At 40.1% G+C, this 72,089-nt stretch overlaps 4 protein-coding genes and 2 long non-coding RNA genes across 7 annotated transcripts; 4 read left to right on the plus strand and 2 right to left on the minus strand.

The window, feature by feature from the left end:
- Window positions 1-11,248: 11,248 nt before the first annotated feature.
- On the plus strand, window positions 11,249-14,150 carry LOC309481245 (uncharacterized protein). The gene is made up of 3 exons (XM_082146093.1): window positions 11,249-11,728; window positions 12,649-13,209; window positions 13,872-14,150. Exons 1-3 carry the CDS (start codon window positions 11,708-11,710, stop codon window positions 13,887-13,889), a joined length of 600 nt encoding a protein of 199 aa, XP_082002219.1. The 5' UTR covers window positions 11,249-11,707; the 3' UTR covers window positions 13,890-14,150.
- Window positions 14,151-15,895: 1,745 nt separating this feature from the next.
- Window positions 15,896-18,349, minus strand: LOC309494342 (uncharacterized protein; the record flags this gene model as incomplete). The annotated part of the gene is made up of 2 exons (XM_082163655.1): window positions 18,069-18,349; window positions 15,896-17,373 (listed from the first exon to the last, which is right to left on the minus strand). Exons 1-2 carry the CDS (start codon window positions 18,241-18,243, stop codon window positions 15,896-15,898), a joined length of 1,653 nt encoding a protein of 550 aa, XP_082019781.1. The 5' UTR covers window positions 18,244-18,349.
- A 568-nt stretch (window positions 18,350-18,917) lies between these two features.
- On the plus strand, window positions 18,918-35,401 carry LOC309501888 (uncharacterized protein). Its single transcript, XM_082174152.1, has 8 exons — window positions 18,918-19,139; window positions 27,007-27,327; window positions 27,417-27,755; window positions 27,906-27,989; window positions 28,813-28,860; window positions 29,006-29,086; window positions 35,089-35,180; window positions 35,273-35,401. Exons 1-7 carry the CDS (start codon window positions 19,079-19,081, stop codon window positions 35,157-35,159), a joined length of 1,005 nt encoding a protein of 334 aa, XP_082030278.1. The 5' UTR covers window positions 18,918-19,078; the 3' UTR covers window positions 35,160-35,180; window positions 35,273-35,401.
- Window positions 35,402-43,319: 7,918 nt separating this feature from the next.
- LOC309493753 lies at window positions 43,320-45,424 on the minus strand. Of its 2 annotated transcripts, XR_014204043.1 has the most exons (4): window positions 45,012-45,424; window positions 44,563-44,720; window positions 44,339-44,469; window positions 43,320-44,041 (listed from the first exon to the last, which is right to left on the minus strand). It is a non-coding gene; the product is annotated as an uncharacterized lncRNA (long non-coding RNA). The 2 variants fall into 2 exon arrangements; XR_014204044.1 differs by lacking the exon at window positions 45,012-45,424 and having other exon boundaries at window positions 43,321-44,041; window positions 44,563-45,005.
- Window positions 45,425-48,040: 2,616 nt separating this feature from the next.
- LOC309473851 lies at window positions 48,041-54,847 on the plus strand. Its single transcript, XR_014197113.1, has 6 exons — window positions 48,041-48,173; window positions 48,645-48,732; window positions 50,293-50,389; window positions 51,741-51,855; window positions 53,566-53,834; window positions 54,095-54,847. It is a non-coding gene; the product is annotated as an uncharacterized lncRNA (long non-coding RNA).
- Window positions 54,848-61,622: 6,775 nt separating this feature from the next.
- Window positions 61,623-65,438, plus strand: LOC309473823 (uncharacterized protein; the record flags this gene model as incomplete). The annotated part of the gene is made up of 7 exons (XM_082136000.1): window positions 61,623-61,824; window positions 62,071-62,660; window positions 62,852-63,031; window positions 63,419-63,559; window positions 63,827-63,881; window positions 64,054-64,207; window positions 65,291-65,438. The coding sequence occupies 7 exons, from the start codon at window positions 61,623-61,625 to the stop codon at window positions 65,436-65,438; spliced, it is 1,470 nt and encodes a 489-aa protein (XP_081992126.1).
- Window positions 65,439-72,089: the final 6,651 nt, after the last annotated feature.

A 72,089-nucleotide genomic window follows, 5' to 3' on the forward strand; every position in this document is an offset into this window, starting at 1 on the left:
GGATTTTTAACAAATATATGTAATGATATAATGGGGTTTATCTGTTTTACAAAATATTATCATGTGTGAGATTTTATTTTATTATGTGTATTTGTTTTTTTATTATTATAAAAAAAGTATATTGTGTTATTGTTTTCTGATGTCAAATAAAAAAAGAAAACAAAATTATTCATCTGTTTACGAGTCGTTTATTCGTTATATATACACATAAATAATGCATCGCAGCATACATATTCTTTATTTATTCGTTACACAGGAATTAATAAGACTGGAACATTTTACCAGACTGTACACACTGGATACATTTTAATCTTTTACTATCACAGACAACGGATAATTAACAGACAATTTTGTTTGTTTTTTCACAAAAAGAGAGACCATAGCATCATTTTTTAATAGATTATCGTTATGGTAAAATTTTCATACTCAAAACCATGTGATATATGATACAGAAAAAAGACACAATGCTACCCACAGGTGACTGAAGTAAAATCTTGGACTTGTCTGGTAGAATAATGAACTTGTTTAAAATTGTTTTGTTTTTTAATCGAGAATGGTTGGAGGAAAACAATCCGGAGGATTCCCGAAGCTGTCAAAAAAACAAGCGAGTCCGAACAGGACGTTTCTGAATGGTTGGTTAACATAATGCCACTTCGATCTATCTTTGTATGTACTGGCAGGGTAGAGTAGTGAGATACGATCGCTATGTTTTTACTGATGTATATATTAGTTCATTGACAGATTGATGTTACAGCTAATGGCCATGAAAAACTTTTTTTCGGTAAATGTAGGCTTGTCAGTGATGCGTAACATTATCTATGCGGTGTTAGGTACAACTGTCAGGGCTGAAGCACTACAATTTTACTGATCTGTTAAAAAATAACCATGACAGTCATTATTAGGGATGGGTACCGAAACCCGGTTCCAATAGGGAACCGGTTCCGACGTAAACGGTCGTAACGAGACCGAATAAGAACGAAACTTTCGGTGCCTGATTTCGGTGCCTGACTTTTTTTTACCGCCCCCTATGAAACATCTCGCGGCACGAATGTTCCAATAATAAAACATCTCCAGTTAACCAGCAGAGCATTCATTTCGTTCGTTTGTTAAGAGACGATCTAGCGCTGAAATGTGTTTTTTAAATCAAGTGATCAAAGTGCTCGTTGCTGCTGCGATCAGTGGCGCTGATACCGTGTTATCTTTTTTGGCTCGCGCACACCGCACTGTCTTCACTCGGACGCGCGCTTCAATACGTTGCGGAGACTCTCTATTCGTTTCCGGTGAAATCACGAAATGCATCTCCCTCCTTGATATACAACTACTGATGAGCATAATTGGTTTAAAAAAAAAAAAAAAAACTGTACGAATGCGGATTAGAACCCAAAACCTCTGACATGCTTGACTTGAGTTCAAGTTCAGCTGCCAGTGTCATGGTGGATATGGAAGTCTAGTATTTTAATGCCAACTGCAAATCTTGCATATCAAGTATTAAGTATATCAAGTATATTTATATGAGGCTATACTGTGTGTTAAATATTTTTGCTCATTGTCAGATATTTCTCTGTTTTAAAGTAAAAGTCATAATATGAGAAGACAAAATTTTGATCTTAAGTGTTTTAGGCTACATCAGTAGCCTATTAAACGGCGCAATTTTTCATTTAATCAGAAATCAGAAAATCTTTAAAGATTTAAGTTAATATTGTGTCCAGTTTGGACACACACACACACACACACACACACACACACACACACACACACACACACACACACACACACACACACACACACACACACACACACACACACACAGTATTATTTTTTTATATAAAGTGTGTGTGCTTTTGTTTTCTTAAGTACCAGTTCAAGAACCGTTTAAGCACCGGAACCGTTTAAAAAATACCGAGTAGGTAGGCTACTGGTATCGGATAAAACCCAACCAATACCCAACCCTAGTCATTAGGCACATAAAGAACACATACTCAGACAGGAGCTAATACCTTTTTCAATGTTCTCATTTATAAAGCCGTCTGGTGAGAAATGATTCGCGCAAACATGAAAGCATTGACGTTGATCGTGGGGAATATTCCCTTCGAAAACAAAACTTCTCCAGTCCCTGCTATAAAAAATTCAATCAGAGAAGCATCATTAATAGCTGACACCGGTGGGATTTCCAGTTTTTTTCAATAGCTGTTTGTGTTAAAGGGAGGGTAAACAGAACCAGTTCTGATTTGACGCATTCGTTCGACATACAATGTATCAGTGACATACTTTTTTAGAAGATAGTGATGGCTCATCTTTTTAAACTTGTAGATCTTTTCACACGTTTCGTACGAGTTCTTCGTTTGATTTTTGCAACTGAGCGCTTCATGCTGACACGTCTAGTCTTCTATATGCCGTGACCACGTCCCCTCCACATACGGTTCCCTGGTGGTTTTAACCCTTTACGTCTCATGACCATGAGCCTGTGACCGCTCTGTCCCTCATTGTTATTATTATATGACTTTGCTAGGGCGCTGGTAACTACATCACTTACTATATTTTTTTGCTGCAGCTTTTATGTGTGGTTTTGCTATACAATCTGATGGAGACTGACATCGGACAGTTGATATCCTAACGTTTAGACACTGTCGCAAGGGGATCACAATCTGCTGAGGCAAACAAAAATGTATGTTGCTCTGGTATGAAAGTAAAATAATGCCAAAGGTTAAAAAAAACAAAAAACAAAATAAAAATAAAAAACCTGTTGAATTTTATTTATTTATTTATTTTTACTTTTTTTTTTACATGCTTGCATTTTAATGCATTGTATTTTTAGGGCTTGCATTTTTATGGGCTGAAATTCAACATGGTTGAATATTTAATCTGTGAATATTTTAATTAAAAAAATGTCACACACATTTCCATTAATAAAAATTCAATAATCCATATTCACCTTTCATATTTCACTTACAAAATATTCAAACTGTTTAAAAATACAACCTATAATTTTCAACAGGCAATTTTCTGTCCATTTTATCATTTAATTTTGATTAAATTAACGACCTCACCAGCATTAAACGACCTCACCAGCAGGGGGTGCAAGCGCGTGTTGTTGACGAAGACCAGAGCAACAGTCAGAGCAAGCCATTCATTCATAAAAACTGATTAGGGCTGTTTTTATGTTAAATTCAGTGTCTTCACGGTCCCTGTGTAATCTACATGTATCTTTCTCTATACCGTGAACAGTGGTGGAATGTAATGAAGTACAAATACTTCAAATACAATTTAATACTGCCAAAACAGGGATTGAAAAAAATCTCCATGTTTTCGGTGCTGACGCGTTGGTGGCGCTGCCAATAAAGCACCTAAAAGCTGTCACAAAGAACCGGCAAAAGCAATGAATATGTCAAATATAGCAAGGAGACATTTTAATTGTTTATTAATAAACAATTGTTTTCTGTGTCGGCTGCAAAGATGAGGTTGACGATACTGATACACGATCTTCGCAGTAGTGAACGCGCCAGAGAGAAATGCGCATTTCTTACGGATTACATAAGCAGAGAGCAGTCTATTTTCTTTCGTTTTGAATTGTTCTGTTTAAAAGTACACATTTAAAGCTCTCTAAAGATATATTTATCAGGTCTGTGTGAGGCAAGTAGGATACCTTATACGCTGAGTTTTGGTTCATTTATGAGACGCGCTTCAGTTCACTCGCCGGCGCCTACGTGTCGTGATTATCTATTTTCTACTATATTTACTTATTTATTCAATCCTGGCAATTGGTTGATGAAACATTGATTAAAATTAAGATACAATTAATACAAAACGAAATTCACTTTAAAAAAAGGCTTTGTGCTTTCTGTTTGAGGTCTCAGTGAAAGTTTTAAAGTCGCTTTCAGAGCGGTCATGTCCGTAAAAGAGAACTGTCACGTCTTTTGTTTTTTCCTCATAAATGGGAACACGAAAAATAAAATTAAATCAATATTTTATGTTCTGTGGAGAGCCAACCCTTCTTCATCCGGTGGGTATTACGTTTGGTTTGCGCAGTGTAATTCACAGAATTAGGTACAAAAAAATATTTTGCTACCTAAAAGTTAAAGATTTTTTGTGTCCCGTAACGCATGTGTAGCCTAGGCTATTTCCCATTAAATATAAAACGCATACTGATATTTTTCAATATGTTTTAAATGCATTTTCTGAGAATTTATATTTCAAGTTTTTACTGCAAATGTCCCGTTTACAACGATGGAATTGCCCAATATTAAATAATTTACCCTCAACTAGTTTTGTGGTGTAGGTCTACGTATTGTATAATGTTAACTTCAAAAAAGGTGTGTGTCGCGATTCTGCCTTCTCACACCGCGACACAGGTTCGTAGATCTGAGTGTAGCGATTTCGGATTCATATTGCATATTGGTACAGCCCTAATTATTAGAATATAGACATTAAGAGAATAAATTGTTATGCAAGTAGGCTACTTTTACTTTTAATACTTAAAGTACATTTAAAAGCAGGTACTTTTTACTTTTTACTTAAGTAGGGTTTTCATTGTGGTACTTCTACTTTTACTAAAGTAAATATGTCTCTGGTTATTTGTACTTTTACTTAAGTACTGAGATTCAGTACTTCCTCCACCACTGACCGTGAACGAGATTATAATGCTATTCCCCCAATGCTGATGTACAGATCCAATGTTACATTTGAGGTAGACATACATTTCTCGATTGTTTGGTTGCCTTAAATTTACATCGTGGCAATGTGCTACAATGCTGCAGGTGTGGCATGAAGTTGACTTGACATTGGACATTCTTACATTTAGGGACTGTCTCTAAATTTACATATGACATTGGTATACACGTTTCTAACTTCAATAGCATTGGGAGAGAATGACTTACAGTCATGAAACCAACTGTAAAGTGTTCATGTAGTTGTCAGGCATGATGCACACCTTTTATATGTTTGATACTTATTCAAATAAATTGAAGTTTGCTATTGAAGTTAGAAACGTGTATACCAATGCCATTTTATCAATGTTTTGAATTGAAATATTCACTACTTAAATATACAACCATGTTGAATTCCAGCCAATAAAAAATGCAAGTCCTAAAAATACAATGCATTAAAATGCAAGAATGGTTAATGCAATGCATTTTTATTTATTTTTTTATCAAGTTGTGCAATTCAATAGGCTTTTTTGTTTCAAAACATTTGGCATTATTTTACTTCCATACTCTGGCCAGAGGTGTGAAAGGGTGTGAATGTGTGTGTGTGTGAGAGAGAAAGATATATGGTGTTTGGTCTTTGGTGAGACATAAATTATTCCAATCAAAACAACTGTATCTAAATGTATTAAGTGGGCCCACAGGGCAGAATAAGTCCAATAAAATTAAGGCCATGGATGATTTTGGCTAACTATCCTGGCCTGGGTTATTGTTGTGGTAGAAAGAAACAGCGCCACACCTGCGCAGCGCATAACGTGGGAAGGCAGAGAGCAAGCAAGGAAGCTTGCCTTGTCAACCCAACATTTAACTTTTTCCTTTTGCAGGATGTCATGATTGATTACATTGAACAGAACTGATTCTGTTCCAAATTTATAAAATATTGTCTTGTTACTTTTAACATGAGCAAATTGGGTTGAGTGTTTTTCATGTGAAAATGATGTTGAATGATGTTGAAACAGAGTTGAATTGGCTAAATGTTGAGAATAAATTTGAAATTGATTGTGCATATCATCCACAAGAAGAATAAATAATGAGAATGCAAATCAGATGATAAAACCTAAAATTGTGCATGACAGAAAATGACATGGGTTCAAGTCCTGCTCATTGTATTGATGGAAATGAAAGTTCAATGGGTAATCGATTCAAGTTTAAAGAAAGTATGAGAGCTCAAAAAGTGCCAGGACATCACTCAGCCCACACAACATTTCCACAGATGTCAACACAAAAAGGACGACTGGCCAGATGAAATGAGTTAATAGATGTTGTCACTAACAAAAAACACTTGAGCTCTGCATTCACAGTTGACAGCAGCCAGGAAATGGTTCACTCCAGCAATAAGGACCAGAGGAAGTGCGGTTGCATCTTGCAATGATCAGCAAAATAGTTGGAGAGTGTAACATCTGGGTCCAAGCCTCTCACCTTAAACTACACCAACCAGCCTCAACAAGCCCACACAGCATAAAGTGGGGGATCAAGGGCACGTTCTTGTAACGTCCCTCACTCGTCAACAAGAGAAAGCCCATTGCCACGGCTCACAAAGGGTCACTCTGGTGAAGAGGGAACGTCCACGGGGCGAACAAGATGATCAACAGGTGTGTGACCAAGATGTAGACCAACTAATGCTTTAAGTTTAGTAAGAATCCGGGCTGATTCTAAAGGGCTATAAAGGGCTGAGTATTGATATAAATTTCCCAATTTGATTATTTACTTATTTATTTGAAAAATATTTCAGGTACATGTAAATCGAAAATAGTTAAATATCTTAATACTATTGACTGTAGGGACTCTCACTAAGTACATAATTGTAAAAATAAATAATCTATGGATTATCATTGAAGAAACTGGAGGGTTTTAAAATCCAAATGCAGACATTATAACCATAGATGCTACAATTTGTTAATAGTTGCAACAGTTCTCTAAATAAGAGATAGTGTGTGATAAGTAGCTTTGCAAGACCAGGTCAGAATATACGCATGCAATTCGATTAAAGCTCGCAATACAGGGCAAAAAGAAATTCTGGCTAATCATGAAAATCTGTCAAGTATGGTAATAGTTACGGAAAAAGAAAACCTGTGATGGCTCCATTATGAAAATTTATGTGAGGGACCAACTTATATAGCAAACACAAATGAGGATGATTAATCAAACACATCTGAACCAAATGAACTCATAATGACGGTTACCATGGTAACAAGGGAGTGGCATGAAAACTGAACAAAGGAAAACATGTGACTAATGAAAACAAACTACGACATAACGCCCCCTCTGAGTAGGCACAACCTCACGCTGTAAGAAGAACATAAACAGATGATGGAGGTTTTGGAGGCGGGCGAGGAGCTGGAGAAGGGCTAGTGATGGGAGGACGACGATTCCCTGGTGGTGGCAGTGGAGATGGTCCGCAAGCACAGACCCAGAACTCCCCAGTGCCAACAGACCACGACGGAGTCGAGAGAGGGAGGAGTCCAGATGGTGACGAGGCTGACGACAACTGGGGGACGACCGACGGAGACAGAGCCGGTGGACCAAAGGACGGGGGTCGAGGGAGCTGAGTGACATCTCTGGTGCAGGAGACCCAGGCGATGTTGTGGAGACGAGCATCGGAGCATCGACGTAGGTGGAGCCAGAGTACCCGAGGGCTGGGGCGATGCCGAGGGGAAGGAGGAACCTTCTGCAGCCGAAGGAGTGGAGGGACGACTGGTGAGTGGTCTGGTGAGACAACTGACCAAGGGGGAGCCGGTGGGATGAGGGAACCAGGAGGAGCCACTAGACTGAGGGTTTCTGGTGGAGCCGAAGGTGGGAGGAGCCAAGACAGAGCTGACAGGTCGACGGGCCGAGATGGAGTAAAGAGATCCGTGACCTGAGGCAGAGCCGCAGGATCCTCCTGGATAAGCACTGCTGGTGGTTGTTTGACCTGCGGCTCGACGTCAATGCAGGGACTCCCAAGAGACAGAACATTTTCTGCCATACAAAATGCTTAATAAGCATTAATAAAGAGTAAGCTCACAATATTTTGGGGATATTTAATTTAATTTTATCAATCAATAAATTTTGTTGTATTATTTTAATTTAATACTGTGAAGCTGCTTTGATACAATCTGTATTGTGAAAAGCGCTATACAAATAAACTTGACTTGACTTGACTTGACAATCCGTGTAGGTCTATATGAATACTGTGATAATTATGGTACTCGAGTTCTCCCACTATATCACAGGTGGTATTATGCAAATAAGTGTGACGTGCTACTGTGTACGTTTCTTATGTTTTTCTTTATTGAGCAATTAATGAACCCTTCTTGATTGGAAAAGCATTTATTTTCTATAAAAATTAAGAAGACTTGAAAACCCTCCATTCACCTACCCCTAACCCTACCAGATAAACACTTTTATTATTAAATAACCATTAGGTTACAATTTAAAAAAATTTTGTTTTGTTTTTTATATTTATTGAAAATAAATGCCTATTCAAATTTATATGCGATGGAAAAGCGAAGAACAATTTCGGCAAAAGGCGGATTCGAATTCTGGTTGCGTTAGGAGCTGCGTTTACAGATTTATTAAATTCATTTGGGGTCAAGCAAAACGTCACCGGACCAACTCATCGTCTTAATCATACACTCGATTTAATTATATCACACGGAACCGATCCAACCGATATAGATATCATTCCACAAAGTGATGAAGTCACTGATCACTACATGGTAACTTGCATATTACGTACTGCTGTAATATGTCATGCGGCGTCGCGTTATCAACCAGGCAGAACAATCCTCCCATCCACCATAGATAATTTCTCAAATTGCTTATCTAATCTGTCTCAGCTGCTGCCTGAACCCAAACAAACAGATGAACTAGAAGAACTAACTAGCACTATGAGCACCATTCTCTCTAGAACATTGGATGTGGTTGCACCTATTAAATTAAAAAAGGTCAGAGAGAAAAATAAAGCACCATGGTATAACAATACTACGCATGTTTTAAAGAGAGAAACCCGTATTTTAGAGCGTAAATGGAAACAAACTAATTTAGAGGTCTTTAGAATCGCGTGGAAAGACAGTATGTCACGTTATAAAAAGGCCCTAAAAGCTGCCAGGGCTGAGCACCTCCGCAAACTAATAGAAAACAACCAAAACAATCCAAGGTTTCTATTTAACACCGTGGCTAGACTAACAAATAAACAGACGTCACCCGAACAAAATATCCCGTTACAGTTCAGTAGTAATGATTTCATGAACTACTTCACTGAGAAAATAGAAAGCATCAGAACCACAATTATAAACGTTCAATCTTCAATCGCGCCTTACAATTCAGCTTCAATTATCACCCCGAAAGAACAATTACAGTGCTTTACAACTATAGAACAAAAAGAGTTAAATAAACTTATCACTTCATCTAAAACAACAACATGTTTATTAGATCCTATACCAACTAAACTACTGAAAGAAGTGTTATCTGTAGTGGAAGAGCCTCTCCTCAATATTATTAACTCGTCTTTATCTTTAGGTCATGTTCCAAGAACATTTAAACTGGCAGTTATAAAACCTCTCATTAAGAAACCACAATTAGATCATAATAATCTAGCAAATTATAGACCCATTTCAAATCTTCCATTTATGTCTAAAATATTAGAAAAAGTGGTGTCCGCTCAACTGGGCTCTTTCTTGCAACAAAATGATATCTATGAAAAGTTTCAGTCTGGATTCAGACCGCATCATAGCACTGAAACTGCGCTCGTTAAAATCACAAATGATTTACTTTTAGCTTCTGACCAAGGCTGTATCTCAATACTAGTTTTACTTGATCTTAGTGCTGCGTTCGATACTATAGATCACACAATACTCTTAGATCGACTACAAAATTATACTGGTGTTCAAGGACAAGCACTAAGCTGGTTCAAATCATACCTATCTGACCGCTACCATTTTGTCTATTTAAATGGAGAAAAATCGATCATAACTCCAGTAAACTATGGAGTGCCGCAGGGATCTGTATTAGGCCCCCTGTTATTTTCAATATATATGATGCCACTTGGAAATATTATAAGGAAACATGGAATTAGTTTCCATTGTTATGCTGATGACACTCAAATATATATTTCATCACGGCCGGATGAAAACGCTACATTTTCCAAATTGACAGAGTGTGTTAAAGATATAAAAGATTGGATGACGCGTAATTTTCTTTTATTAAATCCAGACAAGACAGAGGTAATACTTATCGGTTCAAAAAACCGCCCACAAAACCTCGCACAATACAACTTTAACATCATAGGATGTCCTGTTACTTTATCCTCTACAGTAAAAGACCTGGGTGTTATACTCGATTGCAACCTGTCTTTTGAAAATCATATTTCTTATGTTACAAAAACAGCCTTTTTCCACCTTAGAAACATTGCTAAGCTACGTAATATGCTATCAGTTTCTGATGCAGAAAAGTTAGTTCATGCATTCATGACCTCGAGACTGGATTACTGTAATGCTTTATTAGCTGGTTGTCCTGCATCCTCAATAAACAAGCTACAGTTAGTCCAAAATGCCGCCGCTAGAGTTCTTACGAGATCAAGAAAATATGATCATATAACACCGATTTTATCATCACTGCATTGGTTACCTATAAAGTTCCGTATTAATTACAAGGTATTGCTACTGACTTATAAAGCCCTAAACGGCTTAGCTCCAGTCTATTTAACGGATCTTCTATCGCCCTATAATCCATCGCGCTCTTTGAGATCACTAAATTCAAGGCTTTTGGTCATACCTAGGATATCCAGAACCACCAAAGGAGGGAGAGCATTTTCACATTTGGCTCCAAAACTCTGGAATAGTCTTCCTGATACTGTTCGTTGCTCAGACTCGCTCTCCCAGTTTAAAACTAGATTAAAGTCGCATCTCTTCAGCCAGGCATTCATATAATCCTACAGTTCAAACTACAATCCGGCCTCTATCCAATGCCAGAGGAGAACTGGCCCCCGACTGAGCCTGGGTTCTCCCAAGGTTTTTTTTTTTCTCCATTAAGGCACCTGATGGAGTTTTAGGACACCATTAGGTCACTTGATGGAGTTTTTCGGTTCCTTGCCACTGTTGCCTTTGGCTTGCTCAGTTGGGGATATTTTGGGGATATTTAATTTAATTTTATCAATCAATAAATTCCTCTTGAAACAAACTTTGTTGTATTATTTTAATTTAATACTGTGAAGCTGCTTTGATGCAATCTGTATTGTGAAAAGCGCTATACAAATAAACTTGACTTGACTTGACTTGACTTGCTTTGCATCAAAACTGTCTGCTTCACATTTTACTCCCTATGCCACTGCTGCTGAAAAGATATTGGTGGTTTTAAATTGTAATAGTTTCGCGGCCGTGGGGCCCCCCAGATAAGGCGGCAACTGCCTGTTGGACGGGCCGGCTCTGTGCAGTCGGTACTGGATACAGAATTGATTTGTTCATCTCTCGAGTCTTCGGGTTTGAGTTGTTTGGTCTTTTGTCGCATAACTGTATTGTGTTATTATATGTAGGTATTTAATCATTTCTGTTTCCAGTACAGAACCTATTGATGAATATCAGTCACGTGACCTCTTACGTCATCCGCTCTTTTTCCTGTTGACTGCCGCCATTTTGAGTACCTACGAGCACTGTCCATAGCTAGCTAGCTTGCTACGATTTACAGCTTCGTACACTTCTTACACTTCGTTCATGCTTACGGATACAGGAAATGGCTACAAAAGACAACATTGCACACCTCGACTGCCATGAAAAGAAACGCTATTTACAAAAAATATCATCGTTAGGGTGTGATCCCTACGCGATACCTGATGTGTACTTCCAGCCTCTGTCCGCTGCTACCGAACTACCAATCCTGTCATTCAATGATATATATATATATACCTTATACATAATCCGTCGCCATACACCGGTGAAAGCCTCAAAGCGTACAAGAGTACCGAGGCATATCGATACTTTGTTGCAGGGTGGGTCCTTGATTCAAAAATATGGCACCTTCACAAGAAGAAGATGTTTCTCGTGAAAGGAAAGGTAAGTGTTCTTTTAATCCAACTTTGTAAACAGCAGCTAGCCTGACAACTCAAGGCTATATAGACTAACTTTTAGCTGTTCTCTAGCATAGTATGTCAGCACAAGGGGTAGCTAAATCATCTGGTCATGGTTTCAAAACAAACTACAAGAACGTTGCACACTTTGCAACAACAACAACAAAAAATACCTTAGAAATGCTCTTTTTCTAAATGAAAAGTGTCGTGTTTTCATGTTTTGGGGAGGAAATAACAGGTATGGTCTGTTTTAAAGGAATAGTTCACTTTAAAATGAAAATTCTGTCATCATATACTCACCCTCATGTTGTTTCAAAGCTGTATGAATTTCTTTCTTCTGCTGAACAGAAAGGAAGATATTTAGAAGAATATCAGTAACCAGACAGTTTTTGGGTCCCATTGACTTCCATATACTATGCAGTGGTATATGGAACCCAAAAACTGTCTGGTTACTGATATTCTTCTAAATATCTTCCTTTCTGTTCAGCAGAAGAAAGAAATTCATACAGCTTTGAAACAACATGAGGGTGAGTATATGATGACAGAATTTTCATTTTAAAGTGAACTACTCCTTTAAGAGCACTGTCTCTCTCTTTTCTACTGTGTCAGCGAAGTCTTTACATAGATTATTTTGGACCTTTGTTGAAATTCAACTAGCACATAATATGTAGGTCTGGTATAATTTATTTAATAACCTAAGAAATATACCTTTCAAAACTAACAGTCAATGACCATGATGGTTTTAATGAATCTGTTGGCTTTTTCAACATTCATTTAGTAGTATCTCATGATCTGGTGTCTCCACTCCCGTAGAAAAAAAAAAATCAGTTGTAACATGGTTTAAATACATTGATTGACAAATGAGTTGATTTTACTAGACTACTTGGTCTGCTGTCTTCTCTTAAGGTGAACCACTCTCAGGCCGTCAACATGACCCCCACACAACCATGGATCGTGGTCCATGATGATGGGACAATTTTAGTGGCCCACTGCACCTGCAAAGCAGGACTGGGCGAAGCATGCTCGCATGCTGCTGCTCTCATGTATGCTGTCTTAGCAGCGGTAAATCTAAAAGATGGACTGTCCAGTACAGAGATGCCCTGTGCATGGGTTCTTCCGAGCAAAACCGGCAAGGTGCAGTATGAGGAAATCAGCAACATCTCATTCATGAAGAAGACTGTAACATACTCGCCACTACCCAGCATTCCTGTCCCTACAGAAGAGGAGTATATGGAGTTCTACCAAAAGCTTTATGAATGTGATGTTCAGGAAGAAAGTACTAAGGGAACTGCTATCTTGTCTGTGATCGAGGGCCACTCTCACAGATACAAACCAAAGACCCTCCAACTGAATTTGCCAGAACCACTTTCTAAATTATATTCAAAGGCAAAGTTGCATGCTGATTTCGCGTCCTTACTAGTAGAGAGTGAAAGCATCTTTGACAATCTTCAGATAACAGAGCAAGAGGTATGTACTGACAAATTGTAAGTCTTGTACTGTAATTAATATTTTGTGAGTTTTATCGATCATTAACCAATATTTGTATTCAGTTTTAATGTTTACATTAATAGCTTTATTTTGTTGAAATAGCATTACATTTGTCAACTTTCAGTCATTAGCAGTAGAAGAGGCAACCAGAGCGCAGTCTGCCAGTAAGGTTTGGTTTGAGCAAAGAGCAGGCAGAGTAACAGCGTCAGTCTTCCACGAAGCAGGCAGGTCAGACAGTGCTGTATCCTTGTTAAAGAGGATTTGCTATCCCCGGTCCTGTCAGGTATCTACAGAGGCAATGAGGTAACGATAGAAATGTACTAGAAAGACTACATATCAAAGTATGCTGCCCAGGGCTGGTTTTCATTTCATTTGTCATAGACATATTTCAGAGAAACAATGATGTTCTTACTATCCCACTTAAAGGACTTAAATGATACAAGCTCAGAATATGATCCCAATCCTAAATATACAACTTTTCCATGGTTGTCAAAAGAGGCTGCCATTACATGAACATAATAGTGTGTGCACTCCATAGAGAATAATTAATACATTATTCTGGATTTGCAGTGGTATAATGTAGTGTGCTAATGAAGTATGTGGAGTCTGTCTAAACAATACCTTATTCTCTATTTTTCTAGATGGGGAAATGTGAGTGAGACAACAGCAAGGACACAGTACATCACAGCATTGCAAGATCATCATACCGATGTTCGAGTGCAGACAACAGGCCTAATCATCAACACATCACTGCCATGGATCGGTGCATCGCCGGATGGAATTATTACCTGTGCTTGCCACGGTAAAGGTGTGCTTGAGATAAAATGCCCTTTTACTCTTAAACACCAGTCAATCATCAACAGCTGTAATGCTGACACAAACTTCTGTCTAATGGCAAAGGACAATGTGATAGCGCTAAAGCCAAATCACAAATATATGGCACAAGTCCAACTACAGATGTGCATTGCTGAGGTCCAGTATGCTGACTTTGTAGTGTGGAGTCCCACTGAAATGTTTATTCAGCGCATTCAGTTTGTTGAAGAGTTCTTCAATGAGACATACCAAAGAGTAGAACAATTTATTAAAACTAGAATTTTGCCAGAACTTCTTGGGAAATATTACACAGTGCCACGTCCAGTGGTTTCCCCAACCTCAGAGCAACAGCCCCAGTCAAGGTGCTATTGTGGTGAACCAGCTGGAGATCCAGTGAATGTAGTAATCTGTACATCTAAACAGTGCAAAAGAGGGCACTTTCACAGGTCTTGCTTGCGGTTGACTAGAGTTCCAAAAGTGTGGAAATGTTATGAATGCAGGAAAATTCAGAAAAAATGAAGTTAGTTCAGATTCCCTGTAGTGTTGACCACACACACACACACACACACACACACACACACACACACACACACACACACACACACACACACACACACACACACACACACACACACACACACACACACACACACACACACACACAGACAGACAGACAGACACACACACACACACACACACACACACACACACACACACACACACACACACACACACACACACACACAGAGAGAGACAGACACACACAGACACAGACACAGACACACACACACACACACACACACACACACACACACACACACACACACACACACACACACACACACACACAGACACACGCAGACAGACAGACAGACACACACACACACACACAGACAGACACACACAGACACAGACACACACAGACACACACACACACAGACAGACACACACACACACACACACACACACACACACAGACATACAGACACACACACACACACACACACACACACACACACACACACACACACACACACACACACACAGACACACACACACACAGACAGACAGACACACACAGACACAGACACACACACACACACACACACACACACACACACACACACACACACACACACACACACACACACACACACACAGAGACAGACACACACACACACACACACACACACACACACACACACACACACACACACACACACACACACACACACACACACACACACACACACACAGACATACAGACACACAGACAGACAGACACAGACACACACACACACACACACACACACACACACACACACACACACACACACACACACACACACACAGCCCAGTACGGTAGACTGTTACTCCTGGAGAATAAGGCTTTATGCTTCAGGTTCTATTAGTTGTATTAGTATTACTTACTTACTGTTTTAAAATTTGCCATGGTATCATTATTGATGATTATTTATCAAAACTCTCATTGTGTAAATATTTTGTGAAAGCACTAATAGTGAACCCTTCAATATCGACATTGATGTTTGGTCAAAAATGTCATGTTTGATTTTCTCCATATCACCCAGGACATTGACTGTATCAAGTTCTCTGTGTCTGACAAATTGTAAATACTCCTTACATCTTGAAAATATATCTTATTTATTCAATTCAGTATCCTGCTAAATTAATTAATAAGCAGTGAGTTTTACTGGTCTTATTCTTGTTTTTAAGAAGTTGATAAATAAAATATTTGTACTGTATCAGCCATAAAAACTCTCCTGTGTGTCTTATTGTCACATAAAAAACATAATAGACTTTGATGTATGGTTTGACACAATTAATAATTTATTCACTCTGGTGGAACAACAGGGGGACAAAGGTTACAGAGGGCACAGTACACTTTCACCATCTTGTCCAGAGGTGTGAGTCCATCTGGGGTTGAGAAGCACAGTGTTATTGGTATAGTTCCTTGCAAAATGGTGTATTTATTTCGTACAAGGCCTATAACTCTCTCCACATGGATGCGCACTGCTGCCAGTCCCCGCGATGACTCAACTTCAGCTGGGTGAAGCTGCTGTTTTCCTTTTGTAAATGCCGGTATTTTGAGTCGAGCATTAACAAGACCCAAAGAGTCTGCCACATTAAACCCCCTGTCTGCAAGAACAACATCTCCTGGGGACAATAACTCAAGAAATCCACTGTGCTCAGTCACATGCTTGTCACTTGTCCTCCCGCCCCAACCTTTCGAAACAAAACTGATGACCCCTTGTGGAGTTATGGAGATGAGGTATTTCACTGTGTTATGATGCTTATACTGAGAATATGTTTGTGCTCTTGCTCTCATTTCCTTTGGTCTTTCGATAAATATTTCAAAGCAATCAATAATACTGGTACAATTTTCAAAGCCGTTTCTAAAACACATTGGGAGACTACAAAGGATCTGATCTCTGCTTGGCCACTTTATGATATTACACAGCCTGATATTCATTACATTCAGTGTGTTGTTGAAAACCCGACCAGCAGTTGACGTTGATACATGAAACACATGAGCTAAAAAGAAAAGTGGCAAGTTCATTCTCAGGCGCATTAATGTTAACAGAAACTGCTGAAAAGGGGACAAACTGGATTTCAACTTTAGGAATGATGAGATAAAAGAGAAAACAACAATTAGTTTTACATATGAAGGCAGGCCTGTTAATTTATGTACTTTATCATCTTTGTCCTTCAAACTTTCTTGGTTGAAAGACAATGAATTTACTTGACCTTTGAGCTTCCAAATTTCTGTCTGTAATCTTATGCACTCCTCTTTCAATTGTTTCATTGTGGCTTCACAAAAGGCATTTCCACAGGAACGGTCCAGAGCAAGGCCTACAGCACTGCTAGTCTCCAATCCAGGCTCCTCTCTGTCAATCTCCTGTCCATCTTCTTCTCCATCCAACTCATGTCCGTCTTCTCCACCCAACCCCTCTTCATCTCCCCCCAACCCCTCTTCATCTCCCCCCAACCCCTCTTCATCTCCCCCCAACCCCTCTTCATCTCCCCTCAACCCCTCTTCATCTCCCCTGTCAATTTCCTGTCCATCTTCTTCGTCCAACTCATGTCCGTCTTCTCTGTCAAGCTCTTGCCTGTCATCTTTGTCCATCTCCACTACCTCTTCTTCTTTTCCAGTCTCTCGTTTGTCCAAATTACATGCTCTTTTTCTCTTCAGTTCCTGTGTTTGTTTGAATCGCGTCATTTGATTAATCCTCTTCCTCTTGTCAGGGGAGCTGAGGTATGGAAATATTGTAGGGACAAAGTCAGGGTTCAGAGGGTTCTGGCTCTTCGCACCTGGTGAGACAAAGATTTCATATCTCAAATGTCAACATTATCATTTATTTCAATCATCTGTTTTTAATATAATTCTACAATTTTAATCAACATTTCAGTTACTAACTACAACAGAACAAAAATTAACAGAAATTTGTGGTGGTTCTGCATTTTATTTGATAAATAACACAATGCTAAATCATAAAACAGATGTATGTACAATAACATTACGATGTCCAGCATCGTGAAATAGTACATTGATTGGGTTTAATTAGTCGTTTAATGATGTTGATCCGATTATTTTAAGTGCTTATTTAAATGGTCCAGGGGCAGAACTTTTGCCAAGCGTGTCAGAGTTTCTAGTTTCTAATCCGCACTCATATAGTTTATTATTTTTATCAGTGTTTGTAACGTTATATCAGGGAGGGACACGTTTGTGTGCAGTAGCCTATGTTTTGTAATTTCACCGACGAATAGAGAGTCTCTCCACAACGGATTGAACCGCGCACATCCGAGTGAAGATTAAACGGTAAACTGACCATTTGACGCTAAACTCATGCTGTTAGACAAAAGATATATGAACCAATTCACACCGATTGCTTGATACTGTTTGGAAAGATTCGTAGGCTATGTTATTATCTTTAGGTTGGCGATTAGTGACAGCGAGCAGCTAGTGTTAACTCGTTAACAATATATTTAATGTTACATCCACTTACCACAGACAAAATGAGCACTGCACAGGCGAGTGTTGGCAGTTGGTGTCCAGTCTGCCCTCTTGACGGCTGCAAGCCACTGATGGCGTCTTTTTTCATCCTGCGGTAGCCTGTAAAATGATATTTTGGGGTCTCCTTTTCGGTTGTTGCACCCCACCGCACAACATATTGAAGGCATAGCTAGTTCCTTTGCTTTGCGACTAGGTACTCAAGATGGCGGCAGACAAGTTTTAGAAGGGAGTGACGTCAGTGAGGAGACGTTGGTGACATCATCTGATATTCATCAATAGGATGTTGAGCATGCGCTGTCAACACAAAATGAATGAATCACTCTCTGAGACAACTCGGTAGTCCCGAGTCATATTAAAGATTCGTTCAAAATGAACGGAATCGTTCATGACCGACCCATCACTATTTTACAACAATCCCTAATTTTGCTGATTCTGACATTAAGTTTTGGATCGAACCAGAATCAGAACACAGGAGAATCACACATGAAATGAATCCTCAACTGAATCAAGATCAGAAAGCTCATGTAACATGACAGAGGAGATTCAATGGAAACAGACATGTTTAAGACAATATTTGAAGGACTTTATTTTTCCTATTGCTTCCCCTTTGTTAGACTGTGTATTCTATACTCTTGTGTAACCTTTTGTCTGGTTTCAATTGAGCAAGGTGACTGTGGGCTTGTGGGCTGTGCTTTTATTGTGACATTACATGTTTTCCGTCGTGTTTTCAGTGCTGTGAGCTCACTGTTGAGGTTTGGAAACACATCGAGCATTGATCATCTCTGAACCGTGTTCACACTGATGATGGCTGTGGATTATGTTGGTAGTTCCTCTTCTCTCTTTTAGCTGGTTGCTTCATACAGTTGAGTAGAATCTGGTGCGGATCTGGACTCTCATGCTAGATTTTATGAGTCTTTACTCACGAAGTCAAGGTATTGCTGAACCATTTTTACTGAGGGGCTGATGATATTTAACTGAAGGAAAGACTGACAGAAACAGAAAATGGCTGAAAAGAGTGATTTGTGTCTGCTGGGACTGATCATTCTCTGCTCACTTCTCACAGGTAAACACATTTCTACATGCTCTTTAAAATCACGGGAAAGGTTTAAATATTAATATACTTACATAAAAATGTTTTACTAGAGCTGGTCTGGCATGGAGTCTGTGAATGAGTTAGTTTGAACATGCTTTATTCGTCCTCACACTCATGTTCTGATCTCACAGTCACTGTCACTTGCTGTGTACCACCTGATGTATTCTGGTATGTGTATCACATTCTATTGATAACTCAGCAGAAAAATAAAAACTTCCATTCCAATTTATTAGCAAAGCTATTTGTGTCACTGAACACTTTTAACTAAAAATGTATGCCACAACATTTATAAAACTGAAATAGTATTTTGTAAGTAAAAATGTTCGTAAACATTCATAAAACTGAAATGGTCAGTATGCTTTTCAACAATATTATTGATCTGTCTGCATTGACACCATTATATGAGAACTGAACTGAGCTGGACGATGACATCACTGTTTTCAGTCCTACTGTATATATAAATGAACTAAATGAATAACTAATGATTTTTACAACCTAAATGACCTTGGACAATATGGACAATGACACTATTTTCTTCTAGAGCTAAAGTAAAGCCTTAAATAAACTGTGTTGCATTATTTTCCTGTGATCTCTGTAAAGCTGCTTTGAAACGATCTATGTTTTGTAAAAAGCGCTATATAAATAAACGTGACTTGACTATCCTCTACTTTGCTGTAAACAATTTTTTTGGTATTTTGATAACTCATCTGCGAGTCGGGATCACAGCGAGCGCATCCATAATACAGTGGGTATGGAAAGTATTCAGACCCCCTTACATTTTTCACTCTTTGTTATATTGCAGCCATTTGCTAAAATCATTTAAGTTCATTTTTTTCCCTCATTATTGTACACACAGCACCCCATATTGACAGAAAAACACAGAATTGTTGACATTTTTGCACATTTATTCAAAAAGAAAAACTGAAATATCACATGGTCCTAAGTATTCAGACCCTTTGCTCAGTATTTAGTAGAAGCACCCTTTTGATCTTATACAGCCATGAGTCTTTTTGGGAAAGATGCAACAAGTTTTTCACACCTGGATTTGGGTATCCTCTGCCATTCCTCCTTGCAGATCCTCTCCAGTTCTGTCAGGTTGGATGGTAAACGTTGGTGGACAGCCATTTTCAGGTCTCTCCAGAGTACTCAATTGGGTTTAAGTCAGAGCTCTGGCTGGGCCATTCAAGAACAGTCACGGAGTTGTTGTGAAGCCACTCCTTCGTTATTTTAGCGGTGTGCTTAGGGTCATTGTCTTGTTGGAAGGTGAACCTTCAGCCCAGTCTGAGATCCAGAGCAATCTGGAGAGGGTTTTCGTCCAGGATATCCCTGTACTTGGCCGCATTGATTTTTCCCTCGATTGCAACCAGTCGTCCTGTCGCTGCAGCTGAAAAACACCCCCACAGCATGATGCTGCCACCACCATGCTTCACTGTTGAGACTGTAATGGACAGGTGATGAACAGTGCCTGGTTTTCTCCACACATACCGCTTAGAATTAAGGCCAAAAAGTTCTATCTTGGTCTCATCAGACCAGAGAATCTTATTTATCACCATCTTGGAGTCCTCCAGGTGTGCTTTCATGTGTCTTGCACTGAGGAGAGGCTTCCGTCGGGCCACTCTGCCATAAAGCCCCTACTGGTGGATGGCTGCAGTGATGGTTGACTTACTACAACTTTCTCCCACCTCCCGACTGCATCTCTGGAGCTCAGCCACAGTGATCTTTGGGTTCTTCTTTACCTCTCTCACCAAACGTCTTCCATTTAAGGATTATGGAGGCCACTGTGCTCTTAGGAACCTTAAGTGCAGCAGAAATTTGAGGCCTTGCCACAATTCTGTCTCTTCAGGCAGTTCCTTTGACCTCATGATTCTCATTTGCTCTGACATGCACTGTGAGCTGTAAGGTCTTATATAGACAGGTGTGTGGCTTTCCTAATCAAGTCCAATCAGTATAATCAAACACAGCTGGACTCAAATGAAGGTGTAGAACCATCTTAAGGATGATCAGAAGAAATGGACAACACCTGAGTTAAATATATGAGTGTCACAGCAAAGGGTCTGAATACTTAGGACCATGTGATATTTCAGTTTTTCTTTTTTAATAAATGTGCAAAAATGTCAACAATTCTGTGTTTTTCTGTCAATATGGGGTGCTGTGTGTACAATAATGAGGGGAAAAAAAGAACTTAAATTATTTTAGCAAATGGCTGCAATATAACAAAGAGTGAAAAAATGTAAGGGGGTCTGAATACTTTCCTTACCCACTGTATACACTCACCTAAAGGATTATTAGGAACACCATACTAATACTGTGTTTGACCCCCTTTCGCCTTCAGAACTGCCTTAATTCTACGTGGCATTGATTCAACAAGGTGCTGAAAGCATTCTTTAGAAATGTTGGTCCATATTGATAGGATAGCATCTTGCAGTTGATGGAGATTTGTGGGATGCACATCCAAGGCACGAAGCTCCCGTTCCACCACATCCCAAAGATGCTCTATTGGGTTGAGATCTGGTGACTGTGGGGGCCATTTTAGTACAGTGAACTCATTGTCATGTTCAAGAAACCAATTTGAAATGATTCGAGCTTTGTGACATGGTGCATTATCCTGCTGGAAGTAGCCATCAGAGGATGGGTACATGGTGGTCATAAAGGGATGGACATGGTCAGAAACAATGCTCAGGTAGGCCGTGGCATTTAAACGATGCCCAATTGGCACTAAGGGGCCTAAAGTGTGCCAAGAAAACATCCCCCACACCATTACACCACCACCACCAGCCTGCACAGTGGTAACAAGGCATGATGGATCCATGTTCTCATTCTGTTTACGCCAAATTCTGACTCTACCATCTGAATGTCTCAACAGAAATCGAGACTCATCAGACCAGGCAACATTTTTCCAGTCTTCAACTGTCCAATTTTGGTGAGCTTGTGCAAATTGTAGCCTCTTTTTCCTATTTGTAGTGGAGATGAGTGGTACCCGGTGGGGTCTTCTGCTGTTGTAGCCCATCCGCCTCAAGGTTGTGCGTGTTGTGGCTTCACAAATACTTTGCTGCATACCTCGGTTGTAACGAGTGGTTATTTCAGTCAAAGTTGCTCTTCTATCAGCTTGAATCAGTCGGCCCATTCTCCTCTGACCTCTAGCATCAACAAGGCATTTTCGCCCACAGGACTGCCGCATACTGGATGTTTTTCCCTTTTCACACGATTCTTTGTAAACCCTAGAAATGGTTGTGCGTGAAAATCCCAGTAACTGAGCAGATTGTGAAATACTCAGACCGGCCCGTCTGGCACCAACAACCATGCCACGCTTAAAATTGCTTAAATCACCTTTCTTTCCCATTCTGACATTCAGTTTGGAGTTCAGGAGATTGTCTTGACCAGGACCACACCCCTAAATGCATTGAAGCAACTGCCATGTGATTGGTTGATTAGATAATTGCATTAATGAGAAATTGAACAGGTGTTCCTAATAATCCTTTAGGTGAGTGTATATATATATATATATATATATATATATATATATATATATATATATATATATAAATATATATAATCCAGTTCAGAAAGACTAGATACCCAATATGCATTGCAGCATGAAGCTTTTGATCATCACTATTGTTGAGATTCACTCGCTGATTCTTAATGTCTATTTGTGTCTAAATGACACATTCTTCATTAATTATTATGACATTGCTGGATCTCATAGTGTATAATCACAGGGCTATTATAATTTAAAATATAAAATGAATAACACCTCAGGAAGACTGCATACTAAAACTAGGTGATGATTACATTGTTATCATCAATATCAAAACAACATCATCTGGATGTGTTCTCGTTTGGCTTTTCCTGTCAAATGAGTCTTACAAACACAGTTACAGCAGCCAGAGGAAATATAATGTCTAAAAGTCAAGAGTCACAAGCTCAACTAAAGCAAACACTGATCTCCATGATGGTAATGTCAAATGAAATAATAAAACATAAACATCTAAACCTCTGTTAATTCTCAAACAGAACTGTAGAGGTCTGACAGAAATAAAGTCATTCTGGTTAGTAATAAGTGAAGCTGGTAATGCTGTTTGTGGAGTTGTTTAATCCTCCTCTGCTGAGATCTTCACAGATTTAATGTCTTCTTTTATTTCATCTAAGGCTGTGGCTGTAGTCAGTTGTGTGTTTGGAGAACGTTCTTATAAGAAACATCTGTTATCTGGCTGTGTTTCATTCATACTGTGAAATAATAAAAAATATAAAAAATAATAATGATACAATTTAATTAAATATATTTTATTTTAATTATTTAATATCCATCCATCCATCTTCTTCCGCTTATCCGGGGCCGGGTCGCGGGGGCAGCAGTCTAAGCAGAGATGCCCAGACTTCCCTCTCCCTAGACACTTCCTCCAGCTCTTCCGGGGGGACACCGAGGCGTTCCCAGGCCAGCCGGGAGACATAGTCTCTCCAGCGTGTCCTAGGTCTTCCCCGGGGTCTCCTCCCAGTGGGACGTGCCCGGAACACCTTCCCGGGAAGGCGTCCAGGAGGCATCCGGAACAGATGCCCGAGCCACCTCAGCTGACCCCTCTCGATGTGGAGGAGCAGCGGCTCTACTCTGAGCTCCTCCCGAGTGACCGAGCTTCTCACCCTATCTCTAAGGGATCGCCCAGCCACCCTGCGGAGAAAGCTCATTTCGGCCGCCTGTATCCGGGATCTTGTCCTTTCGGTCATGACCCAAAGCTCATGACCATAGGTGAGAGTAGGAACGTAGATTGACCGGTAAATCGAGAGCTTCGCCTTGCGGCTCAGCTCTTTCTTCACCACGACAGACCGGTACAGCTGCACCGATCCGTCTGTCAATCTCCCGTTCCATCCTTCCCTCACTCGTGAACAAAACCCCAAGATACTTAAACTCCTCCACTTGAGGCAGGAACTCTCCACCAACCTGAAGTGGGCAAGCCACCCTTTTCCGACTGGGGACCATGGCCTCGGATTTGGAGGTGCTGATTCTCATCCCAGCCGCTTCACACTCGGCTGCAAACCGTCCCAGTGCATGCTGAAGGTCCTGGTCTGATGAGGCCAACACGACAACATCATCCGCAAAGAGCAGAGATGAAATCGTGTCGTCACCAAACCTGACACCCTCCGGCCCCTGGCTGCGCCTAGAAATTCTGTCGATAAAAATTATGAACAGAACCGGCGACAAAGGGCAGCCCTGCCGGAGTCCAACATGCACCGGGAACAAGTCTGACTTACTGCCGGCAATGCGAACCAAGCTCCTGCTTCGGTCGTACAGGGACCGGACAGCCCTTAGCAAAGGACCCCGGACCCCATACTCCCGGAGCACCCTCCACAGGTCGCCGCGAGGGACACAGTCGAATGCCTTCTCCAAATCCACAAAGCACATGTGGATTGGTTGGGTAAACTCCCATGAACCCTCCAGCAACCTGTAGAGGGTATAGAGCTGGTCCAGTGTTCCACGGCCCGGACGAAAACCACACTGTTCCTCCTGAATCCGAGGTTCTACTATCGGCCGTATTCTCCTCTCCAGTACCCTGGCATAGACTTTCCCAGGGAGGCTGAGAAGTGTGATCCCCCTGTAGTTGGAACACACCCTCCGGTCCCCCTTCTTAAAAAGAGGGACCACCACCCCGGTCTGCCATCCCAGAGGCACTGTCCCCGACCGCCACGCGATGCTGCAGAGGTGTGTCAGCCAAGACAGCCCCACAGCATCCAGAGACTTGAGGTACTCAGGGCGGATCTCATCCACCCCCGGTGCCTTGCCACCGAGGAGTTTCTTGACTACCTCGGTGACTTCAGCCCGGGTAATGGACGAGTCCACCTCTGAGCCCTCAGCCTCTGCTTCCTCAATGGAAGACGTGACGGCGGGATTGAGGAGATCCTCGAAGTATTCCTTCCACCGTCCAACGACATCCCCAGTTGAGGTCAACAGCTCCCCACCTCTACTGTAGACAGCGTTGGTAGGGCACTGCTTCCCTCTCCTGAGGCGCCGGACGGTTTGCCAGAATCTCTTCGAGGCCAGCCGATAGTCCTTCTCCATGGCCTCACCGAACTCCTCCCAGGCCCGAGTTTTTGCCTCCACAACCACCCGGGCTGCAGTTCGCTTGGCCTACCGGTACCTGTCAGCTGCCTCAGGAGTCCCACAAGCCAACCAGGCCCGATAGGACTCCATCTTCAGCTTGACGGCATCCCTTACTTCCGGTGTCCACCACCGGGTTCGGGGATTGCCGCCTCGACAGGCACCGGAGACCTTACGGCCACAGCTCCGAGCGGCCGCTTCGACAATGGAGGTGGAGAACATGGTCCACTCGGACTCAATATCTCCAACCTCCCTCGGGATCCGGTCGAAGCTCCGCCGGAGGTGGGAGTTGAAGATCTCTCTGACAGGAGACTCTGCCAAACGTTCCCAGCAGACCCTCACAGTACGTTTGGGTCTGCCGAGTCTGTCCAGCTTCCTCCCCCGCCATCGGATCCAACTCACCACCAGGTGGTGATCAGTTGACAGCTCCGCCCCTCTCTTTACCCGAGTGTCCAAGACATACGGCCGCAGGTCAGATGAAACGACCACAAAGTCGATCATCGACCTACGGCCTAGGGTGTCCTGGTGCCACGTGCACTGATGGACACCCTTATGCTTGAACATGGTGTTCGTTATGGACAAACTGTAACTAGCACAGAAGTCCAATAACTGAACACCACTCGGGTTCAGATCAGGGGGGCCGTTCCTCCCAATCACGCCCCTCCAGGTGTCACTGTCGCTGCCCACGTGGGCATTGAAGTCCCCCAGTAGAACGACGGAGTCCCCAGTCGGAGCACTTTCCAGCACCCCTCCCAGAGACTCCAAGAAGGCCGGGTACTCTGCACTGCCGTTTGGCCCGTAGGCACACACGACAGTGAGAGACCTATCCCCGACCCATAGGCGCAGGGAAACGACCCTCTCGTTCACCGGGGTAAACTCCAACACATGGCGGCTGAGCTGGGGGGCTATAAGCAAACCCACACCAGCCCGCCGCCTCTCACCATGGACAACTCCAGAGTGGTGAAGAGTCCATCCTCTCTCAAGGAGTGTGGTTCCAGAGCCTAAGCCGTGCGTAGAGGTGATCCCGACTATCTCTAGTCTGAACCTCTCAACCTCACGCACAATCTCAGGCTCCTTCCCCGCCAGCGAGGTGACGTTCCACGTCCCTAGAGCTAGTTTCCGTGTCCAGGGATCGGGTTGTCGAGGCCTCTGCCTTCGACTGCCGCCCAATCCTCTCAGCACCGGCCCCTTACGGTCCCTCCTGCAGGTGGTGAGCCAACGGGAAGGCGGCCCCACTCGCATACGAGCCCCAACCCCGGGCCTGGCTCCAGGGTGGGGCCCTGGCTGCGCCATACCGGGCGACGTCACGGTCCTCGATTTAACGTCACTCATAAGGGTTTTTTTAACCACTCTTAGTCTGACCTGTCGCCTAGGACCTGTTTGCCTTGGGAGACCCTACCAGGGGCATATAGCCCAGGACAACATAGCTCCTAGGGTCATTCGGGTACTCAAACCCCTCCACCACGTTAAGGTGGCAGTTCAAGGAGGGGATATATTTTATATATTTTATTTAATTATTTAATATATTGATATGTATTTTAATTGTTTATTTTATATAAATTTATTACACTTCATTAATAAATTAAAATATAATATAAAAAATATTGCAATAGTTAGCTGTATCGATATTTTTGCACAGTCCTACCGAATAACTGACATTTGACAATGAGAATGTCCTGATGTCACAGGGGTTTGTTTGTAGTTTATTAATATAATAATGATTACTTAAATGTACTTGTGTTTCAGGTATCAGTGGAGTGGATGATCATGTGTTCATCAGATCTGGTGAAAATGTGCGTCTGTCCTGTAATAAAGCTCTTTCTGGGTGCAAATCAACTACATGGACCTACTCTAACAGATTCAGACATTCAGTAGTAGTTGCACTGTTTGAATTAGGGATAAAGAAGAAAGACACAGAGAGACATGAGAGACTGAGTCTGGAGTCTGACTGCTCTCTGAACATCAAGAACGTCACAGAAGAAGATTATGGATTATACATCTGCCAACAATTTGTGAATGACAGACAACAAGGAACTGATGCACGTGTTTCTCTGCATGTTCTTCATGGTAAATTTATGATTATGTGGTCAATTTAAAATTCTCCTTTTAAACTCAGATAATGATTGAAGAGTCTGTGATTTGTGTCTTGTGTTCAGTTTCAGTGTCTCCATCATCTTCATCATCATCATCATCATCTTCATCCTCACAGACTGAGATCAGTCCAGGCCGCGCTGTGACTCTCTTCTGTCAGTTGTATTATGCTGAATACTCCTGTGATGATCGGGTTCATTCTGAGAGAATTGAGCTGTTGTGGGTGAATCAGAGTGGTGTTGATCTGAAGACAGACTCCAGATATCAGATATTATCATCAGATCACTGTAACATCACTCTGACTACAACACTCCTGAATGAAGATGACAACAGAGAGTGGAGATGTCGGCTTAATCTCAGAAATAAAGTCAAGACCTCAGTCAGATACACTGTCAAGTATTCAGGTGAGAAAACACTCAGTGTTAGAAGACTTTCTTTTAGACGTGCTATATATAATGATAGATATTGCTAGAGTTATCTTGTGTGTTAACTCATTAAAATATGATTGAAATCTACAGGTATGAATCATCTGAACTAACATTCATCCTTTACAGCTCAAGCTTCAACGACAGCAGTGAATCCAGTCCACATCACACACTCTCAGGATCCCTCAACTACAAACACACACGTATCTAAAGGTACATCATCACTGTCTTTCTCACACCAGCGCTTTGCAGTGACTCTCAGATGCGGCTTTCTTCTATAATCAGTCCCTAGATATATAATTATACTTGATTCCTCTGTGAAGATATTAAGAGATGGAGAACTGTGTGCAAAGTAATACGTTTGACAATGTGCACAAGCTTTTTTTATATAATAACGTTCAGTTATAAGTCACTTATAAGTTATTAGTTATTTATGAACTAATAATTTACAAAGCATGACTTTATATTTATAAATTATTAATAAGTGGTATGCTAACGATTTACAAATGTGTTGTAAGTATACTTTATTATTAAACACACGTTAGACACTTTATTTCCACTCTTGGAATATTTTCTGAATTTTTATTGAAAATAAATGCCTTTTCGATCTGATATGTGATTGGAAAATGGAGTAGAGCGAGTTCTGCAAAATAAGGATTCGAATTTGAATCAACTTTCTGCCACTGCCTTAACCCTACACTATTGTTACTGTTGACCATCCAGCGTCTAACGTCATTTTGTCTGGCCCAATCAGACGTCGGTGGGCGGAGTTAGTGTAAATAGACACTTCACTGTGATTCGCTGAACTCAAAGTAGAAATGGTTTCATGTGTTTACATGTTTACAAATGTTTTCAAACCTGCCCTGTTATAATGCTGAATGAACACAAACCATTAAAGTACATAAATGTATACCAATCACTTTATATTGATGATCCAGAATTCAAGGTCCAGCACATGTTCATCATCATGTGATGATGATGTTTCGTTTATATGATGCATTATGTGTTGAACTGAACTAACAGACGTGATCCACAGATCCAGGAGAAACTGAAGTCAGTGTGACTGCTGGATTATTATACAGAGGTACGACACGTTCATTTATACTGACAGCTTTATAACATTAAACTATCAGTCAGTCTGTAAATGCTTCATCAATAACTGTTGATAGTTGAATACCCTTGACTTCAGTCATGTACAGTTTCTCTTCTTCCTCTCATGTTTCCTGCAGTGATTGTGAGTATTGTTGAGATCACAGTGTTTGCTGCTCCTACTGTGATTCTTCTTCAGATCATCTGTGCAAGCAGAGCTGGTGAGTTTTGAGCCGCACACGATCTGATCATTCACACTCATCTGATCTGGAACATCTGCAATCATGATAAAAACACACAGACCCAGCAGCAGACACAAATTCACGGACGGGCATTACATTTTTCCAGGGGGGCACACATGAGATCAACCTCATAGCATAATAACATTAATCTATTATGAACACATGATACAATGATAGTTGTTACGAACTGCTCCGAGACAAAGTTGAGGATCCAAATGCAGTTTATTAGAGTAATCCAAAATCGTAATCCAAATCCAGGCAAGGGTCATACACAGGCAGTGAGTCCATACAACCAAACAAATCCAGAAGGAAAGACAGGAACGGGAAAACCAGGACACAGGCAGATATCAAGAACCAGGAACATAGACAACAGTGGAAACACTCAGAAATGCAGTGCAACAACATACAAAACTTCGCAGTGAGTGATAGGATGAACCAGGCTTATATGGGGTGTGCTAAACCAGATAATGAGACACAGTGGATGCAATCAGGGATGAGGAGACCGGGCAGTGAGATATGGGAAATGTAGTTGTGAGTGAATCATGAAGGGCTGATGTGGAGTGCCCTCTGGTGGCTTTCAAGGGTACTCCAGCTAATGATCATTACAATAATGATGGATAGTGAATAATAATATATAATGTATTATGTACTGATGCTAAAGGTCCTTGCACACTGAGTTCGAAATTCTCTTCCGAAATTTTCGCACGTTAAAAATAAATACGTCACATTGTGTCAACCATGTATACATACTGCTTCCGAAACTTTCGTCTGTGATAATTTTTTTTTTTAAACGGATCGGGTTCAAATTTCCGTGTTTAAATTTCCATGTTTTTTGCATCCGTAGCAAGTATTTTGAGAGGTGTTTTGACTATTCAGAGCCACCGAATGACGAATACGGAAAAAACGAATATGAAAGTTTCGGATTCAGTCAGAGGTCAAGGAGCTTAACAAGGTTGCGCTGTTGAGGCTCGCACAGCCTCTCGAGGAGAAATCGAAACAAATGAGCACAATTTTATAACAGTCTATGAACGTAGCACACACAAAGAAACTCTGTTAACATTCTGCGGTAAAAATTCAAAATGTGGTGTTTTTATATTTATAACATATGATACAGTTCAGCAACATCACACGACCAAGTGTGCTTAATACCATCACGATTGAAAATGTGACACTGATTTCATATGACAGTTCAATAAACCAGTAATATTAAGCCACATTCCTTTTAGACGAAATATGGACTCTTTTTGTTCTAATTTAGCAGCGAAAATAGTTCCAATCCGAACAAAGATCACAGCATAGCGCGTCTCACAGCAACACTTAATCTTGTTTTGAATGATTCAGCGCTTTGAACGAATCGGTTGAGTCAAAGATTCACTGACCCATTCATAAACATCTAGGCTTGTTCGACTTGAACCGGCACTGCACAGACTGATCGGTGAATGACATCAAAGTACCGCGAGAGAGATTAGAGAGCAGATGCTCCTTATGCTTTGAATCGCTTAATAAGACCGCATGTAATGCGATCTGGGAAAACCCGTCGGATGTCGCGCTGGTACGTTTTCAGTAAGATCTAAAAATAGATCGAATGCCAGTTTTTTGTTAAAATGTCACGGGGTGACAAACAGCTCCAGATCCGTATGAGTGTTTGTCGTCATGACAACTAAACGGCAGATTGGCGACAGGTGTAGGGACTTCACTCTGAGCGTCTGATTGAGGCCACTCCCGCTTTTAGAGAGGATAAAACACACGAGGAGGAGAAGGCTGGGTGTACTGTGCCATGCTGTGGTGCTGTGTTGTTCTTCTGCCCTGTTGATCTGGATTGTCCTCCCCCCCGATCGTTGGTGGTTTCTCTCTCGTGGGGAATTGGTTGTGGGCACTGCAGTTGAGGGGTTGTCTTGAAGGAAGAGGAGCGTTGTTTGAGAGGACGCGAGGATGGCCCAGAGGAATGAAACGCGCTGACTGAGCTGGAGAAGAGAGAGATGAGTAGTTAACAAACTGAATCTCATAATTACATTGTGTTCTCCACTAAATTGGGTATTGGATTGAAGTGTTTGGAGCATGTGTACACCCTTCACCGAGTGAAATACTGATTCTTTGTCGATCTCTCACCTCCTCTACCCACCTGTGACCGCGAGGAAAAATCTCTCGAGTGTTCTGTCCGCCCCTGGCGATCATCAGTGCGGTAGACCAGGACTTGCGGGTGAGTGCTGGCCTTATGCGCACTAGAAGAGTGAAGTTGCAGTGTTTAAATTGACGTTTCCCCTCACGATTGCATGCTTAGAGTTGGATTGCAGTGTGTGTGTGTGGAAGAATATCTTTATTGCTGTGCAATCGCCCATGCGTCCTGGGGGTCTACTATCTACCGTGAGAGCTGAGTGAGATTGCTTACATCTACGTGCGGTGTCTAGAAAGAAGAACCTCTGCGAGATAACATCACCCCATTTGAGAACTGTGTATTGCTGTTGAAGTTGATTCTGTCTGTCCTAGAGAAGCCCCGCTCAGCCTGCGACTTTGAGCCTGTTGCAGTCCTAAGCCCAACTGCACGGTGTGAAGTTATCTGTCCCCTGCAACCCACGTGAGAGCTGTGTATTGCTGTTGAAGTTGATTCTGTCTGTTCTAGAGAAAGCTCTGCTCTGTCTGTGACTTGGAGTCTGCTGCAGCCCTGAAGTCCAACTGCATGGTGTGAAGTTATCTGTCCCCTGCAATACACGTGAGAACTGTATACTGCTGTGTGAAGTCTTAATTTCGTCTGCCTTAGAGAAAGCTCTGCTCTGTCTGTGCCTTTGAGTCTGCTGCAGCCCTGAAGCCCAACTGCACGGTGTGAAGTTATCTGTCCCCTGCAACCCACGTGAGAGCTGTGTATTGCTGTTGAAGTTGATTCTGTCTGTTCTAGAGAAAGCTCTGCTCTGTCTGTGACTTGGAGTCTGCTGCAGCCCTGAAGTCCAACCGCATGGTGTGAAGTTATCTGTCCCCCGCAGCACACGTGAGAATTGTATACTGCTGTGTGAAGTCTTAATTTTGTCTGCTTTAGAGAAAGCTCTGCTCTGTCTGTGACTTGGAGTCTGCTGCAGCCCTGAAGTCCAACTGCATGGGGTGAAGTTATCTGTCCCCTGCAACCCACGTGAGAGCTGTGTATTGCTGTTGAAGTTGATTCTGTCTGTCCGGAAGAAGCCCCGCTCAGCCTGCGACCCGAGTCTTCTGCAGTTTTGAGCCTACCTGCATGGTGTGAAGTTATCCGTCCCCTGCAACCCATGTGAGAACTGTGTTGCTGTTGAAGTTGATTCTGTCTGTTCTAGAGAAACCCCGCTCTGTCTGTGACCTTGAGGCTGCTGCAGCCCTGAAGCCTACCTGCATGGTGTGAAGTTATCCGTCTCTTGCAACCCGTGTGAGAATTGTGTATTGCTGTTGAAGCCGATTCTGTCACCTGGGACACTCACCTGTCTAACGCTCTCCCATTGAGAGTCTGGCACCAGTCTGTGAAGGGAGTGCACCTTGATCCCTCTACTCACCGGTGATACTCACCTGTCTGCTGCTCTCCCACTGCGAGTCTGGCACCAGTCTGGAAAGGAAGTGCACTTTGAACCCTCTACTCACCTGTGATACTCACCTGTCTACTGCTCTCCCACTGCGAGTCTGGCACCAGTCTGTGGAGGAAGTGAGCCGTGATTCCTCTACCCACCTGTGATATCCACCTGTCTAACGCTCTCCCACTGTGAGTCTGGCACCAGTTTGTGAGGAAGTGAGCCGTGATCCCTCTACTCACCTGTGACACTTACCTGTCGAACGCCCTTCCACTGTAAGTCTGACACCCACCTGTGAAGGAAGTGATCCCCGTTCTCTCTACTCACTTGTGATACGCACCTGTCCAACGCTTTCCCACTGGGAGTCTGACACCAGTCCGTGAAGGAAGTGAGCCTCGATATCCTTACTCACCTGTGATACTCACCTGAGATTCTCGCCGGTCCATACCCACGGCGGTGCTGTTCCAGGTTCCTGGGAAGAAGAAGACAAGGAGTTTTAGATTAGGATTTCTTAATTGCTTTTTAATAGAAAATAAAGTTGCCATTCCTTTTACTCCTGCCTCTTGCCTCCTCCTTGATACGCTCCTCTGGGTGACAGTGGTTTAGGGGTGAGCGCAGTCTGGCTTGGCCCACCCCGACCTGTGACAAAAATTGGGGTTTCATTAAATTATTATTCTATATCATCTTGTCTATCATCTCTGAATATATCTTGGCTAAATCCACTAGTTTAGTGCAGAAAAATAGCAATTTATAGTAGCAATTTATACGCCCACAGCTCTCCTTCTCTTAACACTACAAAGACAGTTCACCTATCAAAATAAACCACATAACAGAATAAAGGTATATCAATGTCCATTTCCCGCCACTCATGTGTAAACTACAACGGCACGCAAGTTTTTGTTTTGTTTTTTATCCAACGTTATCGTGAGATGCGGAGCGGAGCACAAGAGAACACTTCAAGAGTCTGAAGTAGCTGCTCGCTTAAAAGATCTTGTTCGCCTCTCAATCGTCCAATTTCAAAACGGTTTTCACAGGATGAATTTTAAGTTCATAAGCTTTCGAATGATACCTAATCTATGATGATTACTAAAATATGTGATATGAAAAAAAAAAGGCAATAAAAAAAGAGCGCCAATCGTCCAGCTAGCAGGACGTGACAGTTAATTAAACCCATTTTTTTCAAAATTCCAGCCGACTTCAGATAACCATAACTTTTGTTACCGACAAACGCTGAAATAAATAAAACTGATTTGGAAAAGGTTCGGAACCAGCTTTAATATGGTATCAACACCTGTAATCGGTAAAATTTCACCATGTGGTGGGTTTTCCCAGATCGCATAACATTTAGGCCTATATATATATTTTTTTTTAAACAGACCAAACACTTTTTTTTTTTTATTCAGGAGTTATAAAACGATAACTTTTGATAACAGTAGCCTATTCATAAAAAAAGTGACTCACAGGGCGGGGCGGGCCCCCAATGCCTGCCCATGGCGCCGGGACTGAAAACACATACGAGAGGACAGTCAATGTTTTATTTTGAATTAAACGAGAGGTCAGTCAATGGTTTTATTTTGAATTATAAAACGGTTAGTTCCAATCCTTGATTCTGATTGGTCAATAGCTGTGCTTTATTCACGATAAAACACAGCTATGACCGCTTCACCCAATGGTTCTATGTATCACTACAACACCCCTAGCAACCACTCTTAGCAACTTAAACACATGTGTGATCTCATTGATATTGTCCATTGAAGCTATAGTGGAGTATTGTGAGAGATCGAGAAAGCGAGTGTAAAGTCACAGTAGTAGACATTGCATTTTCCTTCAGGTCAGTCCTATATTCATAATAAAATAATCAGTTTGAATGTCCGCTGCGATATCTTGTCCTTTTAACAGTTAACCGTTAAGGGGTTTTCCGTGCTTATAACGTTAGTCATCTGTCAGTTGCGTCTTCCTTCTCCGTGAAAACAAGTTTGAGTCTTTCAATATAAAAGTCTTCTTTGCGGTCAGTGAGTCAGTCTTAGCCGCCATCTATTGGCGAAATAATGTATGTAACTTCTGTTGCTGTTTACGGTCAGGGACTATTTTTTCCAGCGGAAGGAATGCTTTTAGTGATTTTACTTCATGAAAGTTGCATAGATAAATATTTTTCGGCTTTAATATTTGTATTGTGTGGCAACCGTTTTATAAAAGCAATAAGGTACTCGAGGCAAGTGCTGTATCGTGAATAAGTAACGGCTGAAGGGGCTGCAGGCACTCCGCTTCGCGTCGTGCCTAACAACGCCCTTCAGCCGTTACTTATTCACAATACAGCACAGCCTCTCGTACCTTATTGCTTACTTATACAATGGCTTTATTTTGAATTAAACGAGAGGTCAGTCAATGGTTGTATTTTGAATTATACAATGGCTTTATTTTGAATTATACGAGAGGTCAGTGAATGGTTTTATTTTACAGGGAGGAAGGACTCGCAGAAGGACTCCTCTTTTTTCCCAGAGGAAATAGAGATGCCTACAATATTACAATAAAATATGACAATAAAAATATTGGTAAGTTTTGAGCAAATCTGCAACAATATTTAAAATAGCAAAAACTTCTTGAGAATTGTTCATTGTTTTATGTTTTATTTTTTTATTCTCAGAAAAAAGAGGGGGAAAAAACTCTGACCACCCTGAATAAATAGTGACACCATCAAGTTTAGATTAAAATATGTTTACAAATAACAGCAAGATTTATTTTCATTTATATTGTAATAAATGTTGGCAAACAATTGATTATGAATTTTTTCTGATATGTATTCTTCTGAAAAACCTTCTTCTGAAAACTCCCCAGAAATAGAATATATACAAGACTGGTTGAATGGATTTACTGTAACTGATGATGATGAAACAGAAAAGAGAAATGTTAAAGTCAAGGGCAAAGTTGAGATTTTTATGGACGATCTTATAGTTAAACAGCTCCAGAGGGACCACGCAAAAAGAGCTCGCAAGACGGAGAAGATGGAGATAAAGGCGCTGGCAAAGGTCCTCCACAAAGGCTTAACCTACCAAGACGAACGGATTAATCGTGCTCAGCAGTTAATAAAGATTATCAAACAAGTTGAATGATTAAAAAAGAAAATAATAAACATTGCAAACAGTTTTATGGTTGAAAATAAAATAAAATGTTCAAACGAAGAGATGTTGAATTTGCAGAGCAAGCTCAAGTTACTTAAAGCCTAATTTGAGCTTGGCCGCCAACTTTAAGGGTCATTGTTAGAAGTGTAATGTATGTGTGTAGCTATAAGTATACAACATGTTTAGGGCTGTTAAAACCCAATGTAGTTTTGCAGAAGAACTTTTGACGTCTCCCGCTTCAAACATAGAAAATGTGTGAGGTCGTAGGAGGGTCAAAAGGGTTATGATAGAGGAACTTATATACACCATTTAATGTACGTGCTGCATAAAATAAGTGTGAACAACAAATATAGAGAATTTGTATGTGTGCTTGAGCAAAGCTTATGCTTAGTAGCAGAGGTGTGGACTCGAGTCATGTGACTTGGACTCGAGTCAGACTCGAGTCATGAATTTGATGACTTCAGACTCGACTCGACAAAATGTACAAAGACTTGCAACTCGACTTGGACTTGAACATCAATGACGCATGACTTCACTTGGACTTGCGCCTTTTGACTCGAGAAGACTTGCTACTTCCCATGAAAACTGGGGAAAAAATGTTCACACGGCCGCGCCGCTCTCGGTTTATCTGCATCTGTGAAAAAATGTGCACCACCTGTATGCATGCAGAGAGCACGCGCGCTGCCTGCACGACATCCAATCACAGTAGTCCCACGTTGTTTTGATTCGACAGCATCTAAGCAGGCACATTGCAAGACAACCAATGAAGCGCAACAACGCATGCTACGAATTAGTGATGGGAAGTCCGGTTCTTTTCCGCGAACCGGTTCTTTCGGACAGTTCGTTTCAATGAACCGGTTCAAAAAACCGGTTCACCAGTTCTTTTACGTCATCACGTAATGACGTCAATTCTATCATCCCGGCGGATAAATATACATTCAAATAAAGGCATTTGTAATCATAACTTCAGTTAAATAATAGTGCTCATCGTCATAATCATCTTGGATAGGTTTCTTACATTTACGTTTAGAAAATTAACCCTGTAGTAGGCCTAAGGCGATGCGCAAACGCGGATGTTTTACATGTCTTAAAGTGAATAAACTTCATCATTTTTATTTTATTTGTAATTAAATAAACTTACATTTCGCCGAATTCGGCCCCTCATTCAAGTCCTTGGTTCACCCGTGCTCATGTATCAGCACAGCGCATAGACAGTAACACAGCATCAGTTGGCCAAAAGAAAGTTCGGTTCAGAGACGGTGTTATTATCACGCATGCGCAGTCTCTCCAGCTCGTCGGTTCTCCGTATCGAACGTGTCCGAAAGAAACAGTTCTCGGTTCTGTACTGGTGATGCGAGAACTGCTGCAACAACCAGTTCTTGACTCGAGAACCGCCTGTGTGTGAGCTGAGAACTACTGAAACCTTACTAGGCTATAGCCTTATTCAGTCGACAAAACAAAAAACTTGATGCATATCTATGTTTAATACGTTATGTTTTGATTAACACATTATAAACATTTACTTTGCACCCTTTAAAACCTTGGCAAGAGTTTACGTAAAAAATGTATATCAACTTTCTTAGAAATTAAATGATCTGTTCCAGAAAATAATGTTTTAGTATAATAATAAATGTTTAGTTTTACAATCCATTCATTGTGTTTCCAATCTTTAAAATAATACAGTGAAAAGGCAGTAGCCTATGAGATAAACATGTTTCTAACATGTTTTATTTTGTTAGACTTATTGATGTTCAGTAAAATACTTCAGATTTGCATGCATTTCGTCCCTCTGAAAAAATTGCACGCATGCTCAGCTCATCAGCTCATCGGTTCTCTGTATCGAACGTGTCCGAAAGAAACAGTTCTCGGTTCTGTACTGGTGGTCCGAGAACCGCTGTACCTGTACGTTCGGTAGTGCGCGCATGCTCAGTATCAACTGCTCGTGCTCATCACTTCTCTCAGCACGTCTCAGTTCAGTGAACTGTTGGATTTACTGGAGTAACATATATGCCTACTCCGGGATATTGGTTTATTTTGAGTAGAGGTGACTGTCAGGACTCAGGCATGTCCGAAAGTGAGTAACTTTACTAACTTGTTGTGGTCAGTGCTGACGCAAGACGCGAACTGTTTCGAACGATTCAGTCCGATTTAGTGTACTGGTTCGACCAGTTCACTAAAAAGAACCGGTTCAAAAGAACGATTCGTTCACGAACCGGACATCACTACTACGAATTTGAACGAATGCTAAGCACCTTATCGGATGTACCGTAACTTACTAGCTGACATAGCTGCCAACTCTCACAAAGAGGACACGGAGATCGACAGACTAGACGGAGCAGGTTACTTATGATATAAAAAAATCTCAGCTCTCAGATTCTGTCCATTTTATTATGAAATTCATACCGTTTTGCCGCTTGTAAATGTGACACGACAGATCCCTAGCGGCACGTGAACCGATCATCTCTAGCTGATAGTAAATAACGTTAAACACGAATGAACACTGTTGAAAGATACAGTACAACTTACCGAAATGTATATTCCTCATTCATAATATCGACCCATCAATCAAAGGGGTCAATAAAACAGTTGGAGAACAATTATGTCACATAACATTCACCTCAGGAAAGCCATTTAATGACCATAATAGGCTATTGCACGTTAGTTGGCTAGAAAAAAAGAGAATATTTAGCTAAATATGTGTACTATATTGCATGTTTATTATATTTTTACTTATATCATTAAATAAAGTTGTAATATAAAAAATATTTTTAACCTTAAATAATCCTGCCAGCTGATAGGGCTCTCTGTATGTTTACAGCATTAGGTGAGTTGTTTTTTTCTTGAGAAAAATTAATGCCTATCTTGTGTAGCCTACCTAATATTTATCCAAATGAGTCAATATTAAATCAAATCACAATAATTGAATTGAACTAAAATAATAAAAAAGCGTAGCTTACAAGAAATTGAACCATGTAAACATTGTAACATGTTGTCACTAAACCTAATAAAATTCAGTTTAGTTACTAAAATGTTTTGACAATCACAATACACTTATTGTGATGCAAAAATTACATCACAATTATTAATAATTGCATCACAATTGCCCCCCCCCCCCCCCCCCTCCCTGTTTTTTATGTATTTTATGTATATAATTTTCTGTTTTTTACTGTATTTGATTAATGTCATTGTATAAAAAGAGGTTTAAATAAATACAAATCTTACAGACATACATGATTTGTATACATTTTATTTCTGTGGTAAGAGGAATTGAAATGACTCGAAACTAAAATGGTAGGACTTTGGACTCGACTTGAGACTTGTTGGCTTTGACTTTTGACTCGACTCGGGACTTGCCTCATCTTTGACTCGACTTGACTTGGGACTCGAGGGCAAAGACTTGAGACTTACTTGTGACTTGCATAACAATGACTTTGTCCCACCTCTGCTTAGTAGAGGGACTAGGATAAGTCCCAAGTATTACCTTATAAGGGAATTGGCTGCACTATAATGACAGCCCCTAATTAAAAGTCGGCCCAAAAAGATAGAGTTAGTATAAAAAGACCTATAAGAGGGTTTTTCGGGGCCGCACTTCGGGTGAAGACTTTTATGTGCTTGTGTTTCTTTTGCCTTTAGAATTTTTGTCTGTATTATTCTGAATCTTTTAAAATAAAACAAAATCATGTTGTGGTGATTCGTAAAACTTTTTAAACAAGTCTCAGAGTAATTTTTCCCTATAAATATTTCATGGCTTTGGTCATGGAATATTAATAAAGGCCTTTATCTCATTTCCTGGATTCGGGAACGTTCGAAATTGCCAAGCAGTGTACTCACACTTCCAGTGGTTACTTAGTTACACCTTTAGATGAAAAGTAGGTCAGTAAACTTAAATAAAATCGCGATATAGACCAGTGTCTGTCAATATTAAACCGCATAAAGACTATTTAAATAGGAATCATGCATCTTCTGCGTGTCTCTGTGTGGTAAATGAAACAGCGCGTCTGTGCCATTCATTCACACACACTGAGGCACGCATGACACTCGCGATGTTTTCAGCCTATATGAGGACATTAATGCACTTCATCAACACAGCCGCTCTGAGAGTCACTTCAGCAGCATTTTAGCTTCATTTGAGAAAACCTATCGTCATATCATAAAACACAGAGAGACTCAAAGGTCAAACCGTCAAAATAAAAGTTTGGTTTAACCTTTGAAGAAAGTTTTGCTTAAATCATTACATTTTAAATAATTGGTTATAACAATTTAATTAAACCATTAAAATGGAATCAAGAAAAAATAAAATAATAATAATAATAATTTTGGGAGATGCGAGAGCGAAGTAGTCCAGTGATAATTAACAGGCAGCCATGGTGAACGCAATTACCTGGAAGACAATTTTTCACGGCTACTTCCGGTGTTCTAGTGTGATGCGATAAAGGCCTATTAGCAAATTCCCAGAGCATTCGAATTCATGATTGAACTGGTTAGAGGCACCGCCGAGGACCCAGAAACGACCTCCTACATCCTTATTCCCAAAGGTAAGAACAATGTTTAATTGCAACAAATTATGAAGATATATGAGAATAATTTAGGGGTTACAGCGGTATAAAAATACAACTGCTTTAACCCTTTGACACGTACGATCACACCGGTGTGATCAGTCTAGGCTGGTCCCTGGAGCGTACGATCACACCGGTGTGATTAGAACGTTCAGTGAATGACGTGATCAACTGCTAAATTCAAAATTTCAAACTTTTGCTTTCACTGCTTTCCCGCTTTGACTGGCACTGAGCCAGAGACGGACGTTCTCAGCTCTCATCATTATCACAACTGTTCAGTGTATTTTAATGTTTATTTTAGGTTTCATTCACTTTAAATTACATTACACAATAACAAATATATAGTTTATTATTGCACACTAATATTTATAACAGCAAAATAACCTTTTAAACATGATGTAACATTAATATTTATTCGAGTCAAACACACCTTGTAGATAAAACGGCCGTTTCACACAGCAAGTGTCAGACTCTTGAGCAGCGCGTATTTTTTTCGGCGTGCGTGCATGTTAAATGAGTGCATTCACACCAGGAGAAGGAGCAGCGCGTGAGATGCAGTGAAGCGGGGGTTACTGTCACATATTTCGGGAGACATGGATGATCTTGCATGTTGTAAATCCAGCAGGCTCCGAGTCCGACTCTCCATCAGTATTGTAAACAAATAATGGCGGCGCCCATAGCCCGTGATAACTTACCGATCAACATGATCTTTTTTTCTCCAAGTATTAAAACCACATTAGGAGTTCCCTTACATATTGTTAACGATGTTAATAACTACAAGTTTGTAAATATTTTGTATAAAAAAATAAAAAAGATTTTAACTGTCATGCATTGCAAGTTTTTTTTTCCCGCTGACAAGCAGAGGTGGGTAGAGTACCCAAAAACTGTACTCAAGTAAAAGTACAAGTACTTATAGAAATATTTACTCAAAGTAAAAGTAAAAGTAATAATCTTAATAGTTACTTGAGTAAGAGTAAAAAAGTATCCAATGAAAAAACTACTCAAGTAGCGAGTAACTTACTTCGGATCATATAGGCCTCTATTTTATATATATATATATATATATATATATATATATATATATATATATTCATTTATATTTATACAATACATATATATATATATATATATGAAGACTTCAGATGCAAAAGCCTCTGAGTGCCATCTGAAACTTTCTTCTAAAACAAGCATTTTTATCAAGCTTGTATATTTAAGTTCAGTAATTTCACTTTTAATGACAATTAATAGGTACTTTTCATTGCCATTTAAGTTAAATAACTGAACATAAACATACAAACTTGATAAAAATGCTCTTTTAGAAGAAAATTTCAGATGGTACTTAGAGGCTTTTGCATCTGAAGTCGTCATATATAAATAAAATAATATTATTTAGATTTTTTTTTTTTTTAAATGACTATTATTTTCATAAGTAGATTGGCTCTCTTTGCAACAAAAAACATTATTTCTGCCATCTGTAGCCCGAAAATCATTGCCTGTCCTGTATAATCCGATTGTTAAGTCTGACGTCACGCGTGACGTTTTGGGTCCAAGCGCTCCTCTCGTCCAGAAATAACAACGGTGGAACCTGTAAATTTATTTACGATCACGTCCTTCTTAGTGGGGCACCCTTGGCGGTCAAAAAGGGTTTAAATTCCTTTAACACCAACATAGTGGTTAGTGTCACTCAGGTGGCATAATTAAGGGTAGAGTCCAGGCATCAATGAAAAAGAAGATTTATGAGGTTGAAGTGAGTTAGCTCCCGACACGGGACACAGCACTGCGGCATTGTAAAAACACTCAATAATAACCAAAACACCAGCGAAAGCGGTAGAGAGGACCTGGACTTTGGACCCGGAAAGAGTATTGGTTACGTCACGACTTAACAACCGAATAGTAACTTATACAACTACATTTGGATTATTAGACAATGTCGAAATGAAGTGAATCTGCAGAGTGTTGCATTCAAAGGCATGTAATTGACACAGAGAAGAAAGAGTTAAAACTCTTCACATGTGCTCGCGCTCATGACTGCTACTGAACATCTGAACACAAAAAAACAAACACAAGTACATCGACGGATCTTTTTCTGTCTGTTCTCCAAAATATAATCAAATGTATATTTCTGCAAGCATGTTTAAACTGGTTAACTGTGTGTACGGCAGGCAAAGGCATTCGTTTTCAAGTCGAGTTCGTAAGCCGCTGCGCAACAATACACACAAACTACCGCAGGATGGCGGGTGTTCATAAACTGTGGACAATGGTAGCTTATTTAATGTAGAAATGAATGTATTATGTCCAAAAAACGGGTAATGTCATCCTTTCTAGTAGTGCTATCATGGCATAATAATCTGTTTGGTTGTAAAATGTATTACCTGAGTTAAATGAAATCGAATGTATCGTCCTGTGGAATCATTCATTCACAGACAGCTTACGAAGATGTTCAACTAATAAAGATCTTCATCGCTGGCAAATATATGATGCATTTGAAGATTTGCTCTCACTTGACTGTACTGTAGGTCCACGGCCACTTCATCCAACGCTCTTGATGTCCTTAAATCTTCCTGTTACGACTCCGAGTCGAGTGTGAATTGAAATCGCTTCAGACGATTCAGTGCGTGCAGGAACTGAACAGAATCAGGAACTGAATCATTCAAACTGATTCGCGAACCGATTTAGACAGATCTGCCAACTTGTTTGATAAAGTCTTTGAACAGAATCGACTCAAAAGAGTGATTCATTTGTGAATTGAGCATCGCTCAAGCCCAGAAAAAAAGATACAGCACGCTTGGAATAAACTACGCATTTAACAACACATATTGCATTAAAATAAAGTAACGAGAAGGACGTCGCCCAACGTAACGAAGTAAAAGTACAGTTTTTTCATTAGAAATGTACTCGAGTAAAAGTAATAAGTACCCACATTCAAATCTACTCTTAAAAGTACAATTTTTCCAAAAAAATACTCAAGTAAATGTAACGAAGTAAATGTACTTCGTTACTACCCACCTCTGCTGACAAGTGATGTAGAGCTGACGTCACCGTTACCTCACACTCGCATTTGTTCTAATTTAAAGACACAACTTTAATCAAGCTCACCAACTTCAGAGAAAATGACAGAAAATGTATATAAAAGAAGAAAACTGACAAATGAGGAAATTGAGGACATTTTTTTTTTATTCTGATGAGGAGATTTTTGACAGCGAGGCAGAGAGTGACAGTGATGAAGATCTTCCCCCAAATCTGGAAGCTCTAGACAACATTGCAGATGAAGAGACGACACCAGTCCTAAATGAGGCAGAAGAGGTAAACTCATTGTTATGGAAGGCAACCAACCTTTTTAATCCTCCTGGCCCAGGCAATTTTGACAACCAGCTCTGTGGTGTGCAAAATCCACCAGAATCACCCAGTGAGGTCAACTGTTTTAAAATGTTCCTCACAGAAGATGTCATGGGAGAAATTGTGGAGGAAACAAACCGCTATGCCTCTGACTTACAAGAAAGGGAAATAAAAGGAAAGCTGGTTAAATGGGTTCCAACAAATATCCCTGAAATGTACACATTTTTAGTGTCAGTTCTCCTAATGGGGGTGATAAAAAAACCATCACTTCGTGATTACTGGAGCACAGACCCCATGCTCTTGACCCCATTTTTTAGGTCTTTGTTCTCACAGGATCGCTTCCTTCTGCTCCTCCGCTGTCTTCACTTCGCAAACAATGCGACAGCAGTTTCCAACGACCCGCTGAAAAAAATCAGAAACATTTTCCCTGCTCTCACCTCCTCCTTTCGTCGCATTTTTGTGCCATACAGGGATCTGTGTGTGGATGAGTCGCTGATGAAGTGGAAAGGCAGGCTGGCATTTCGTCAGTTCATTCCTTCCAAACGACACAGATTTGGGGTCAAGTTTTTTGTTTTGTGTGATGTGCTAACTGGTTATGTGGAGGACATGATCATTTACACCGGATCTACCACTGACATCCAACATTACCCAGGACTTGGGATTTCTGGGTCCGTTGTGATGACACTTCTAGCACCTTACCTAAGAAAATGTCATGTTCTTTATGTGGACAACTGGTACAGTAGTCCCACACTTTTCCAGCACCTCTTGTCACTTGGCACTGGAGCTTGTGGGACTGTGCGCGCAAACAGGAAAGGGATGCCAAAGTTCACCTGTAAGATGAAAAAAGGTGAGGTGGAATTCGAAGAGAATGGGTCACAGCTGGCAGTAAAATGGCATGACAAGAGGGATGTCCATGTCCTTACCACAGTCCACCCAACTGGTATGGCAGCCACAGGGAAGCTGGATCACATCACTGGGCAGCCAAGGATGAAGCCAGTCTGTGTGCTCGAGTACAACAAAAAGATGGGGGCAGTTGACAAAGCTGATATGATGACTGGTTTTCATGAATGCGCCAGAAAGTCTACCAAGTGGTACAAGAAAATCTTTTTTCATGTACTTGACACTGTTTTACTCAACAGCCACATCGTCTATCGGCAAATTACTGGTGAGAAATGGATACAAATCATCTAATAATAAATATAAACAAGATAAAAAGTGATAACATTTTTAATTAATGTAATCTAAAGTGTTAACAAATTCACAATAATAAACAGACCACACTGTCACATACTATTCTATTCTCCTCACTCCCTATTGATGTGCTCTACTATGAGTAGGAAAGGAAATCACCTCCCTACAATTCAGAACGAACCTGGTGATAGGGCTGCTGGAGGAGTACAGCACATTGCGGTGTCCAGCTAAAGGAGGGCGTCCTGCCTTGGACACTCCTCTGCGCCTTACAGCTAGGCATTTCCCATCTGAAGTCCCTCAGACCACTTCCCAGGGCAGCAAGACCAGGCGTCACTGCAAGGTCTGCCTCTCCAGCACACGCAAGGGCAAGCAGAGGCGCCTCACCAAGCACATGTGTGTGCCATGCAACACTCCCTTGTGTGCTGTCCCATGTTTTGAGGAGTACCACACACTGAAGAATTATTAAGCATGTAAAAAGTCAGAGTATATTAATTAATTTATGATGATATTATTTTAATTATTATTTATTGTAATTATATTAAGTATTAAGGTATGTATAATAGTTTGTTTAAAAATGTTTTTTTTTAATCAAAAGTCAGAGCACATTTGTGACCCTGGATCACAAAACCAGTCTTAAGTCGCACGGGTATATTTGTGGCAATAGCCAACAAAACATTGTATCAGTCAAAATTATCGATTTTTCTTTTATGCCAAAAATCATGAGGATATTAAGTAAAGATCATGATCCATGAAGATATTTTGTACATTTCCCACCTTAAATATATAAAAAATGTATTTTTGTGAGTGGATGCAGCACAATCGCCAATAGAAATGGACAACTTTAAAGGCGATTTTCTCAATATTTCGATTTTTCTGCGCCCTCAGTTTCCAGATTTTTAAATAGTTGTATCTAGGCCAAATATTGTCATATCCTAACAAACATAATATCAATGGAAAGATTATGTATTCAGCTTTCAGATGATGTATAAATCTCAATTAAAAAAAAATTACACATAAGACTGATTTTGTGGTCCAGGGTCACATTTATAGATTTTTTGTTTGTTTGTTTATGATGATACTGTTTTGATTGTTATTCATTGTAAATATATTTGTTATCTGTTTTGTAATTATATTAGTAAGTATAAACGTATTGTATTAAACAAAAAAATTGAACTTACATTAAAATAGATTTAGTAAAACATACATGAAATGTGTACATTTTGTGATTTCTTTTTAACAAATGTCATACGTTTGAATTGTATGAATAATACTTATACTATACATATCTTTCACTAGCAAAGCAGAGAAAAGCTACATGGTATGACATCGTTAAAGGGATAGTTCACTTTAAAATGAAAATTCTGTTATCATATACTCACCCTCAAGTTGTTTCAAACCTGTATGAATTTCTTTCTTCTGCTGAACACAAAAGAAGATATTTTGAAGAATGTCAATAACCAGACAGTTAACTGGAGCCATTGACTTCCATAGTATATATTTTTGCCTACTATGGAAGTCAATGGCTCCAGTTAACTCTTTGGTTACTGACATGCAGAAGAAAGAAATTCATGCAGGTTTGAAACAACTTGAGGGTAGGGCTGGGCGATTTAAATCGCGATATTGTTATGCGCATCTCGTCAGTAAAGCCGGTTCCTTGATTAGTAGTAAATCGCCATCACCTGCTTTCAGATGGAGCGGCATTTACTACAAAGAGCCGTAGTTAACTGACAAGCTGAGCCATATCGCATTAATATCGCGGACGTATCGCCAGTGATAATTAATGCGATATGGCTCAGCTTGTCAGTTAACTACGGCTCTTTGTACACAGCAAAAACTCCAGTGTTAAATTAACACTCCTGGGAGTGTATGAGTCCACACTCAAAAGTGTTTAAGTTAATGAGACAATTAAGTGATTAATTTAGTGATGATTGAACATTAGTGATGATTGAACATTATTGAAGACATCACCTGATGTTAACAAGCAGAATCACTGAAGGAGAAAATCTCAAAATGTAAGCCACCGTTATGACGATCAATGGTTGCTTTAGTTGGACTCTTGACCATTATATTATTAACTTTAGATTTTGTTTGGCTGTTGTATCTGAGTTATAACTGCCAGTTGAACAACAAAAAAAAAGTGATCTGATGGTGTTGGTTATATTATGACAATCATCATTTGAACTTGATCACTGAACTCATTAAGATCCTTCTTTCTGACTTAGATTTATGTTGTTGGTTACAGTATAACTGTGAATCTGCATAAATGGCCAAAATTTTTGATATAATATAAAGGATTTCTTAAAAGTTGTTTAAAACAAATCATTCTTTTAGGCACACACAGATGTCAAGATTCAGTCTATGCATCTCAACAATGGTGAGGAGCAGAATATTCAATTAGGAAAAGTAAATTACATAGACAATTCAGATCATAATTTATTCATACCGCAATGCATGATGGGAGCCAATAATGAGTTGTGATTGGTGGCAGCCACTGCAACATGCTTTATTATTGTCACCATTGTTGAGAATCACAGGCTGATTATTGATGTCTGTGTTTTAAATGAATTTATCTGAATGTCTTTTGATCAGAACAATGTTTATTAAATATTTTGAATTATAAGTAAAGTACTGATAATCATAGGCTGAAGAATCACAAAGCTGCTGCTAACAAGTTAAACCAAACTATCTCAATAAGTTTCCTTTTTCAGATCACAGCATGATTATGTCAAAACATAACCAACACTATAAGATAACATTTTACTTTGTTCACTTAACTGTTATAAATCAATAACAGCAGACAAACAACAGTAAATATTAAAGTAAACATATAAGGGCCAAGAGCCCAACTAAAGCAAACACCCATCACCTTAATGGTAACTTACAATTTGTGATTTTCTCCTTCAGTGATTCTGCTTGTTAACATCAGGTGTCTTCAATAATGCTCAATCATCACTAAATTAATCACTTAATTATCTCATCAGCCCTAAATGCAGCTCCATCTGAAAGCAGGTGATGGTGATTTACTACTAATCAAGGAACCGGCTTTACTGACGAGATGCGCATAACAATATCCCCAGATAGCACACGTACGTCGGGCCGACGTTGGCCCAACATCGAGCGTCGGCCTCCCTCCCTATAACATCGCAAAGGCGTCGGCCAGGCGTAGGCAGATCTCTTGTCAGTCAGTGCTCTATTTCCCAGTTCCGTTACGTCGGCTTTAGGTCGGCCCAATATACGGGAGGCCGATGTCGCGTTGTGCGCGTGAACTTTCAAGTCCCTTTCAAACACTGGAGCGGACGCGGCGCTGAGTTGCCATGGAAACGCCGCGGGACCACTGCGACTGGTAAGCAGGAAAACTCCCTCTCTCGCTGTTGTTTTCACTGCTTTCAGGTGATATTAGTCTCTAAAATCACACGGATAATACACACAACTGTTCTTGACACTTCTCTTACTTGTAATTGATACGCTTATGTTGAATATTTACTTTTATAGACATGGTTTTGTGTCTTCGGAAAAAGTCCGTTAGCATCAACCGTTTTCAGAAGAGGTAGCAGCTACGTTAAGTTAAGCTAAGTTAATGTTAACTCGGTTGAGCTTTTGTTTATGAAAGTTTGGGCTTTTAATCACCTGTTATGTGTATATGAGAGGTTTTGTAAAGGTTTCACTTTGAAGTGAGCTCATTTATTTTACACAAACGTAAACATAAACGTATGTAGACCTAATCGGTGACGTCACTTACATGGAGTGAGGAAATTGGATGAAACTAGCTCAATGGTAAACAAATATTGATAAAAAAAATGTTCTGTGATTTCAGCAGCAACAAAATAACCCATAACAGAGGGAAAGCTCCACGACTTCAACATTTCTGAAGAAAGCTGCTGCTGGAGAAGTTGGAAATACAGGTAGGAAATCCAAAACTAAAGAATTAATTATTGATTTTAGGAAACAGAGCCCCTCACTATTTCCCCTCACTATCATTGATGGCCAACCTATTGAGATAGTACAAGAATACAAGTACCATGGCACAATAATTGATAGTAAGCTATGTTTTGAATCACACACTGATGCTGTTTGTGCCAAAGCCCAGCAGCAAATGCATTTTTACCATAGACAGGAATTTTAACATTGACCCCACTTTGATGAGAATGTTTTATTCTTGTTTTATTGAGTCTGTTTTAACCTTCTGTTTTATCTGCTGGTTTGGTTCCTTGTCTACAAAAAAACGATTAGAGAGTATTGTTAGGACGTGTAGCAAGATTGCAGGCATTAACTTTCCCCCTCTCTCACACATTTACTCCAACAGAGTGGCAAAGAAGGCAGCTGACCCTAGTCATCCTTTGTCCTGCCAGTTCAAGCTACTTACCTCAGGCCATAGGTACTCCATGCCCAGATGCAGGTCAAATAGATTCAGAAACTCATCTCAGAAAAGCATTTCACTTCTGCTGTAGCTTACAGGTGCTGGTCATATAATTAGAATATCATCAAAAAGTTGATTTATTTCAATAATTCCGTTAAAAAAGTGAAACTGGTATATCATATAGACTCATTACATGCAAAGTGAGATATCTCAAGCCTTTATTTGTTATAATTTTGATTATGGCTTACAGCTTGTGAAAACCACAAAATCTCAGAAAATGAGAATATTACATGAAATCACACACATGTAATTACACAGTGATACCATGGTCATTGAACCAGGTTTTGGTTATTTTGGAAGTGTGGGCAGCTGCAAATCCTGCTGGAAAATGAAGGAAGCATGAAGTGCTCTGGAAATGTCCTGGTAGACGGCTGCGTTGACTCTGGATTTAATAAAGCACAGTGGACCAAAGTCCTCTTTTCTGATGAGAGCAAATTTTGCATCTCATTTGGAAACCAAGGTCCCAGAGTCTGGAGGAAGAATGGAGAGGCACACAATCCAAGATGCCTGAAGTCCAGTTTGAAGTTTCCACAGTCTGTGTTGGTTTGGGGAGCCATGTCATCAGCTGGTGTTGGTCCACTGTGCTGTCCACTCAACGCAGCCGTCTACCAGGACATTTTCAGAGCACTTCATGCTTCCTTCATTTTCCAGCAGGATTTGCACCTGCCCACACTGCCAAAATAACCAAAACCTGGTTCAATGACCATGGTATCACTGTGTAATTACTGTGTGATTTCATGTAATATTCAAATTTTCTGGGATTTTGATTTTGTGTTTTTCACAAGCTGTAAGCTATAATCATCAAAATTATAACAAATAAAGGCTTGAGATATCTCACTTTGCATGTAATGAGTCTATATAATATACAAGTTTCACTTTTTTTAATGGAATTACTGAAATAAATCAACTTTTTGATGATATTCTAATTGTATGACCAGCACCTGTATATATAATATAGCTTAGCTATAGCTTCTTACTTGTAATAAACCTGGCATTATATAATAATATTGTTGGCTCTGTGACAAATGGTTTGTTGTGTTCCTAGATCCTTCAATGTTGATGCCCTGGCCTCCACCGTAGCAGAGTTGGGCGGATCATCATCTCGGATCACCATCTCTAAGGCGCTATGAACCATATGATTAGTAAGTAAAACTTCAAACATAGACTAATGTCAAACATACACTAATTGTGTTGGTAAAAAAAATTATGTTTTGAAAGAAGTCTCTTATGTTCACCAAGACAGCATTCAAAACAATAATATTGTGAAATAATATAACAAATTTTAAATAACTGTTTTCTATGTGAATATATTGTAAAATGTAATTAATTCCTGTGATCAAAACTGAATTTTCAGCATCACAGCTTCATATGATCCTTCAGAAATCATTCTAATATGTGACCCTGGACCACAAAACCAGTCTTATGGGTATTTTTATTTTTTTTGAGATTTATACATCATCTGAAAGCTGAATACATCATCTTTCCATTGATGTATGGTTTGTTAAGATAGGACAATATTTGGCCGAGATACAACTATTTGAAAATCTGGAATCTGAGGGTACAGAAAAATCGAAATATTGAGAAAATCGTCTTTAAAGTTCTCCATTTCTATTGGCGATAGTGCTGCATCCATTCACAAAAATAAATGTTTTATATATTTAAGGTAGGAAATTTACAAAATATCTTCATGGAACATGATCTTTACTTAATATCCTAATGATTTTTGGCATAAAAGAAAAATCTATAATTTTGACCCATACAATGTTTTGTTGGCTATTGCCACAAATATACCCGTGCAACATAAGACTGGTTTTGTGAACCAGGGTCACATATGATGATTTGACGCTCAAGAAACATTTATGATTATTACCGGCTTTCATTTTCTCAAAGGCAGAGCAGGATACCCAGGGCTTGGTTTACACCTATCACAATTTCTAGCCACTGGGGGACCATAGGCAGGCTAGGGGAACTCATATTAATGTTAAAAAACCTCATAAAGTGAAATTTTCATGCCATGGGACCTTTAAGCGTTTTCTACCAGTTTTCTATGTGAGGAAAACGCTTAACTGTACATAGCAGTCTATTTTTAATTAGTATGGTGTTTACTGAGTTATCATTTATTTATTTTAATATCACTGTCTATGTGTTAAGTCACGTTCTGCGAGTGCAAATCTCTAAATTCAACTTTGGACTTGTATTTTACAGGGGACAAGTTCTCAAATTCACATCTTTATGCTCTCGAGTTTTGCCACTCTTTTACTTTCATAAATAACCTTCCTGATAATGTTCGGGGCTCAGACACACTCTCCCAATTTAAATCTAGACTAAAGACACATCTCTTTAGCCAAGCATTGTTAACACATCTCATAATCTTGTTTTACAGTTAATATGTGATGAAATAGTAAAAAGTGCACATGATCATCTTTTGCCTGAAATAATATGAACTGCAACTATGCTAATCTTTCTTCTGTTGCTTCCCTGTTTCTATCTCAGGATGCTCAGCAAGTTCACTACAGATTATAGCAGCTCCAGTTTGGATCCAGCCTCACTTGTGAAGACTTCAGATGATGGCAACTATAAATGGACATAAAAACTGCCAGATATTAAGGTGGGGTAAGCGATATTTCAAAAACGCTGTTGGACATAGTTGATATTTTGAATGAACCCAAACAAACACACCCCTCTCTTCAATGCTCCACCTCCAAAACTCACCAGATTGCCCAGCAGCCGCATCATATTATTGGTGTAAATAACTAATTTATGTTATTGCATGACCTGCTCAATAAAAGCGCAACACTAAGAACGTTTCAGGAAACACGTTATTAATTATGATAAGGGCTGGATTTCCCGAAACCCTCTTAACGCTACGTCGTTCCTAAGTTATACCTTAAGCTGTACCTTATCGTTAATACGTGTTTCCCGAAACGTTCTTAGTTAATTGTACCTTCTATAAGTCATACGTTCGGATATTTCCCCACCAGTTAATCAAGTGTGACAACATTGGTAATACCATAATAGAAGTGACGCGCATGCGATGCGGCGTGCTCGTTTTTCCAGGCATGCATATGCCACAGCGAGATGAAAACATCTCAACTTTTCAGAATGCCACTAGCGCACCGCAGGTCATGTGACAAAAACTAACCGATCAGCTTTGGCCTTTCCGTAACAACATGGAAAACTCGGCTGAACAGCTGATCATAGCTGTACAGGGCGAGTTTTTATTTCTCATCTCCATAAATATATCTAGTAGTATATTTAGTAGTAGTAGTAGTAAGCTAATGCAAGGGCTAGAAATCAATTAATCCTTTGCTGATACTTCCTCGTCATCATGGAGAGCGCAGTTCATGCTTGCATAGCAACGACAGACGCGACGGGAGCGCAAGTGCTTTTAGAAAGGAGAGAGCGCTTTCCACACATTTTTAGACATGATATGTGAACGGCCCCTAATTCAGGATAAACTGAGAATCTATTTGGTTTAAAATCATTTTTGTTTTGTTTAAAATGGAGATCACGATAACATACATCAGAATAACATGTTCCAGTCTATTAAAAAAAAAGATACTCAATTGAATCATTAATTTAAACACTTTTAAAACCAATTAATTCAGTGTCTCATTCATAAACACCTGGGCTGGGTTTCCCGATAACGTTGTCTCTTAGCGCGCTACGAAGACTCTTAAGGTATAACTTAACTAAAGGTATAACGTTTATAGGCGTGTTCCCCGAACCATACCTTAGGAAGCTGCTAAAGATATTCCTTCTTACGTGTGACGTTACCCAGTGCTGCCCGTGGCGATGCTGCTGAATCTGCTGATATCGGTGGCTCGAGAATCATTTATTCACTCGTGCAGGGGCTGCTTCACTGCGTTATGTGAGAAAGCGGTGTTCTTTATAAAAGAAATTAAGAAATGTACGCGGGTTGGGTGAGAAAAAACACTGACATTATGGATTCGGATGGCAATAAAATCACAGACTTACCCCTGTAAATGTTTAAAATACCATACGAACCCATGAGAAACAGTTAGCATCCGAATACTTACAACTTAACTGAAAGTATGCTTTCACTGGCCTTTGAAAGCACTCCGCGGACGGTGCCGTCTTTTAGAACAACTATTCGCTGTATCGCTGCCATAGTTTGAGCAAACTCCCCACCACAATCATTCCCTTTAAATAGACTATTAAACCTATTAAATGGTTTGCCAGCTGATGTACCTTTGATTGTTGTTAGATGTTTAATTATATTATCCAGTGTAATGACAATTTTATTCTTAGCTTTAGTCCTAACTGCTTTTTCTCAATGTTTTTCACTCTGTTACAGGTTGCCAGGAAGAATCCTTCTCTACATTGTTGCTGTTCCTTTTTGATCCCTTTTCTCCTGGAGTTCTTTCTGGTGTCATTAAAATGTCTTAACTTGAATTGTGTCTGTTCATTATACTAGAGACAGTTACACAAAAAAATTAAGATATTTTTCAATGTCAGTAGAGCCTACTTTTTTCATATTGGATAGTCAAGTAACTCCAGGGCTGTATATATGTACATAGACATTGAGGGGGACAAGTCCTACACTGCAAAAAATGCTTTTCTTTAGTATTTTTGTGTTGTTTCCAGTCCAAATATCTAAAAATTCTTAAATCAAGAAGCATTTAGAGAAGTAAAATGACATAAGACATTCTATTTTGTTTTCAGATGAACAGAAAGTAAGTAATTTTTGCTTAAAACAAGCTAAATTATCTGCCAGTGGGGTATGAAAAATAATCTTGATTCAATTGGAAAACAAGATTATTTTTCTTACCCCACTGGCAGATAATTTAGCTTTAGAAACAACACAAAAATACTAAGTAAGAAAGGCATTTTTGCAGTGTATAATTATACGTCAATAATAACAATAGTATGTCAATAGTTAGAAATGGCCAAACTGGAAATTCAATATTGGAAATTCTTGCTCCGCTCTGTTTTTAGGATGGCAAAAAGGTTTAAAAGTTACATTTTAGGCTGGTCTACCTTACAGCGACCATCCAAATAGATAGCCAATCAAATCATAGAAGGCGGTGTTTACTGTTCACAGAAACAGCATGTATTCCAGCAGTTTAACGTTGAAAGCGTGCGAGGTAAGATGGAAGTGTAAAACTACTCCACTTTTTTTCTTGAATATGACCATTAAGAGGGATGAAAGTTTCATGTGTTCAGTATCAAAGCTATTTTATCAATTTAAGTCTCGGGGCAATGTTGACTACAGTTTATGTGCTGCTGAGTGAGTGTTGCAGCGCGATCTCCGCTCTGTATGTGTGTGTGTGTGTGTGTGTGTGTGTGTGTGTGTGTGTGTGTTCGTAAGTGCGTGCGTCAATGAAAGCAGCGCATGGTGTCTAATGTAAGGAGTAGCCCGAAAGGTCCGACCTATATAAATAAAGGTCCTATAAAACCCATGCAGAGCTGCCAAAAGATTTACAGCTTTGCATCGTTCAAACATCGGCCGGAGATCATTTGCGATCAAAGGCCGACGTCGAGGCGACATATTGCCGATGAGCAAACGATCTCTGAGCGACATCGTGCCGATGGAACTTTGTGCATCGGGCCAACGTCGGCCCGACGTACGTGTGCTATCTGGGTCGCAATTTAAATCGCCCAGCCCTACTTGAGGGTGAGTATATGATAACAGAATTTTCATTTTTAAAGTGAACTATCCCTTTAAATTATATTTCCAACAAACATTTGAGCAAGCTAATAATAATAATAATAATAAAATAATATATATATATATATATATATATATATATATATATATATATATATATATATATATATATATACACATATATGGTCACACAGCTTGCTCAAATGTTTTGTATATAGGAAAATATAATTTAACAATGTCATACCATGTAGCTTTTCTCTGCTTTGCTATTGAGAGATATAAAACTAAGTAACAATATTAACTAAAACAAACAAGAAAATCGATGTAAAGGGTTTACCGTCAAATATGTGCTTTGGTATTCATGTTACTAACGTATCAATTCAACTGAACCCCGACTTTACCTCCTGAATGCACGGATTACTGAACATATTTATTTGCAATGTGCAAAACATCGCGTTGACTGACAAACAAACCGTAATGACGTGAACGACCACATTATTGAGCACTGTCCGTTTTACGTTCTTTATTCATATTTATTGCATGCTTGTAAATAACTCTAGATGCTTCAGAATACAATTAAAAACTCCAATATAGCCTAACGTTACTCACTGATTGTCACGCGGCTGTTGTGAGGGAGATGCAAAGTACCATGTGCAAGCGAAATTCAAAGCAGTGGGGGGGGAAACATAAACATAACCATATCAGCCATATTCGGTACACGCAAACAAATAATTTGAGAGGTTTTGAATAAAAAATAAAGCGAAACATTCAAACTACTCACCTGCAGACGGTTATCCATCGTGTGCGCCATTGTGACTGCGGAATGTCACGTGACAAGGTTCATGCGTCTCCATGGAAATTAGAACGCGATTGATTGCAAAATAACGGTCGCAGAAAAAAACTCACGCCAGGCTGCCAGTCTGACTATTTTAGAACGTACGTGCGAAAGGGTTAAAAGCATAAACTGCTTTAAATATAACTCTCACTCGCCAACAAGATAAAGCCCATTGCCACGGCTCACAAAGGGTCACCCTGGTGAAGAGGGAACGTCCACGGGGCGAACAAGATGAACAACGTGTGTGTGTCCAAGAAGATGTAGACCAACTAATGCTTGAAGTTTAGTAAGAATCTGGTTATGTGGTGATTTTGATCATTTTATTCCATTTAATCAAACTAAAGGGCTGAGAATTGATATAAATTTCAAATTTGAAATTCATTTGAAAATATTTCAGGTATATGACTTTTGACTACTATTTTGAAGTTACTGTACTCTGCCTTTGTATTGTCTGCAAAAAAAGTCACACCAAAGCAAATGGCACCATTTACAAAATCATTATAGTAACACCTGTATAAAATCCAGTGAGCGTGGAATAATTTTTTCCTGATGATTACAATTGCTTTGTTATATGGTGCAGTTTGGTAGCCTATTCATTATAGCCGACTAGACTATTTATGCTATAGGCTTCTAGCTAGCTAAATGAAGTAGATTGTGATCTATCTAATTTGTTTGTCTAATGCATATTTTGTCTTACTTGACCTTGATGTCTGCGTTTCAAAGCCATCTAAACTATAATTTTCCTTTGAGAGCAATGGGCCATCCTTAAATGTTATTAGTAAAAACAACCTCTATTCAACTATATCAACTATTTGCTTTACCTACACTTTTATTCAGGTATCGTTTGTGTCAGAAGTGCTTCAGTGACAAATGTATGACACTCAATGTATTTTCTACAAATGTAGAAAACTTTAATGGACAGTAAAACAAAGGCATAGTGCAGTGACTTCAGGACGGTACAGCCTAACTCAATTTGAGCATTACAAACAAAGGCAAAGAAAGGTAACTGGTGTTACGGTGCTCTGCCTTGGTTTTTCCTGTGCTTTTGGAAGTTACTGTTAACCTTTAGAACCTGAAGCTAAAATAGGTGTTTTTCACATAATTAGATTTTTTGACTGTAAAATTCTAAAACAATGTGCTATCTTCATGTGCAAGGTGTCATCTTTTTCAGAAAAATATAAGCTTTGAACAAATTACAGTTATTGACCATTATTGTGTGTGGTGAGTTTGTAAATATAATTTAAATAGACAAAAATTGTAAAAAAACGAGAATAAATTTACTGATTTTTATTTAGAAAACAACAGAAAAAATCATGAATGAAAGAAACTAACACTTTAAAGTTGAAAAATGAACTATAATACATATATACAAGTCAGGTTTGTGACCTCCGTGAAGTTGGCACCCCATAAAACGAAATAATTTCCAAAACTATGCCATTCGTTTGTGCTGCGTTTGTGCTGATTTGTGCCGCAAAAACGAACGTTTGTGCTGGTTTGGTGTTTGAGATATTGAACATTATTTTTTGGGTTGTGTGACGTCACTCTCCACCCCATGTCCTTCAAATCGCTCCAAACCGGTGTCATTCGTTTGTGCTCGGTTTGTGCTGGTTTGTGCCGTTAAAACAAACACTGTATCTGTTTTCCTTTCGCAGATAACAAATTTAATTCGGGAGCTGTGACGTCACTCTCCACCCCACCTCATCTAAATCGCACCAAACCGGTGTCGTTCGTTTGTGCTCGATTTGTGCTGGTTTGTGCCGTTAAAACAAACACTGTATCTGTTTTCCTTTCGCAGATATAACTAATTTAATTCGGGGCAGTGACGTCACTCTCCACCCCACCTCCTCTAAATCGCACCAAACCGGTGTCGTTTGTTTGTGCTCGATTTGTGCCGGTTTGTGCCGTTGAAAGAAACATTGCAACTACGATCCCCTCTTAAACATTAAAAAATAAACTTTTTAAGGACAATTACATAACTGTCCACCCCATATGGTCCAAATCGTTGCAAAACTGCACTGTTAAAAAAATCCGTAAATTTAGGGGTCCCTTTACCGTGGATTTGCTACGGATTCGCTCCGTTTTGCGAAATACGGAAAGTTTGCTGTTGCGCAAGGCAGTATGGGTAGAATTTTCTCCCCCAGCCAGAATTTGCCGACGCCATTACACTCAGTGCGAGCCTGAAGTTCTGCGAGTCACATGGAAAGTTGGAAACAGGTTGGTTGTGTGTAGCAGCTAATGAGAATAGGAATAGAGTGCCACCTCTCAAACAAAATATATTGAGTTAAACACATGATAAGCACGTTTTCTGTTCATTTACGTCTGCATGGCGGGAGTTCAGCTCTGGCACCCCTCGCCAGACAGTCGCCTTTCCCCCATGAAATGTAGGACAAATTATTAGTTGGTTAATTTTGTCTCGAAGGTTTCTAGGTTTTTAGCAGCATTCCAACCGGAGCTATAACGTTACAGGGTAACGTTAGTGTGGCTCGCAGCTGAGCACGGGACCTTTGCTGCTAGCTGCGTTGTCATTAGCATGTCGGCTGCGCTTCCTAAGTACCGGGTACGTCAAAAGCCCATTTTTTGTTCCCCCTCGTACATTAAATTGGTCTCGATAGGCAGTTGGTAGTCGTGTGTGTTTCATGTCGACATCTGAATGTGTGCGTTTCGCGTAATTTTGAAGCGTGAGTGGACGTTTGCTGCTAGCTGCGTTAGCAATAGGCCGCCGCCTGCGCTTCGTAAGTACGTCAAAAGCCAATTTTTTGTTCCTCGTACATGGAATTTGGTCTCGATAGTCAGTTGGTAGCCGTGTGTGTTTCATGGTAACATTTGAATGTGTGCGTTTTGCGTTATTTTGAAGCGTGGGTGGACGACGGCCCGTTTGCCCAGCTAAAGTTAGCCCATAAGTTGGACGCGCGCGCGCGCGCCCGCGTGTGTGTGTGTGTGTGTAAATTAGCTACGTGTGTGTGTGTGTGTTGTTATAGCTCGCTGTGTTACTTTACCATCCAACTGAAAATGGCAATAATTAAAAGGGGTGATTATTAAGTAGAATCACATTTCCCCTGTGCATTATAAGACTTTCCATTCCCTAAAGTGAAAAAAGCAGTGAGGAAAACATTGCAGCCCAAAGAGAGTGGCCCATGCAGCCCAAAGCAGATTGCTTATTTGAAGGTATCTGAAAAGTAAATGTGCTGATCTGAATTTATTGTTTTCATATTGATTCTGTCTATCCTTCACTTGGCAAATTCAATCTCTTAAACATGTTGACTTGTAACATTTGTGGCTTTAACGCCCGGTCTTCGACTGATTACTTGAAACACTGCCGAACACACAGAAATAATAATAATGTCTTTTTTTTATGTGGCCATAGGGATTGCAGAAGGAAGCTTAACACGTACAGTAGCCTTGCTGTGCATATGTCACGAGCACATGTAGACAGTAGGAGCACACAAACATGGAACCGCAATGTGTCTGTACAGTTAAAGTGCTCGTTTAATTTTTGCAGCAGTGAATATGCTGATCTTAAAACTTTAAAGTGTCATTTGAGTGGCCACATAGATGAGGGTTTGACTGTAACATGTCCCTTTGATGGATGTTCTAAGACATTCAATGTAAAGTCATCCTTTTTAACGCATATTTCCAGATACCATAAAGGGTGGGATGTTACCAAGATAGCCCCAGTTCATATATGTGAACTAACAGAACGTTCTGTCCAAGGTGAAGGATCACATGTAGAACCTGTAGAACTTGAAGAACCTGAAAGTTTTAACATTGATGCAGAACAAAGTGATAATTTCTGCAGTGATCAAGTGAAAGACAACTTCACAGAGAGTCTTGCTCAGTTTTACTTGGGTTTACAGGCAAAATATTTGGTCCCAGCCTCCACAATAACAGAAATAGCAAATGAAATGAGAACTATAAGTGATATTCAACAGGAATATACTGTGGATGCACTAGCCCGTGAACTGGGGCAGTATGGTGTTCCAAAGGAGACTGTAACATCTCTTGGGAATAGTGTATACGAGCAGAGCCCTATGCACAAGGCATTACATGAAAAGGGTCATTTAACTACGCAACACAAGAGGCTGAAATATTACAAGTCACACTATGACTATGTTGAACCTGTTGAAGTCTTTCTTGGACGCAATCGCAGTGGCCAGAAGAGGCACTATCATTACATCCCAATACTGGAAACCCTCAAAGTAATTCTGAAACAGCAAGGTTTAGATCAGCACAGTCCTAGTTCAAATTCTGAAAATGATGTACTCTGTGATGTCACTGATGGGTGGGCCATCAAATCCAATGCAATGTTTTCCTCAGACCCAGACAGTTTAAAGGTAATGCTCTTTCAGGATGCTTTTGAGGTGGCTAATCCACTCGGATCTGCCAAGACAAAGCATAAAGTATTGGCTGTCTACTTCACACTTGGAAATTTTCATCCACACCAACGATCAACTGTTGATCAGATACAGTTGGCATTACTCTGTGTAGAGAAAGATTGCAAATACTTTGGAATGGATAAGATTTTCAATAAGCTAGTGTCAGACTTGTGTGAGCTGGAGGAAAGGGGCATATCTTTCAATGGAAAGATATATAAAGGCACTGTTGCGTGCATAATGGGAGATAATCTGGGCTCCCACATGATTGGTGGCTTTACAGAAAATTTCAGCACAGCTCAATATTTCTGCAGATACTGTTTGGCAACAAAAAGTGAATTTCAGTCGAACCCTCTCACAGTTTTCACTCATAGAAATCCAGCTGATCATAATGAGACTGTGCGGTTTCTAGAAAGTAACGATGAAGTACACACTCATCACGGTGTTAAATGTGACAGTGTTTTCAACAAACTGTCCAACTTTCATGTGTGTCAGCCAGGCTTACCAGCTTGTTTAGCTCATGATCTGTTTGAGGGGGTAGTAGATTATGATTTGGCATTGTTTTTGCAGTTCTTAATCAGAACACAAAAGTGGTTCAGTTATGAGGTTCTTAATGAAAGAATCAAATCATTTCCTGGTGAAAGCAGCGACAAGCTAAACACTATTCCCACTACAGGAGCAAGGCTTGGAGGGCATGCAGCCCAAAACAGGTGGCTTTTGAGATTCTTGCCTGTTTTGGTGCATGACACAATTGAAGATGCTGATAATGAAGTATGGGGACTGGTACTACTTCTGAGGGAGCTTGTTGAATTTGTCTGTGCACCTCGGCTCTCAGAGTCGCAGATTGCTTTCATGAAGGGACTGATTGAACTGTATGTGGAATTGAGGCAAGAGTTATTTCCAAGAGTTCAACTTAGACCGAAACACCACTATCTGCTTCACTATGCACACTTGACTTTACAATTTGGCCCACTCATATATACTTGGACAATGCGCTTTGAATCAAAACATTCTTATTTTAAAAGGTGCATTAGGGCAAGTAAGAACTTCATAAATGTAACCAAGTCTCTGGCTGAACGGCACCAGTTGCTTCAGGCTTATCAGTCTTGTGGTACCTTGTTTAGTCCCCAGGTTCATGTCTCAGACTCAACACGGTTCTATCCAGAGCTCTATGACCAGAACATAAAGACAGTGGTTGAAGAATTTGATTTGAACTCAAGTAACTCAGTTGTCACAGAGAGAGTGCAGGTTAAAGGCACTACATATGCAAATGGAATGCTGGTCTTACTGAGCTATGCCAAAGGACAACTGCAGTTAGGACAAATAGCAAGCATTTTTGTAAAAAATGAAACTACTGTCCTACTTTTGCTTCGGGGGAAAACTGCCAGCTGGGTACCTGAGCTTGGACTCTATGAACTTGATGGAAATGCTTTTGACCTGTTCAGTTGCCATGATTTGAACAAAATTGATGATTATCATCCACTTTATTCTTACCAGAGAGGTTCTCGGTGGCTTATTCCTCTTAAACACACACCAACATGGAACTTGTGAAAAGCTATGTCAAGAAAGCAATGCCATCGCTCAGTAGCGATCAGATGGATACACTCATGGCTAAACTGGAGGAATTAGGAGTTCTCTCTGTAGATGACCTGAGCCTTGTGGACCCGGAGGACATTAAAGACACTCTGCCATTCATTCAGTGCAAAAGATTTGTCAGAGCTGTCAAAGCATTGGAAGCAGGTGAGTTTTTGCCCCTCTGTTTTAATGCAAGTTTTCTGAGACTACAAAGGTTTATTCAAAAAATGCAAAAAAAAAAGGTTGCCATCAGCTGTACATGGCAATAACTACCCTATAATTGGTTTTCGTAATTAGGTCCATTTGTATTCCTGGTGGACCCAAACTGGACATTGAGGACCAATGTATTAATTGATTCGTAACAATCGTGATGTGTTTAATTTATGGAGATGTGTGTCATGTCATCCATAGATTCACAAGCTCCACCGCAGTTCACCAGGCCTGGCCCCTCATCAACACCTGAGCCACAGAGGTTTCAGCTGCCCTCAACACCACCTGAGACAGCCGACTCCCCATCCCAAGACACATATTCTGTACCATGGCACAAATTTCCCTCAAAAGTCATGGATGATTTGCGTGAAAAGAAGTACATAATGGGGAAAGACAGACGAGAGATGGTTCGGATCGTCGCTGAAGATTACCTCCATAAACACCCAGGAAGACCTGGTAGACAAAAGCTGAGGGAACTCGCCAGTATGATTGTAGGACAATATCCTGCCTCCTTCAAGCTGACAGAGCCGTTTGGAAACAAACCTTTTGCAAAAGATGGTTCTGAAACTGTCTTTCGTCAGCTGGAACACAGAATTGAAAATATGAAGAGGCCACAAAGCTCACTGAAGAGGCGAGCAGGGGGTGAAAATTCAACAAATAAAAGGCCCAGGAATTCAGATCTGTATGGATGTGTGGCGTGGGATCCAATCATTGAGGGGACTGTGTGTAGAGAAGACCTGCTGTCTAAACGAGATGACTTGAAACGTGCCTTTCAAACCCGGGATCTTCAGGTGGGTCTGCAATCATCCATTATTTTCTTGTGTTGTAAGGACACGTGAAATTGTAGGACACATTGTGAAATTGTAGATCGTCTGACATCACTACGCCCATAGTCTATTGAAATTGATACCCTGTTTTATTATTTTAATTGGTTAGTTTGACTAACTGTTCGACTGTTTGACTAACTGCCTCATATCTTTAGGAGTCATCTGTTCGAAAATTGATGACTGAAACATATCCCATTCAGCGTGAAATCCTCAACGATGCTGATACCCCTATTGCCGTTGTAAAGGACGAGTGGCCGTTCCTGTTTGAAGTTCCTCACCTGTTTGATCATGCATCTAAACTCCTTGGCTTCTCTGTACAAAACAAGCTGGCACAGGTGTGTTGTTACTGTTATTATTATGATTGTGCTGTGCTGCTCCATATGGAGAGAATTTTGTCTTTATTAATCAATCAAAAAAAGATTTGCAACCAAAAAGAGAGTTGAGACCAAAAAAGATAAACTGGCAACCAATCAAATAGAATAAATTGGATGAACAATCAAATAGAATAGATTTGAGACCAAAAATCAGGAAGTGGCAACCAAAAAAGCAAAACATATGAGATCAAAACAGAACAGAACAGGTTGCAAATGAAAATGAAATAATTCGATTTTTTTTTTTTTTTTTTTTTTATTCTCTCCATAGCTGCATTTTTTGGAGGCCAAACGAAAATGAGTGTTAGTCTTATGTACCTGTACAAAATTAACACCTTGAACCTTGAACAGGAACTTTCCAAAAAAGAAAAGGGGATCAATGACTTCCTTGACTCCAAAGGGATGAAGACGGGCGAAGGTCCAATACAGCTCATCTGTGGCATTGCAAATTACTTCAAGGAAGACTCTTATAAACTCTTCGACAAAAAAGAGGTAGATGTTGTAAATTTTAAACTGTGTGCAAGATGATTATTTGCATCCAGTGGTGAACCAAGTAACCAATCACAGTATGAAGTATAGATTCCCCTAATTGTGCTGCTGATATTCTCTATAAACTCTCTCTCTATAAACTATTTACATTAATGTCTGTGCTTAATGGCTACCTCTGTCTGATGAAGACACTAGCTGATAGTCAATTTGCCAGCAGGTTTGTGTGCACTGGAAACATTAATTCATGTGTCATTTCTGTCACCAAAACAGATCTCTGCAGATCCTGAAGTCGAACTCCCAGTGACCCCATGCATCCTAGTCAGAGGTTTGTAGTTAAATATTTTTGGTATCTCAGCGAGCTGTTTTATAAGCTGTTGTTTTGTCGTATTTATTAAAGAAATGTTTTGCTTGCCTTAAAATATAAGATAATTTTTTTTGTACATGGTGCTCAGAATTGTTATTTTTTTCTTTATTTTTTTTTTTTATCTGTGTTTAAGGTGACCAGCAATTCAAGATTGCTCTTGATGGGTTACTTGTCAATGACCACATCACCTCTCCCATTGTGGCCTTGAGCTACGTCTTCCCCATGTTTTATGTCTGCAACGTTCAATACCCACCGGAGATGGCTTTTACTCTCGAATTCATGCAAAGGTAAGCACTCATTGTTTGGAAATACTTTGTAAATGTGACTTTGCCGTGCCTTTCTGCACCCGACCTGCTTTTTGTCAATCTACACCAAACCCCTTTGTCTGAGATGTACAAGCTCAAAATGTGTCGCCACATGCTGTGAGCTTTTAGATCAGCTGTTATTGGCTTATGATCCCCCTGAATATGGATTTGTTCGTAGATTTCGTAGCTCCCTGTTGAAGACTATTGTTGGAATAAATGTGTCATATTTTTTAAAATGGCAGGTAACATGCTTTTTGCTTTACATAGTGTCCCAAGTCAATAAAAAACAAAACAAACATAACATGATTCTAGTTGGGAAATGGAGCAAAAACATATTTTTCTTAGAATGGTTTCTTGACACAAAATTCGTTTGAGCTATCTCTTTAAAACCATTAGCACCTGAGACCAGGTTATGTCAGTGGTGGTCAAACCTTTTCATGTCAAAGACACACAAACTGAAATGTATTTGGCTGCAGACTCCAACCTCAAAATATGTTGTTCCAGGGACCCCCTCCAGAAGCAAAGACTAAACATATTCATTTAAAAAAATAATACATGCTGGATTCATGCCCAAATGTTAATATTTTGATGTGTAACATGCACTGAATGTCACAGTTGATCCACTCCATGTTTGAGTAACCCCCAGGACAGTCCGTGTTCAAATGTGCTGTTACACCTTTTGATAGGACGATGTCAACTGTGTTTTCTATCCCCTTCTGTGTTCTGTGCATTTATAATATCCCTGCACACATGTTGAGGATGCATGCTGTCATGTGTTGGTGATAAGCAGACTTCTCGCCCTTGCAAACATTTCTGTATATGCGCAGTGGGAATGCATGTGTCTTGAAAAGACAAAGGAAGAGATAAGCTTAGCCACTGGCACCAGCAGCACAACAACATTGGGTACTAGACAGATGGTCAACTAGAATGATAGAGAGATTCACACATAGGGGCATATTGAAGAAAACAAATGTATGATTTTATTGAACTGCTCCACTCCTGTCAAGCCACACTACACGTGCAAACTTTGTCTGCATCTCACTATTATTATTATTTTTTTCTCAGAGTTTTCTTTGGGATCAATCCTGAGCGAGGCTCCAAGGCAGAGAAGAAGGGGAAGAAACGGCACTTCATTCCTCCACAGGTGTGCAAGCTGGTTTCTCAGCTGAAGGAATTTGAATGCAAGCAGAAGGAATCTGAGTGGGCCATTTGAGCTGTTCTGAAAGCTCAGAAAAGACCTTTTTGGACTGAATGCACACACACACACACACACACACACACACACACACACACACACACACACACACACACACACACACACACAGACACAGAGCTTGGGAGTAGAAAAACAGATGTTTACAGTATTATGTGAGTTCAGATGTTTTAACTAGATGCCCACAACACACATGCTGCAGTTTCAAATCCCCCATGTTAAGGGGGATTCCAGGTAGAGCTTTGCCTGTCAATGTGGCGTTGGAGGTGTAAGTTTTATTTTTTGCAGAAATCTCTTTATGCCATGTTGCACAGAGTCATCCTTCTAAGGTCATGGTTGTTATTGCTGCACTGATGTTTTATAGAAAAGTTGTAAAATTTTAATACTTCTAATGTTCTATTTGTTTTTTGTAGAAAGGTCAGACACTGGTTGCAGAGCTCTGCCTGTCGGTGTGATATGTGGAGTTGGAGGTGTAGGTTTCTGCATCCTCCTGGAGGGGGCTCCTCATTTTGCACTGACAGGTGAGACAGCAACAGCAATGCTGGCAGTTTTATTGTCTTATTTTGTCAATGTCTTTAACAAATCCACTTGTTATTAATGCCTGTCAGCCTGTGGGTGCTAAAAAGTTGCTAGATTTGGCAGCTCCCTGTTAAAGGACATGGCTGTAGTTCTTTGAGAGAACAGCTGTATGTATGTTATGTATGTAAAATTGCTCTGAATGTGAATGTGATGTTCTGAATGTTTTAATGGTTGTAATGTAAATATTGCAATTCATTCACCACAAAAAGTGCAATCACTTTAAAGCACTGGCAGCTGTTAAAGAAAATAAATAATTGTTGTGATTCTACATTTGTGCTTTATTGATGATAAACGGTATAGAGAACTGTACGGAATTAAACATTTTAGGATGACTGAAGTGTCCGTAAATGGTACGGATTGAGTACTTTAATAATACGGAATATTCCATTTTAGGTTTGATGGAAGTGTCCGTAAATGGTAAGGAAAAAGTCAGGTAAATCTACGGAAATATCTGTTATAGGGTTTATGGAATTGTCCGTACAATAACGCAAAAATTTACGGAAAATACGGAATTTTCCATTTTAGGTTTGACAGAAATGTCCGTCAATGGTACAGAAAAAATCATATAAATCTACGGAAATATCCGTTTTAAGGTTTACGGAAGTGCCCGTACAATAACGGAAAAAGTGCTGGTAATTAATTACCAGCACTTTTTCCGTTTTTTAACGGAACTTTTTTTAACAGTGTGTGCCGCTCGTTTGTGCTCGATTTGTGCTGGTTTGTGCCGTTACGATGAACATTGTATCTTTTCCCCCTCCTAAGAAATAACACATTGGATTCGTGACAGTGACGTCACTCTCCACCCCATACCGTCCAAATCGCCCCAAACCGGTGCTTTTTGTTTGTGCTCGATTTGTGCCGTAGAAAGAACCATCATAAATGATTCCATTCTTTACATCACAAAATCTTTGGAGGAGTCGTGACGTCACGCAAGCAAGCCGCGCTCTCCATCCATCTCGTCTACAAACCTGTCCGGTTCGTTTGTGCTCGCACAGGGCCGCAGCTGTCAGTGTTCTTTTCTTTAGATATGGGAATGTTTTATTTTAGATTTGTGCTATTGACATTTGGTCTTTATATAATTGTGCTTAATATATTGGTATTAAGTGCATTTTCTGATAATTTATATTTCAGGTTTTGATTTGCAAATGTCGCGTCCATAACGCTGGAATTGACCAATTTTAAAGAATTTATCCTCAACTAGTTTTGTAGTGTAAGTCTATGTATTTTATAATGTTAACTTCAAATAATAGTAATTTGAAGATGTGGTAGCATTGGATCTGGACGGGAAGGATAACTCTGGGAGTTGGAAAGGGTGTGTCGCGATTCTGCCTTCTCACACCGCGACACAGGTTCATGCATCTGAATGTCGGGATTTCGGCTTCATATTGCATATCGTTACAGCCCTAGTCATTTTAGAATGTTAAGTTCTACTTCTGTAGTTATTTTGGTGAAAGTAACTCAAAAGTAATACAGGAGTAGCTAATGCATTACAATTCTGAGACAGCCTAATATTGTAAGGTAAATAATTACTTTTAAATAAAAGTAACAAAGTAATCTATAATGTATTACAGTTTGGAAGTAACTTGCACAACACTGCTGATATTGTGAAAAATGATTAGCCTATAAATAGCCTAGATATTTTCTGTTTTAATGTGATTAAAATGTATTCCTGTAATGTCCTCCAGTTACTCCAGTTTTCAATGTCACATTATTCTTTAGAAATCATAAGATGTTGATTTTGTGCTCAATTATTATTGGTGCTCACTGCTCAGTTAAGAAAGGCTCTTATTTTTTATCAATGTTTAATACACATTGCGTGTTTTTTTTATTTTTTATGTTTAATATTTTTTGTGGAAACCGTGATAATTTTTTCACTTTTGATTAATTTAATGCGTCCTTGCTAAATAAAATTATTATTTTTTTATATACTACTCAACCAAAACCTTTGAATGGTTGTATATCATGGTTTCGAGAAAAAAAAGAACAATATTAAGCAGCACATTAGAGCTGTTAGCATCAAATTCATAACACTGAAGACTGGAGTAATGATGCTAAAAATTCAGATTATGGTGCGTGTATTTATGACAACGTTCATGTTATTAACAAAACAATATAAGTAAAACACTTAGCCTACCTTGGAGTTTGTGTTATTGCACACATCCTGTGATCCGCAGTAGCCTACTCCGTTAAAAGTTGAAAACGCACAGGATAAATAACAGTTGAGTGAATACTGTGATTTGGTTTGCCGTTTCGGTCTTACCTTGTTACTTCAACTACTGTTAAAAAAAAAATATATATAGGCTATATACTTTTTGCAGCACACACGAAGACAAACGAACGAGACTATTTTGGGTGAATTTGGAGCGTGTGGGGAGGCTGGAGACGTCATTGTCTATGTCTGATATGTTAAAGTCCGACGCAGCACAAACGAAAATTTTACCGGCACAAACCAGCACAAACGAACGGGCCTATTTTGGGTGAATTTGGAGCGTGTTGGTGGGCTGAGTGACCTCAGAATGACAAAAAAAATATTATTTTAATATCTAAAAAACCGAAGCAGCACAAACGAAACGTTTACAGCACAAACCGGCACTGTAAGCTGCTAAAAGTATTCAGAAAAAGACACTCCACAATTTTTTTAATAAATTTTTTTTTATTGGTTATTTTATTTTATTTTAATACAAAATTAAGCATCAGTCACACGTAGCTTACAGCCAGAGTAGTGACAGTAGGCCTACATTACATATCAGTGCATTGGTGATTATATAAAGACCAAATGTCAATAGCACAAATCTAAAATAAAACATTCCCATATCTAAAGAAAAGAACACTGACAGCTGCGGCCCTGTGCGAGCACAAACGAACCGGACAGGTTTGTAGACGAGATGGATGGAGAGCGCGGCTTGCTTGCGTGACGTCACGACTCCTCCAAAGATTTTGTGATGTAAAGAATGGAATCATTTATGATGGTTCTTTCTACGGCACAAATCGAGCACAAACAAAAAGCACCAGTTTGGGGCGATTTGGACGGTATGGGGTGGAGAGTGACGTCACTGTCACGAATCCCATGTGTTATTTCTTAGGAGGGGGAAAAGATACAATGTTCATCGTAACGGCACAAACCAGCACAAATCGAGCACAAACGAGCGGCACAGTTTTGCAACGATTTGGACCATATGGGGTGGACAGTTATGTAATTGTCCTTAAAAAGTTTATTTTTTAATGTTTAAGAGGGGATCGTAGTGCAATGTTTCTTTCAACGGCACAAACCGGCACAAATCGAGCACAAACAAACGACACCGGTTTGGTGCGATTTAGAGGAGGTGGGGTGGAGAGTGACGTCACTGCCCCGAATTAAATTTGTTCTATCTGCGAAAGGAAAACAGATACAGTGTTTGTTTTAACGCCACAAACCAGCACAAACCGAGCACAAACGAATGACACCGGTTTGGAGCGATTTGAAGGACATGGGGTGGAGAGTGACGTCACACAACCCAAAAAATAATGTTCAATATCTCAAACACTAAACCAGCACAAACGTTCGTTTTTGCGGCACAAATCAGCACAAACGCAGCACAAACGAATGGCATAGTTTTGGAAATTATTTCGTTTTATGGGGTGCCAACTTCACGGAGGTTTTTTACCTGACATTGGGTTGCACAGTTTTCATTTAGGACACTTTTTTTTTTCATACACGCACACATAGGGGAGAGCGGGGCACAAAGTAACGCTTTTTGACTTTCTCAGTTTGTGTAAATCTATTTATGGTTCAGAGTATTTTTATTTATTTTTTCACATTAATTTCCCACAAGTCTAGTACAATTATGTGGTTTTGTTTTATTAATACAGTATATTTTTTCTGGATATACCCCCAAAAGAATTGAAGTGAAATGTGACAACATGCCCCATAGGTGGGGTACATTGTAACATGTGAGGGGCACATTGTAACATGACATATGCCAGCTTAAAATGTTATCTGATCTAATAAAAAAAAATATACAAGACAAACTAAAATATTTTCTAAATAAAATACAATTAAAAAACTTTTTCATATAAAATAATGGCAATTTTTAATAATTAAATATAAACTCATTTTTGAGTTTTGACTACGAACACATGAAAACACAGCTATACAACATAGTTAAAAACAAATAAATAATTAGTAATTTCTGAACATTGACTCTCAGTCTTTATTCACCTTTTTCTCACGTTTTCTCAATAAAATGAATAAAAGTATAGAATATAATAGCATATTTCTAATAGGGGCACATTGTAACGCAGTGTGACAACATGCCCCCGCCTGCACAACTGGGATTTAAACCCGGCTAGTGTCTTCTGCTAGTTAGTGAAGCATTAAATAACTATCTCAACTGTTAAATAACATATTGGAGATTAAAATAATATCAGATTTGTTTAATTTTAAATAAACACAAAAAAATAGAGATGAAAAATTTACTTAAGTAAGAAATTTACTTTTTTTCTATGGTTTAATAAATGTCTATGGACTTCTTAAAAAAAGTATTATTATTTTGGCGCAATTTTTTCTCTAGTGTTGATATGGCAACTAATAAATGCACCAAGTTTCGTCATCCTAGCATGTGTGGAAGTATTTAAAACAAGTGTGTTACAACTAGCCCCGTGTTACATTGTGCCCCGCGCTCCCCTACAAATGCACGCATTCATAGGCACGCACACATACATATGCACGCACTACATGCTTAGATACGTGAAAGAGTAACGGCCACCTGCCTCCCAAATTTAATTAAAAATCATCCCAATTCCTTCTTCTGCTGTCTAACTGTTACGAACCGCTCTGAGACACGAGGGTAGAGGATCCAAATGCAGCTTTATTAAGGGTAATCCAGAGGCGTAATCCAGTGTACAGGCAAAAGGTCAAAACACAGGTAGGCAGTCCAAACAAACCAACAAAGAAACAAACAAAACAGGCAGGGACCAGAGGCAAAAGAGTAATCCAGGGAACAGGGCAAGAAATCCAAATAAACCAAAAGGTTGGTGGGATGATACTAACAGGGTGATGGGACACAGGTGAATGCAATCAGTGATAATGAGGTACAGGTGACTGTGATGAGTGATCAGAGATGATGAGTCCGGGCAGAGAGTATGGGAAATGTAGTCTGAGAGTGAACGTGAGTGTCTGATGTGGAGTGCCCTCTGGTGGCTCTCAAGGGCACTCCAGCTGGTGACCGTTACATAGCCCCCCCTTTAAGGAGCGGATTCCAGACGCTCCTAAATTGTCCAGGAGGGTGGTGGAGCGGAGGCGGACCCGGGGGCGGGATGGAGGGCCAGGCCCGTGGAGCGGAAGAGGACCTGGAGACTGTGGTGGAGCAGGCAGTGCAGGCGACCAGGGCGGAGCAGGCTGTGCAGGCGACCAGGGCGGAGCAGGCGACCAGGGCGGAGCAGGCCGTGCAGGCGACCAGGGCGGAGCAGGCCGTGCAGGTGACCAGGGCGGAGACGACCCTTCAGGCGGCCGGGGAGGAGACGACCCTTCAGGCGGCCATGGCACAGGAATCGGCTCAGGAACAGACACCGGCTCAGGAACAGGAACAGACCCCGGCTCAGGAACAGGAACAGACCCCGGCTCAGGAACAGGAACAGACACCGTGTCGGCGACCATCTCTGCTGAGGACTCAGGCAACGTGGCGGCGGCCATCTTGTCCGAAGACACTGGCTCGGCGGGGACCATCTTGTCCTGAGACACTGGCTCGGTGGCGGCCATCTTGTACGGAGACACTGGCTCGGCGGCGGCCATCTTGTACGGAGACACTGGCTCGGCGGCGGCCATCTTGTACGGAGACACTGGCTCGGCGGCGGTCATCTTGTACGGAGACACTGGCGTGGAGTCGGCCATCTTGTCCGAAGACACAGGCTTGGAGTCGGCCATCTTGTCCGAAGACACAGGCGTGGAGTCGGCCATCTTGTCCGAAGACACAGGCGCAGAAAGAGGAAGAGGAACAGATTCAGGCTCAGTATCAGGATCAGATTCAGGCTCAGGAACAGATTCAGTCTCGGCGGGACAAGACTCTTGACGGGCGGACGTGACGTGAGGCTCAG

The sequence above is a fragment of the Leuciscus leuciscus genome (genome assembly GCF_965113295.1).
Source record: "Leuciscus leuciscus genome assembly, chromosome: 1".
Lineage (NCBI taxonomy): Eukaryota > Metazoa > Chordata > Actinopteri > Cypriniformes > Leuciscidae > Leuciscus > Leuciscus leuciscus.

Coding starts and splice junctions, on each gene's coding strand:
- LOC309481245 (XM_082146093.1), top strand. CDS start 11,708: ATGTTTCTCGTGAAAGGAAAG. Junction 11,729..12,648: donor TGTTTCTCGTGAAAGGAAAG/GTAAGTGTTCTT, acceptor TCTTCTCTTAAG/GTGAACCACTCTCAGGCCGT.
- LOC309501888 (XM_082174152.1), top strand. CDS start 19,079: ATGGCTGAAAAGAGTGATTTGTGTCTGCTGGGACTGATCATTCTCTGC. Junction 27,328..27,416: donor TTCTCTGCATGTTCTTCATG/GTAAATTTATGA, acceptor TCTTGTGTTCAG/TTTCAGTGTCTCCATCATCT. Junction 27,990..28,812: donor AAACACACACGTATCTAAAG/GTACATCATCAC, acceptor CGTGATCCACAG/ATCCAGGAGAAACTGAAGTC.